Below are 72,089 nucleotides of genomic sequence, written 5' to 3'. Positions count from 1 at the left end.
CCCCCTCTCTCTCTCTGCCTGCCTCTCTGCCTACTTGTGACCTATCTCTGTCAAATAAATAAATAAAATCTTAAAAAAAAAAAAAAAAAACTCAGCCCAAGATTTAACTCCTTCAGGCCTGACTTCCTGGTCTGGTTGACATGCCCTCATAACAACCATGCTTAATTCTAGAGTGGCTCTAGGCTGTATCTTTTTATTTATTTATTTATTTATTTTAAAGATTTTATTTATTTATTTGTCAGAGAGCGAGCACAGGCAGACAGAGTGGAAGGCAGAGTCAGAGGGAGAAGCAGGCTCCCTGCAGAGCAAGAAGCCCGATGTGGGACTTGATCCCAGGACGCTGGGATCATGACCTGAACCAAAGGCAGCTGCTTAACCAACTGAGCTACCCAGGCGTCCTGGCTCTAGGCTGTATCTTGACTGGCTGTGTGCCACAGGGGCTAAAACAAAGCCCATTAGTAAATATTGACTAAGTGAATATTGCCCCAGTAAAGATTTACTGAATGAATGAATGAGTGAGTAAATGAATGAATGAGAAGATAAGGGAGTAAGTGGCTGACTAGGCGGGCAGGAATTCTAAAAATATAGATAATTAGACTGCTTTGGTTAAAAAGATTTAGAATGTTAGTAAAACACCCAAGAATTTATCCATTTAAAACACTCTTCTCTCTTCCCAACAGAAGTTCTTTGTATGGTATTGCACAAATAGAGGGGAGACTGTTTAAAAATAGTTCCATTTAATGATCACTTCTCATTGTAGAAGAAATTTTAAACACACCTAAACTTGTACTGTAGCCCTTGAAACTGCGGGCTTTGCACTTAAAAGGGGCATGTTTTTGTTCAAATCTCAGGGACAAGATCAAAGAGGTTTACCTTGAGTTTGTTTTTATATATAATTTAAGATGTAATCAGGAAACCTAGTAAGTAGTACTTAAAGTGCTTCTCATTTTGTAATGTGTATTTTATCTCAGGAATAAAACCTTATTTATTGCTATGGACTCAATGTTTGTGTTCGCCACACCCCAATCCATATGTTGAAGTCTTAATGCCGGATGTGATGGTATTAGGAGGTGGGGCCTTTGGGAGGTCCTTAGGTCATGAAGATGGACGCTTTGTGAATGGTATCTGTGTTCTTAGGAAAGAGATCCTACAGAGCTCCCAAGTCCCTTCTGCTACATGAGGACCCAAGGAAAAGTCTACAGTCTGGAAGAGAGCCCTCACCTGACCCTGATCTCAAACTTCTAGTCCCTAGAACTATAAGGAATGGATGTTTGTTATTTGTAAGCCACCCAGTTTGTGGTATTTTGTTATAGGAGCCTGAATAACCGTTCATTAAGATTTCATATTTTGAGTTAGCAACTGGGCTAAACAATATGGCAGAGGGTATGTTTAAACTGTTTCATTCCAGCAGATCGGGTATTGAAGGGAGGGTCTACACTCTTCGGAAATAACAGGTATGCCGATCTTCCTCAAGTTTTCATGGGATATATCCTATGATCCCATCCCAAGTTGAAAATAATGTAAGTGGAAATGTATTTAATATACCTAACCTACCAAACATCATAGCTTAGCCTAGCCCACCTTAAACATTAGTCTCCAGCAGGGCCACATTTTCTAATACAAAGTCTGTTTTATAATGGAGTATTGAATACTATTTTGAAAATGACAAACAGAATGGTTGCCTGGGTACAGAATGGTTCTCAGTGCATTGTCAGGTGTTGACCCTTGCATGAGCACATGGCTGACTGGGTGCTGTGGCTGCTGCCCAGCCTCATGAGAGAGGATCAGACTGCATATCACTAGCTCTGGAGGAAAGATAAAGATTCAAAGTATGGTTTCTACTAACGGCATGGCTTTCACACTATCTTAAAGTCAAACCATCCTAAGTTGGGGACCATCTACAGAAATAATTAGTGATAGAGCAAGAGCCTTTCTCTCTTTTTCAATAAAAGTCTCTAAATACCTTGCTGGTCTAGCATATTTTCAATAATTTAAAAAATATTTTCCCAGGTAAACTGTTCTGTGAATCAGGTACTAGCAAAAATCACAGTTTAGAGCTGATCTTACAGATAGAACATCAAGATTAATTGGTTCATACAGGTAAAATTTTAACTGTGGTTTTCAATCATCCAACATTTATAAAATCCATTTACTTTATTCTGCGACCTCATACTCTGTTTCATTATGCATTTGAAAGTTTCCATGTCCAGCAGCTGTCTTCCTCTCTTTTCATACTCCTAGGAGGGAAAAAGAATAATTAATGATGAACATAGCTGCATTTTGTTTAGTCTAGGAGCAAGAGCCCAAAGGATCGAATGTCTAATTAGACTTACCTAAACCCTGTCAACTTCTAACATAGTATTTCTTTCATTCATTTCTCTGATGCATTCACAACTTGTTTCTAATTCCATTAAAAAATGACAATTAAGGTGAATTTATTCTTCATTGCTATTTTATAGGAATTAAAAGGATTACACTTTTCACTGAAACCATCAAGGGGAGAATCAAATTACCCAGATGAATATTTAGACAGCTCACCTGGTCAATTCCTACCTGAAAAAGTGCACTCAAGTTCTGTAGCTCTTCTAAGGTCACTTGATGTTCGATCTTATCAAAACAAAAAGAAAATAAATTTAAAAACATATAATACAAATGATAATGCCCATAATATGCAATTTCTGGGAACCCATTGTTTCTCTCTTTATGAGAGGCCTTCAATAACTGAGCCCCCGAGTAATACTTAGGCTATTCCAACCCACATTTTTCCTAGTTTCTACTCCAATTCAATTGACTCTTCAGTCCCCAGTTCTGGAGGCAAGTTGGCTGGATGGGACTGGAAGGAAGGAAGAGGTGAGGTAGTAGGAGGAAAGGAGAAGATAGGCACAGACTTATCATGACCTGGATGGAAATGGGAAAAAGGAGACTGAAAATATTTTGCTACATCATAGTCGGAAGATTCTCTCCTGTCAGGAAACCTGTGCACTAGACTTGCTTTTTGCCATGTCCTCTGTGTTCTCCCCCACCCCACCCCATTCTGTCTCACCCCAGGCTAAACCAGGAGGAGGTCTAGAGAGAAGTTATCTGGGATCTCTTTTTCTGGGGTACATTTTCTTAAGTTATGTCTAGAGGTCCTTGGTGTTAGGGAAATGGGCCATCTTTTAGTCACCTGTCCTTTGCTCAATAAACAGACCACCAGAAGGTATCTCCTATCACCTCCAGTTTCTGAGCTACTATCTCAACAATTTGGCTTTCATTATTGAAAATCTCTAAATTTCTGGCTTAGAATGAATGAATAAACTGTGACCAGTGGGTAAAGCCAAGTTAAGTTCTGGTGTTCGTGCAACATTTCATAAGTCTTAAGGAAGATAGCAAAGGATGGAACTGGCTATTTCCCCAATAAGATCATTCTCTGAAATCACTATGACCAGCTTCCAAGCTTGCAAGGTGGTGGCCTTTACCATAAAACTCAGACTGACACCAAAGCCATTGAGAGACCCATCATTTTATAAAATTGAAGTACCTTTCAAATTCTGTCTTCTGCGATCCCATAATTACTTTTTATTTGCTTTTATCAAGGAACAAAATTGGAAACCTAGCTCTAGAATGGGAAAACACTCCACCTGAAAATTCTATTAAAATTTCCCTGTAGGGTTTTTTTGGCAAGGCCTGAAAGGTAATATTAAAAGGCTGACTAGGGGAATGATCTCAATAGTATGAAAGATGATTCCATCACACTGAGGGGACATTTCACTTACCCAACAAAAGTTATGACCACTGAATGAATTCAAAATCATCTTGGACCAAACCTTCTCTAGATCCAAAAAAGCAGATGAGAGTTTACCAGGCTTACATACAACATGTATCAGAAAAAGATATGTGAATCTGAGGCCTAACAAGATGGTATCTTTAAAAGCATGTGACTTCTCTTCCTGCACCCTAGATGTGAGGGCCAGGAGGTGAAACAATTTTTTAAAGAATTTGAAAATTATTTCTCTTAAGACTGAAAAATTATGGGGAAGACATGCTATTATTTCCATTTTTTTTACATTGCATTTTTCTGAGCCTTTATGATTTTAAATATACAATATAAATACTTTATGAGCCTATATGTTAATAAGATATTTATATGCCTAAACTAACAAAATAACTCTAGATTTGTACAAGGCAATCAAAACATTACATATATGTTATACTTCGTCTTTCCATTGCCCCAATACCTTTTCCTCTTAGCTTCAAAATTTCCTAATATTCTATACTGTGTAATTATTTGTCCACTAACTCCCTTATTATGTAAAATTGGCCTTTGACCTTTCTCTACTTCCATTACTGAAAGAGAAAAAACAATTAAAAAATTGCCCTGCCTCCCAGGAGGGGGCTCCCCAATCCAGAAAGAGACAAGCTCATCTTCTCTCAATAAATTTACTAGAAATGCTGAGAGAGTAGTGTGAGCGCCATCACTAGTAGTGGTAATGAGGGACGTGAAATCTACTGCCGGAGGGATTATGTAATTTATAAAGTGCTTTATGGTAATTTTCATTGAAATATAAAATGTACCCAAAAAGCCTCACTTTCTCCCCAGACCCATCCCCAGAAAATATTCTATCCCTCCCCACTTCCGCCTACACTCATGAGCCTCAGACAGCCTTCTGATCTTCAGATCTTTCGAGGTTTCCCATTTGTTATTGTCGTCATTCGGTTCCATCCCAGCTACAGATGGAGTTTTTCCTGCATCCCCTTCTCCCACTTTTCACAAAAATAAGGAAATGGATGAAAGGTAAGTATTGTTCAGGCTTGCAGTACAAAACTATGTTAACTGAATTTCCATTGCACTTAAGAAAAACAGTTCTTAAATCTCACAGACCTCATCAAATTTTCATATGTCGTGACGGAAATCGAAAAACCAATGATCATTAGCCAACTTCTTTTGAAAAGGCAGCAAAATAAATACGTTTTGGAGAAACACGGCTACAAAACAGAGCCATTATTGTGCCTTTCCTTGAAAATATAAATCAGGCCTTCACATAATTGCATGTTTTTTAAGGCAAATTTGGAACACAAAGCAGAGAAAACATATGTCCCTTCTGGGTACTCCTGTGCTTGGCAGAGCTTGAAAATTCGTAACTGCCATCGACAGCAAGTCACATTGTATCACTAAAAAGCTTGAATGACTTGTTTTCCTACAAATAAAAACAGGGAGAAAAGCCTGACTATTTTATTTCCAAACTATCATAGCTATAGTGACAACCATAAATAATTCAGTCTACAATTGTGGAGTCAAATTTTAAAGATATTATCTATGGCCCAGCAATGCATTTTGCTTTACTCAAATGCAATTTCATAGAAAATTACCTGGATAATTCTCTAATATCCTATATTAGAGGGGATTCATGGAGCTATGATTCTGCTTGTCCTTACATTGCAGTCTCCCCAAAGCAAGTGGTTTTTATGATTAGAGTGGTTTTCCCATAAGGATTCATTCGCCTGCTGGTTGCTCATTTGCATTGCAAATGAGCTCTCCTATTGTTACAACCCAACATCTCTGTGCTTCCCACTGTAAGAGTCTTCTCAGTCGGGATGGTTTAGGGGTAATTTCACATCTACGACAAGGGAATTGACTAATTAATCGAATAAAGTATCCTTTGAAAATCTGTTCCTTGAGAGGCTGTCTCTATAGCTTCAGAAAATAGATATGATCCTGTGGTCTTAAGATTCTGAAAGAGAAAATGACTCCAGAGGGTTTGGGGAGTTCTATGGGTTGAAATCTAGGCGATCCCGTGGCAGACCATCCAGATGAAGAGGAAAGGGGGCTGGCTACAGGGAGTTCTCCAGTGAACCTAGATGGGGACAGCATTTGTGTGCAAGAGGATCATAGCTTAACCTAGGAAGTAGAGGAGAAAAAGGTAGGGGGATGGGGACCTGGGTGACTATCCCAGGAACTCTGGAACCCACCCTCTGCCATGGGTCTAAAATAGATGACTGTGGGGCACCTGGGTGGCTCAGTGGATTAAAGCCTCTACCTTGGGCTCAGGTCATGATCGGGCTGTCTGCTCAGCAGGGAGCCTGCTTCCTCCTCTCTCTCTGCCTGCCTCTCTGCCTACTTGTGATCTCTGTCTGTCAAATAAATAAATAAAGTCTTAAAAAAATTTTTTAAAAATAGGTGATCGTTTTAGCCATATTAGAAGCAGGAAGATTAAAAGAGCAGCCTCAATTTTAAAGTAATTACTGCAGCCTCAGGCAGCTCTGCCTCTACCATCCAACCTTCATTGAGTGTATTGTGAGCTGGTCACTGGGTACCTTCTCTGCATGTTTCCATTAATCTTCACAGCTCTGTAAAGGAGATCTTATTATGATCCCTAACTTAAAGATCAGAAAACTGAGGCACAGGGAGACCAATGCAATTTCCCAGCTTTGCACAATTAGCAACAGCTGAAACCAGGATCCCAAAACAGGCTGTCTGTGCTGCTGACCGGGTCACTCACTGCTCAGCTTGATGTTTTGCTGCCCAGCCTCTGCCTGAGGTTCTGGGCCTGCTCCCAGGGGAACACAGAGAGATGAGTGTATTGTAGAGGCATGTGGATTTCAAGACCTATACTGTTCACTATCATTCATATTCTTCCTCTGGAGAGTCTAAAAATCAGAGTGGGTTATTTCAGCTCAAGTTGCTAGTACCTTAGGTGTGATCCTCAAATTCCCCTTTACTTAGAGTTATTCTTATTTATTTTGGTTATGGTTATATGTTATATGGTCAAAAGTATGGTGACATTGAAAGAGTCACTCCTCTCCCTTCCCTCAGTGAGTATTAAAGACTTCCCACAATGGGGGAGATTTTAGAGCTTATGTAAGCTTTTAAAAGGATCCAAATTTGTTGCAAGGAGAAGCCCAAGCATTTCCCAGCGTGCTTCTCTAAATTAATCTAAAATGAATATATTGCTGCTTTTCCAGCTGCTTGGGTAGATTCCATGGCCTCCTAGTCGTTTAAAGAGAGAAACAGAGACAGAGACAGAGAAACAGAGACAGAAATTCTTCCTCCAGTCTTACCAAATAAGTATGACAAAGCTGACCTTGCATGTGCATTCTGGTCAACAGTAGTGGTCAAGTACTATGTTGAGAATTTTGAGACAATATTCACTCTTGGCAGGGAAAAGCCAGGATGGATTCACTCTGTCTGTCATGATCACTGGAGGGAAGAGTGAGAACTGAAGCAACACGTCTGCACCACGAACAAGGAAACCAGGGAAAGAGACAAGAAGGAGAGCTGGAAGGGATCTTAGAACCCATATGGTCATCCCGCTTCCTTTACAGTGGGGAAACTGAGGACCAGAGAAGATAAGTAATTTAACCCAAGATCACATCAGTACCAAGAGTCTGGTTTCCTTCTACAACACACATAGGATAACCTTCCCATTGCTGGACCAAGTTGACTGGATGTTTCTCCTTAAACTGAGTGTAGAGTTAGAACACTCTATTGTTCTAACAATAGAGTGGTTCTAACAATTTGTTCTAACATATTGTTCTAACAATATGCAGGGATGCTCTCAGTTGCATCAGGGTGCCCTGGAGCTTTCCTCACACCATCTCTCCTCACTGTTCTTCACTCCAGCCCTGCCTCACCAGGAGGTGCCAGGTCCCTAACTCACAGCCCATGTCCCCTTTTAGTCTGTCTCCTGAGGGCACTTTCTTGCCTACCCCTGCAATTCTTCTACCTGTTAGTCTGCAAAAGGAAGAGAAGCTCCTGCCATGCCTTCTAGAGTTCTAGGTACTGGAGATTGAGAACCAAGATCAGAGAAGGGAAGACCAGTAGTCTAGGAGAGAATCAATCAAAGCAAATCCAACTTCATTGCTCATTGTTGCAGCAAACTGTACAAATGGCCCATGTTCTTTGCCAAATTACCATGCCTTCCCATCTTGTCTCTGGGTTTGGCTGGGTGACTTGCTTTGGTCAGTGGAAAATTAGAAAACGTGATGCAAACAGAGGCTTAAAAAGTGTTTGCACAGGTCCTTTTGCTCATGCCATCAACATGAGGACATGGTAAGTAGTCTGTTAGAAGATGAGAGACATTCATCTCAAATTGTCCCAGTCATCCCAGCCGTTCACATCTTAGATCAGCTGATAACCTGCTGGTTTCCAGACATGTGAGGCAGCCAGATGATGAACGGAGCTTTCTAGCTGACCCTGCAAACATGTGAGAAACCAGTGCTTGGTGTCGGATGCCACTGAGGTTTTGTGTTGTTTGCTATGCAGTGTCACTATGGTAACAGATAACTGATACACTGTCACTAATGTATTGGTTGGGGTTCTACCATAGGCACGAATACCTGAAATATCAGCCCTTCCAATGTTACATACTGTAAGACATGACTTTTAAACTTTCTTTGATGTTACAATCCTTGGCGAGAATCTGTTAAATATATATATATATATATATATATACACACACACACACACACACAAACATGTTATAAATTATATATATAAATATAAAATTTCGCAAAACATTGTGAGTGCATACACATATACATACATATATGATTTATAGTGGGTATATATATATATAATATGTATGTTTAACAGATTCTCATGAGGATTATAATATCAAAGAAAGTTTGAAAGTCATGCTTTGGTGAAAACTAACTTTACTTTAAGGTTTTGTTTTTTTTACATTTGAGAGACAGAGTGAGAGAGAGCACAAGCGGTGGGAGGGGCAGAGGGAGAGGGAGAAGCAGGCTCCCCGCTGAGCTGGGAGCCCGAAGCAGGGCTCAATCCCAGGACCCCAGGATCATAACATGAGCTGAAGGCAGACACTTAACTGACTGAGCCACCCAGGTACCCCTACCTTCAATATCTATTCTACTTCCCTTCCTCCCCACCCCCACTAAATTATGCTTATCATCCGCTAAACTGATTTCATGACCCCCCTGCAGTCTGAAAAACCTCAACCTTCTGAGCCACAGACTTTCTCATGTTAGCAAATGGGCCTTATTCATTTTTGTATCCTCATATCCTTCTCTCTAATGGGCACAAACAAGCACTCAACAAATATCTGCTGAATTTGGTTGAACTGAGAGCAGCTTATAGCTACACTATTCCTGGGTTTGCATTTTTGATCCCTGCCTCCTGGATTTTACCTTATCTCCCAAGATTTCAGAGACAGGACAATTACTGTTCAGCCGGCTCCTCTTCTAGGCTCCATAGAAACAAATCATGAGTCACCAGTCACACACAGCTCCATCAGATGAAAGCATTTTTTCCAACATGGCCCATCCTGGTGCCCTGCCTGTCCACTCTCAGTGACAGAGCAGCCTGCAGATGCAATGACCCTACCCCGACTCTGTGCAGACAGACACGGGATGTTGGGAAGATGAAGGGTAGGTACTGTATCCTATCCATCATTGCTTCCCTACATCAAGCATGCTGTCTGGCAAAGAGTAAGTGCTCAAAACACACCTGTTCAGTTAAACCTAACTAACCTCATCCCTCTGAATCTTGGTGTCTTTATGTTATCAAGGAAGGACACCTGATCAGGCTCTTTCCAGCCTTAAAAGCCAGGTTCTAAGTAGTCCCAACCATATCTGAGTGTGCGCGTTGGTGGAATACCTACATACTGTGCTGTAACTGTGTCAAGAAGGGCCCCCCTGCCCTGACAGATATTCCACTCACTAACATTGGAGTCCAGCTAGAGCTTCCTTTGCCACATTAAGTAACTCAGCCTCACTGAAGTACAAACACTTCTGCAAAGGTAAACTTAAGCGATTAGCAGTCTTTTCCACCCAAATAAGAAGTTTTGGGGTCTTTCCCCAAGAGCAGGCTTTGAGAGAGGGATGAGTATTACATGAAGCAGTGGATCTAGGATGATGGCACAGCAACAAGGTTGGAGTCCTCTCAGATGAAATGAGTTTGGGGATTAGTGATGATAAACTTGAACTAGGCCACCATGGGCTAGCCCTGCTGCCTACTATCTTCCCTTGGCTCTTTCCCACTGGCTGTCAGCACAGAAGTTAGTGGTAGAGCTAAAAAAGCCCAAAGCCAGTATTCTACTCTGTGAGCAAATCTGGCTTTTACAGTTTCTAACACAAACTAAAAATAGCTGCTATGTGCCTGTTTTCCCACAGCTGATTTAAATCTGTGCCACTTAGGCCAGCCCTTTCACTTTGAAGTGGCTTCAGCCCACACCTGCCTGCCTAGCCTTGATTCTGCACCATCCCACACACACTTCAAGCTAGAAGCTTCAGATCCTGTCACTATTCCAAGATGGCGACAGAAGCCTCAGGCCTCAGAAGTCCCCTGCCCAACACAGCCTAGTCACAAATAATGTGGCCAGTGATACTGATGTGTCCAGACTGGCTAACCCAGTTTACAAAGGGCCAAAACCCAGGCTGGCCACAAACAGTTAAAAACTCACCCGCAGGGCACCTGGGTGGCTCAGTCAATTGAGTGTCCAATTGTTGATTTCAGCCCAGCTCATGATCTCAGGGTCATAAAATGGAGCTCCACACCCAGCTCAGAGCCTGCTTAAGATTCTCTCTCCCTCTGCCTTTCCCTCACCTCTAAAACCAGCTCACCTTCAACCACAAAACGCCCCACACAGCTCTGCCGTCCTCTGACAATGACCAAAACTTCCTATCGTCGTGGGAGACTGAACAAGAGCCTGATGTGCAAAGTGAAGTTGGGAATAGGCCTACTTGGGAGCCACGAGTTTCAGACTTTTCGAATTACCACCCATTTTCCACCACGACTCAATGCACACTCAGAAAACAAAGGTTCCACAATACACTACTTGTGCTTGTTCTGGAAGATGCACTCTGGTATTAATTCCTGTCTCTCTCTTTCTTAGATTCCAGTCATATTCCCATAAATTAGTCTTCTGACCCATTAACTGATCTCACCCACACTATGGAGATCCTGTCCTGAGGAAAGCTCCTTTGGGTATATTAGCTGCATGTGTCACAAAGGCAAAAAGAACAAAACCCAATTCTTAATTCTTCATGATCCACTTCTAGCCTCACTTCCCCAAAATCCCATTTCTGCTCTTTGTACCCTGTGTACCTCAATCACTTGTGTGTCTTGGCTTATGCTTTTTCCTCCATATGGGGTGACCTCTCCTTTACAACTTTAGAAAAACTCCTAGTTATCTTTGAAGACCCATCTCTAATGCCACTTCCTCCCTGAAGCCTTCTTTGTCATCTTCCTGTCTCCTCATTAAGATTGAGTCTTTTGGGGATGCCTGGGTGGCTCAGTTGGTTAAGCAGCTGCCTTCGGCTCAGGTCATGATCCCAGTGTCCTGGGATCGAGTCCCACATCGGGCTCGTGGGATCGAGTCCCACATCGGGCTCCTTGCTCTGCGGGGAGCCTGCTTCTCCCTCTGACTCTGCCTGTCACTCTGTCTGCCTGTGCTCGCTGTCTCTCTCTCTGACAAATAAATAAATACAAATCTAAAAAAAAAAAAAGATTGAGTCTTTTGTCTACAAATCTTCCTCTCTTACTGAGCTTCTACTTCAAAAATTAGCCATGAGTCCATCATCACCTGCACAGATTTTTGTCATTTCTGTGTTATTTACTTAATATGTTTCCTTAAATAGACTTGTTTATTTTGCATACTATCTTCTTTAGCCTCATTCTAAACAATAGAAATTATGAAATCATGAGTTTGATGTGCTTGTGAGATTTCTAGTGTACATTTACATAAATATTTACTAATACTACAATTTTAAAAAATCTCATCCTAATACCATTTCCTTGGAGGAAAATCTGTGCTAGTTGTATAAAGTCTTGAGAGACTACATTTTGTTTAAGTTTGAATTTTCTCTGGGGCTCAGTACATGATATTGCTCCATAAATGTTTGCTGAATTGAAATAAAATAAAATGGATTAGATGGCATTTATTCTCACCCTTAACATATTGACATGAATCTGACTTATGCAAAGAGGCAACTGTGACCTTGAAAAGCAAAGAATGATACTGGAAAGGAGCCAGTCATTTAAAAAAAAAAAATGCTGAAAGACATGGAAAGGAGAGAGAGGAAGCATGGTAAAGCTGGCCATGTGGGTTACAGAAGAGGCTCTGGGAGGTGTGTGTATCAGGGCAAGCAAGGCTGGTTAAGAGCAGCAAACACAAGAATGAGACCTTACCTGGGGGGAGACCACAGCACATAGCATACCTACTATGAATGCTGGCTTTAAGTTGGGTTATAGGCCATGGATCATAGGGGATTCCAGTCCTGGAATCGTGCCCAAGAGATTGCATGGCCCACGAAGGCGTGGTCCCACTCGCTGTGTCCTCACCTTGTCCGCCCTCAGGCTCCGAACCAGGTCTGCATGGTGTGGCGGTGTCCTTCCCTGAGCCAGGTCCTCCATTCCAATGGAGTGGCTGCGCATCCTCTGCCTGGTCAGGCAGGCCCGAAGCAGCCAGGCCGGAGTGTCGGCCCTCTGCAGCCCCTGCTCCTGTGAAGGCCGAGGTCCAGCGGGGCAAGTCTGGACTCTGAGCATTACCGGCTCGCCCAGGATAGCCGCTGCGTCCAAGATGCCGTCCAGACTCCACCCCAGAACACAATCATGTTAGGAATCTCAATAAGGAGACTGGCTCCCACCCCACCAACATGGCCCATGACCTCACATGCAGTTGCCTTTTAGACTCCCTAAGCAGCCACCTTCTCAGAGGAGACACCGAAAGTAGGAAAGGACTTTGGGGGTGGGGTGTGGAGGCAGGATCTCTGCCTTAATTGACCAAGATGGAAGACATCAAGTGGAGCCCTTCCCAGTCTGCTTTAAGGAAAACAAAATTTAAAACGAAAAGAAAAAGACCTATCTAAGCCCAGAACTACAGTATCTTAAACATTTTCAGATCTGAACAGACAATATAACAAGCAGTAAACTATTAAGACAAAATCCATAGAAGTTAAGGATTGTAATTAAATAAAGCCTACAACAAAGTGAATCTGTCATGATAATTTTTATTGTAGTGCTTAGTAATTAGATATATATGACAAGTTGTTTAAGCAATAATCCTAATTACTATTAATTTTACAAAAGCATTATGGGGGGCTGCTCAAGAGAATTCCCAAAGGTGACTGATATTGTTGCTTTTTCCTTGTAAGTATTTCAAACTTAAGGAAACAGGCAAAAATAGATCCTAGACTTTTTTACATAACACTGTGCCCTTTTGCATGTGAATTCAGAGAGAGTAATGCTTGCTAGTCCCTTACTTAAACTCCCTTTGTTTAAAGTTCTTGCTCACTGGATCTTTTTGAAATACAAGGATTTGAAAGAATCTCATCTCTTAGGTTGCCAAGGCAAAACAAGTTTGTAATCTTAATTCATTTTATTAGTCCCATAATTTGGGCTCTGGGAGAAAGAAAGGAAAAAAAAAAAAAAAAGTAAATCAGTTATTCCACCCAGAGGCTCAATTGTAGGCTACAGAGCCAACTGTAGGTCTTCCTGGAGGTTCAGGATTATTGAGTGATAAAGAGCGCCCCCTTCGGATCATCCTGCATATTGCTCGGATGCCGGATGTAGAAACGGAGTCTTACAGAGCCGGTGAAAACCTTTGAAGAGTCTCTTACTCTTGGTGCCCTGAAATTTCATTCCATGTGACCAAAAGAACACAGATTCTATCCTGGAGTAAAATCTCCCCAATAATGGCACTTAAACAACAAACAGCCAAACCAGGCTTTTCTGGGTTAACTGGAGGGGAGGGGAAGAGAGCGAGTGGTGAATGGAACAGAGTAGGATTTGGATGAGTAGCGGAGGGGAGAAGAAGTAGGGATAACACGGGAGCATGGGCATTTAAGTGAATTACCTTGGACAACTAAAGTGAGGGCACTAGATCTGTGCAGGAAGGGGACAGAGAGGAGAGGGGAGGATAGGAAATGGAAGCACTGCAGATGCACAGCCCGCCCCCAGGTATATGGCTCCGTGGCTTATAAAGCTTCATTTCCCCGACTGTGAAATGATCATAACCATAGTACCTAATTCACAGGGTAAAAAGTAAATGTGAGAATGTATGTATAAGACATAGAGTATGTTCTCCGTGCCTGTCAGCTATTATTACTAACTATTGCTGCTATTCTTGTTACTAAGGCTTGCCCTGCCTCCTCCTATTCTACCGTAAGTGGACCAGGAGCCCTTGACCCTCTTACCCATGACGGATTGGGTGAGGTATCAAAGATGTCCATCAAGCTGAAGGATTATTGAAGAGATAAGCTGGGCCAGTACAAGTCTCTTTCTCTCAGCGTTTAAACTGGGTTTTTGAAAAGTGTTTAGGGAATTGTGGCAGGATGGAAAGAAGTGTAAGCTTACATATGGTGTAAGCTGATGTATGTGAACGGTGAGGCTCCATAGGAGAGATTCTGAGTCACTGCTATTTGGTTCACAGATAGCCTCTGCATCCAAAGCTACTCCCCACTCCAGCCCCATCAAGGTTCCATGCAGAGATGGTGTCCTGCTCTGAGATTTTCACGAGAATCCCTACGATTCCACATGACTTGCCACCACAACATCCCTTGGCTTGAACTACCTTGAAGAGACTTCCTTCCGTTCTAGTCCAAAAAGCCAAATCAAAAGAGCAAATTGACTCTGGTGGAAGGTCGACACATGGTTTCTACTTTCTTTATTTTTCTCTCTATTTTTAATGTTCTACAATGAGTCTAGACAATCAACTTATAATATTCTATAATCAACATTTATTTTGTAATCAGGAAAAAATATTTTTTTACAATAAAAGAATTGGCTCACTAATTTGTAGCACACCGAAAAGTTTGTATGAGAAAGACTAAGTCTAAGTCAGGTCTATCTTCAATGGCTTTCTCATCATCCAGTCATGTTCCTAAAATGAAAAAGTAGTTCCATTTTACTTCTAAACACTGTTGTTATTCTACTTATTACCCAACTTAGCTGAATCTACACTACCCCCCCCCCCCCAACACTACCAAACCTACCAACCAAACCAATCCTACCTATTCTACTAGCTCCTGAGTTCTGGAAGTGGTTATCCTTCAGAATGAGGTTAGGCATGGTGGCATAACATTGGTAGAATTCTCCATTCATGTCTTCATTCATTCTGTTACTTGGATCAGCATTTATTAAGCCCTTGACCTATAGACATTGGGTTAGACGCTGGCACTATGAAGATAAAACAGAGTACAGACAGGTGAGCCAAAAATTTTAACACTGCCTTAAGTGTCATGTCAGAGGGTACGTGTTGGAGCCCTGTAACAACAGAGAGGAAGCACTCAACTCTGCTGGACAGGCAGGGTGGCGAGGTGCTTCCCGAAGGAGAAGCTATTGGAGAGGTAAGTATTAGTTTTCCAGGAAAACTAGAGGGGCAGTGCCTTCTGGGAAGAGACAAAGCAAGTGAAGCAGTGCAGAGACAAGGATGAGCTGGATGCTGGCTGTAGTCATGGGGCTGCAAGCGGCTGAACAGAGAGATGAAAGATAGACGGGCCAATAATTAGTCGGGGTCCAGATCCTGAAGGAGCGGGTATGTCATACTAAGGAGATTTCATGCTGAAACAATGCAGAGCCACCTCAGCCAGATACTGTAGAAATGCAGTTCTTTCTTCAGCAAGGAGAGATTAGAAGGGACAGAGGTTGTCTGGAGCAGTCTAAGAGAGAGAACTGCAGAGGGCCTGAACCACAGCAGTAGAGGGACCAGAGATGTGGGTGGATGTATGAAGTAATAGGCTTCCGTGCCTTTGTTGCTGGGCAGAGGAAGAATGAATGGCTCCAGAGTTCTGGGTGATATAAATGAGGAGAGGCTATTAGAAGACCATGGGGGAAGAAAAAAGATGTGCCACTTCAGATCATATTGAACTGAAGCTCCTGTAGTGATAGCTAGAAACAGGGGTCGGCCAGGCAAGCAGAAGTAGAGGGCTAGAGTGCAGAGGACTGGAGACCTCCCCACAGAGGTCGCTGGCGCAGGAGGGGAGGCAGGAAAGGAGGGTGTGGAGAGAGTATCTTGTCAGAAATGTCAATGCCGCTGACATGCCTGTGCACCAGTAGCCAAGCACCTAATGGTGATGCTCAAGGTCAACAATTCAGAGGAATAAACGCACACAGGTTAATAAAAAAAGGATCAGGTCTTGGGACAGATATTGGGAAATAGGAGGTCAGAAGACTTGAGAACAAGGGAGAGAAGAGCAAGAGGCAAACTCTGGAACCAGAGACCGTGGTGCTCGTCTTCACGTGAGCTTTGGAAGGTGGAGGTGGGGGTACCCCTGTTTTTGAAATCCAGGGCAATCTTACACTGGCTACGGGATTTCTCCTGTTGGTTGTCCTTATGGCTCCTGGATCCCAGTATGCTGAAAGCTGCTCCTGTCTCATTTCCCTGGGAATGACCCCACTGTTGAACCAGCTGCCCAGTCCAAGAGCTTGAGACCTTTTTACTTCTTTCTTCTCCCCACTTACCTGGAAGCAGAACCACTATTTGAACAGCTGCCCAAACTCATAAGTGTGGTCATCGCGTTCTTCTTTCTCACCCTCCATCCTCTTGACCTGCCCAGTCACAAGTCATCCCATCCTTTTATCTTCTGTTCCCATGACCCCCAAACTGAATAGTTTCTGGTCTCCCTGGCTTTTGATTCTGTCATCTCTGATTCTTCTCGACACCAGATCTGCTTTCCTGAAGACCCTTTCCTCATGCCATCCCTCTACTGGAAGCCCAGGAGCTCCTCACTGCCCTATGGTCTGTGCACGCCTGCTGCTCTCTGGTTTTCTGACCTTGGGCAAATCATTTAACTTCTGTGACCTTTTTTTTTTTTTTTAATCTATTAAGTGAGGTGGTTGGATCAGCTAATCTCCCAAGGGCTTTTTTTTTTTTTTTTTAAGATTTGATTTATTTATTTGACAGAGAGAAATCACAAGCAGGCAGAGAGGCAGGCAGAGAGAGAGGGAAGCAGACTCCCTGCTGAGCAGAGAGCCCGATGCAGGACTTGATCCCAGGACCCTGAGATCATGACCTGAGCCGAAGGCAGCGGCTTAACCCACTGAGCCACCCAGGCGCCCCTCCCAAGGGCTTCTTATGATTTCTCTGCTATACTTCAAATACTCTCTTCACCTCACACCTGTTAGGTGTCTCTTATTATCAAGAGACAAGGGATAACAAGGCAAGAATGTGGAGACATGGGGACTCTTGTGCACTGTTGGTGGGAATGTAAATTGGTATAGCCATTATGGAAAACAGTAAGGAGGTTCCTCAAAAAATTAAAAATAAAAATACCATATGATCCAGGAATCCCACTTCTGGGTATTTATCCAAAAGAAAAAGGAAGGAAATCCCGTCCTTTGTAAAAACATGGATGAACCTGGAAAGCATTATGCTAAGTAAAATAGACCAGACAAAGACAAACACTGTATGGTATCAATTATTCGTGGATCTAAAAAAAGCAAACACATAGAAACAGAGAAGTAAGTAGTGGTTGTCAGGAGCTGGAGGTAGGGAAAATAGGGAAAGGTTGATAAAAGGGTACAAAGTTATAAGGTTAATAAGGTCTAAAGATCTAATGTGTAACGTGGTGACCACAAGTGATGATACTGTATTACATAATTGAAATTTGCTAAGAGAGTAGAACTTAAATGTTTCACTTAAAGAAAGATAAGGGGGAAATAAAGACTACTCTGATAGGTCTCCACCCCTAGTCCCATAAACTCTCATGCTTATAAGACTCCTCCCCAGCCTAGGAATGAACAGTGCCAGTCTCACCTAAGACCCTCTGCTCACGTTGTTGTCACCTGAGGCACGTCCTGAGTGCAGCGGGTGTGGAAACTGAGGTAGAAGCCTCACTCACAAGTCAAGGCATGTTGCCATTCAGTGGCTGGGGTAGGATATAGCCTCGATCTCTCTGTCCATCTGCTCTTCATTGTGTGTTGTGTTTTTGGTTTTGTTGTTGTTGTTGTTGTTTTTATTTATTTTTTAAGATTTCTTTTCAGTGTTCCAGAATTCATTGTTTATGCACCGCACCCAGTGCTCCATGCAATAGGTCGCCTCCATAATACCCACCACCAGACTCACCCAACCTCCCACCCACCGCCCCTCCTAAACCTTCAGTTTGTTTCTGAAGAGTCCACAGTCTCTCACGGTTTGTCTCCGCCTCCAATTTCCCCCAACTCACTTCTTTGAATCTGACCAACACAAGGGCCAGCGAGGGAAGACAGGTCATGTTCTAATATCATAAAACACCACCTACTTCTAAATGTTTTCATGATTTTTGTGAATATCAGTGGCTCTCTCACCTGGAACATCTCATAATTCAGTTTGTGTCCCCACCCAGCATATATGGCGAAGCCCTGATCGCCAAGTGGGATAGCACTTGGAGATTTGGCCTTTAGGAGGTAATAAAGTCATGAGTGTAGAACCTTCATGAATGAGAGAAGTGCCCTTGTGAAAATAAACATAAGAGGGAGGGATGGTCTGTTTTTCCATAATGTGAATATACAGGAAGTTGATTTTCTATAACCAGGAAAGGAACCCTCAGCAAGAATCCACCATGCTCACCCTGATGCTTGTGCTTCTGGCCTCCAGAACTGTGAGAAGGAAATGTCTATAGTTTACGCCACCGAGTCTGTGGTATTTTGTTATGGCTGCCTGAGCTGACTAAGACAGACTCCCTTGACATGAATTCTGGTTTGAGTTGACATAGTTAACTGGAACCATCATGGGCCATTCCTGTGTGCCCTCCCTCCCTGTAGCCCTTTTTATGGGACCTGCATGTCTCTCACCCCATTCCCAGCATTGACATTTGCCCAGGACACGTAGCCCATTTCCCTGCATGCCTTTTGGTTTCTTGCTCTTGTTTTCTCAACTAACATAAGTCAGCTCCCAACATCTGATCCTGGGGGAAGACCAACTGGGCCCACTTTTATAGTTTACTAACCAGTCTGCTCCCTCACCTCTGACCTGAGCACCACCCTTTGCTGTCCAGCAGCTATGGCAGAGTTTCTTGTCACCTGCTCCTACCCACACAGCTCCTTCCCTGGTCCCCACTCTGTCCCCTAGCCTGCTTAAACAGAGTCACAGAAGGGATATTGAAGAAGTCCTGTGCAAATAGGAGTTTAAAAAAGCTGAGCAGTTCAATCAAGAACTAATCCAAACCATCACAGGGGTGCATTTGTGCGGCAGCCAGATCAGAGCCAACACTAACATGCTTGGCTCCCTTGGATTCTGTCTGCAGAATGTGCTTACCAGGCTGGGAGACACGGGCCTGTTTCAGATCACGAGCTGGCATGCCCTGGTTGCCCATGGCAACCCAGCTGCGCCGGAGTGTTAGCATTTGTAAATGTGTGTGGGCTTAAAATTATATTATTGATTCTGTCTGGAAGACGATAGTCTGATTTGTATATAGCTCTGAATAAATTACTCATTATCCTTTACAGCCATCAGAGTATCAGTCTCTCTCTTTCTCCTTTAAAAAAAAAAGTAGAGAGGCAGCAAATTGTGTCAGCAGATGTGAAATGAAATGTTTCCCATAACAACCATACTACAGGAACCAACATCTAGGGCACCAGCATGGGAAATTGTCTGGGCATTCCTGAATAGATAGCTAATGGAATGCCTTTGAGAAGGATAGAGACTATTTCAGGTAGTTTATTCCAAAAGGACCATAAGGGGTAGTTTGAATTACAGTGACAGGCAGATGGGAACAGAGGAGATGCAGCCCCACCCTGGGTTTGATCAGTTCAAGCTGAACCCCTGCTTTCTTGTGTTTTCTTTAACATGTAATATATACTTGGGCAGATGGAAGTATTGTTCTGATTCATCACACTTCCCATATCCATGCAACTTGCCCTGTAGGTGTTCAGTAGATGTTCCCACAAATGTACTGCTCTTGGTCTTGTAGCTTGCTTTGACTAGTTGGCCAAAGAGGCAATGTGCCAGTTCTTAGCCTAGGCTTTTAGATACTTCAAGTGTTTCCATCTGCCCTCCTGTGCCTTTCTTTTTCTCATTAACCTGAGGAAAAACTTCCCTTGGGAAGCTGCTGCCCCTTTGGTTGGGACCCACAAGTGGAACAAAGTCACCCCTGTCAAACCCAGCTTCAAGAACTACCCCAGCAACGCCCACCCTAGATGAGCCACTTCAGCCAAGCCAAAGATCCACAGGAAATAAATGCTCACTGCTCTATGCCATCAAGATTTTCTAGATGCTTGTTATGCAGCAGTAGCTGACTGGTATAATTGTCCATTTTTTTCAACATCATAGCTTATCAGCATCATTGATGATGGAAAAGACAAGAATAACATCCCTCAACTTTCCATTTCATTAGTCACTGATCACAAGTCTTATTGAAGGAAAATGCAGGTCATGCATTACAACTTCAGTCCACACTGGGCTCTCATCATACACTGAACCACCAAATGTGGCATTGCTACCAGGAGCATTATGGATGGCAATGCTTCTGAGAGAAATCCAAGTAAATTGTAAAATTTCATGTCCATCCCTCCTTTAGTGCCCTTGGAAATTCTGTCAAAAGATCGGTGGGATTACGTTTGAAATGGAGAGGAAGAATGGCATAGAACTCTCAGAAAGCATTGTGAATGTTTCTTTCAATTTATCCCAGAATGAACATCTTTATCAGAATGCCATCCATTATTACCTTCATGCTCTTTCTAATCTCCACACTTCCATTCTCCAGTCAAGATATGTACACACAAGCACATCCAATCAATTTTCAACAAGTATTTATTGAGCACCTACTATGGACCCTTGGAATGGCATGCTAGATGCTGTTGAGCAAAAGAAAAGTGGTTGTGATGGGTGGTCAGGGAAGGTAAGTGTCAAGACTGACTCCCATGCATCTGTTCTAAAACACTGGGCAGATGGAGGTGCTGTTTATTAGGATGGGAAAGTCTGCAGAAGGGCTGGTTTGGGGGAAAATTAAAAGTTCCGTTTTGGATGTTTGAGATGCTTCTGAGACACAAAAGTGAGCTGTCAAGTGGGTAGTTGGATGCCAAATGTGGAGCTCAGAGGAGAGTTACGGGCTGAAGATACCAATTTGGAGGGTTGCCAGCATGTAAATGGCATTTAAAACCACAGGATTAGATGAGATTTTCTAAGCAGAGGGTACACAAGGAGAAGGGAAGAGGGCCCAGTCTGAGTCTCGAGTATTTCAAGGACTGGCAGAGGAAGGAAAGTAAAAGGATCACAACTGAGCAGCTAAAAAAATAGGAAGAAAACAAGAACCTCCCTGCCCCGCCCCCATGCATTTCTATCCAGCAGCATCTCTCCCCCACACTGCCTTTGATGACAGAAGTCTGCCTTTATGGAGGTGTAGGGGGCGTGCCCTTCATGAAAAGCAGGACTGCTCCCTCCTCTCAGGGGGTGAATCCTGAGGTCTAAGGCAACAAAAGTAACCCAGTGTCCTTGCAGGTTTCAGTTTAGTCAAGAGCACATGACCTAACTTGGCCAATCAAATGTGTCTGGAAGTCCACTAGGTAGAAACTGGGAAAGGTTTCATGCTTTTAAAAAGGGAAGAAAATGACACCTAGTTCTTCTCTTCCCTCAGATGTGGACCCGGGTTGGAGATGCCGAAACCACAAGCAGCCCAGATGAAAGTAAGACCAAAAGCCTGAACAAGGAGGATAGGAAGGCTCATTTGTGTTAAGTAACACTTTGTGTTGTTGAATTAACCACACTCTGAGCACTCCCTGCCAACAAAGTGATATTGTAAGGTAATCAGTTTTCTAGATGGGTAGGTGTTGTGAGTCTTCTAGGACCCCTAGCCCAAAACCCCAGATGGTACCTGCAGTTTCACAAGACAGAGATCAAAGTGACCCATGCCTACTGGTAGCATGATTATGCCAAGTGCTTGAAGGTGATGCTTAGCCCGTAACTTAATAGTTTCTTTTGACTTCTTTGGGGAGCTAGCAATTAACAAACTTTTAGGTGTATTCTTTGTCAATATCAATATTAATCTAATACTATGTTTACAGTTTGCTTCTTTCCACGATCAAAAAACATATTATTCTGCCAAGCAAAAAGCACATTTTATCTTAGCCACCTCCAAAGAAACAAATCACATTTAATTATGATACTTCATCAACATTTGGCCAGTAAGAAGGATGGGTTGAAAGACTGAGTTGGAAATATGCTAAGGCTTTTTCTCCTGCCAACATGACTGGGCAATGTAAGAAAAAAAAAGAAAAATAGATACTTAATGGTTAGGGCAACAAAAAAATGAGATGGAAACAAATATAAAGTACCCTGAAGTCGAAGTGTTTGATGACACTTAGTACTTTAATTAACCAGATTTTAATATAATGACTGTAGAGTCTATATCTTCAAATGGTTTGGGATGTCCTTAAAGCTCTTTGAATAGTGTTCTTTTTATTCAATTATTGCTTCTGAAAGAGCTTTAATTTTGCATTAATCAAAAGCCCTCTCGTGATGTTCTCAGGATTTACTCAAATTCATGTGTTTTTTTTTTTTTTAAGTGCAATTAAATGATCAAGGCAGAGGCTCTGATTACAGAGACAAAAATTCCATAGCAACAGCCAGTTAAGCACACAGAGCCCAATCATCCACTGCTGCACACTGATGTTTGTGCCAGGCCAGGGGGTGTGGTCAGGCTCCACAATGAATGAGACAAACTTCCCTTTACTTTCCTCCTGAGGAGCAAAATCTGCTTCCTTGACAACATAAACAATTAGCTTATAATATCCACTGTTGTGGCAAACAGCTCTCTATACTCAAGCAGAATTCTAGAAAATTCTATGAGATATTAAAAAAAAAAAAAAGCAAGGAATGAAGGTAACTTTTCTTACCTGTTAACATGAGATGTTTCTAACCTTCCCAAAGCAGAGCCTGCTCTTCTTCTTCTCCAGTTCATGCTATCAGACAACAAAACCTGCCAGATACTCATTTATTGATTAGAGTGGTATCCACTCAGTCCCCTAGAGCAATTACTAAAGATCAGAGAGATGCCTGCTAAAGAAAATCTTGCTGCTTATTTGCTGGGAGCAGCCAATGCTGATGAGCTCTGCCCACAGTGGTAGCGTGCCCCTCACTGCCAGGATTTGTGACTAGAGTATCAGGCTAGGTTCTTCCTCTCTCTGCTCCTCCCCAGATATGTTAATCCCATCACCAGAGAAGGTAATTGATACTAATATGAAGTTGGGGGTGGGGTAGGGAGGAAATTTCACCAGGGAGCGAAACAAAGAGGAAAGTAACTCTAGTATTAAACTTACTCTCTCATCAGTTTGCCCGGCTTGGGTGCAATAATACCAACTATATTAGACTGCTATGCTGTCCAAAACTGATCCTTGATTACCCAACCCCAGTCCTCCACCTTCCCTAACTCAGATAGCAGCTCCATTTTTCCAATTACTTATGGAAAAACTCTTGGAGTATCTCCTTCTCTTTCCCCCTCCGTCCACCAACAAATTCTATAGATTCTACTTTCGAAATATCTCCAGAATCCAACCATTCCTCAATTTCCCCATCAACACCTTCTAGACTGAATTAACTCGTGACTCTTGGCTGGACATTGGCATTAGCCTCATGTCGGTCTCCCTGTCTTAATTTCTGCCTCTCTACTATACATTCTATGTGGAGAGCCATCTTTTAAAAGCAGAAGTTGGGTAATGTCAATCTTCTACTCAAAACCCTGCCATGACTCTCATCTCATACACACAAAATCCATAGCAGCAGTGGGTCCTGTCCACCCTTCTACTTTCCTGACCTTATCTCCTCCTCTGGCTTCTCTAGTATCAGAGTGATCTTTTCTTAGAACACACGGGCTTCTGCCATTGTTCCCTCTATGTGGAAGGCCCTTCCTTCAGCTATCTACAAGATTTTCTCCTTCTCTCTGATTTCTGTCAGAAATGAGCTCAATGCCCCCTTATAAATGTCTTTCTGACCAACCCACCTAAAACAGTAACCTCTCATGCCTTTCTGTCAATAGTCTGCTGTATTTTCCTTCATATTCCCGAATTCCACAGTGTATCATACACTAACATGATATATTATATGTGAAATACATATTTGTATAATAGGTTTATGTTTTTCTTCATACTGCTATAACTGTCATTACATTGTGCATTTGTTTATTAGTTATTGATTTTTAAAAGATTTTATTTATTTATTTGAGAGAGAGAGCATGAGCAGGGTCAGAGGGAAAGGTTCGAGAAGCAGGCTCCCTAACAAGCTGGGAATCCATCATGAGGCTCGAACCCAAGACCATGGGATCATGACCTGAGCCAAAGGCAGATATTTAACCAACTGAGCCCCCCCAGATATCCCTGTTATCAATTTTCTATTTTCAGAATATAAGCTCCACAGACACAAATTTATCTTTTTTCCAGCTGAATCTCCAACGCCTAGAAATATGCCTAGTGCAGGAGAAGCATGAATGAATAGCACTTCTCACTTTGTTCTTTGGGGATAAACTCCTAAACTGTTGTGATCTTTGTTTCCACATAGGGTGTGGCTCATCTGCAGACACAGTGTCAGTAAATGGTAGAGCCATTTCTGCTATGAGATACGCTAGCTTGGCTCTTCTTCCTCTGAACTTCACTACATACAGCTCCACACCTTTGGTCTCTCTTGGCGTTTTATAAAAAGTGTGGAGAAGTTCTGGCTTTTTAAAAGGATTTTAATTAATTAATTTATTTATTTGAGAGAGAGCACAGGTAGGGGGACGGGCAGAGGGAGGAGCAGACGCCTCACTGAGCAGGGAACCCCCAACATGGGGCTTAATCCCAGAACACTGGTATCATGACCTGAGCTGAAGGCAGAGGCTGAACTGACTGAGCCCCCAGCCTCTGGAGACACACTGACTTGAAGCACTGCATGTGAGATATCTGATAATCCATTCCTCCAGATAAAGGGCAGCGTGCACTTTACATACAATACAATGGTGTATTTTCATTTTATGTTACGCTAATGTGAAGTTGTACCATTTCATAGAATTGGCATCACATCATTTTGTAATCTACTTTTTTTTTCACTTAGCAAGACTTCTATAGAGACTGTGTTTCTTTATCAATAAATAGAGACCTAAATGTGTGCATGGTGTTCCATTCTGGATTTACTTATCACTCCCCTATCAATGGAAATAAAAGTCATTGACATTTTTCTCCAGTTTTAGGGAGTGCTTTGATTTAAAAATCAAACCGGGCATGTAACTGTTCCCATTTGTGCAAAGATCCCATTACGGTCAATTCATGAAGGGGAACTCTGAAACATATTGCCAAACATATTTTATAGGGTGGGGCCTTGTCCAATTTGAGGAATGCCCTTATGAGAAGAGGGAAATTTGGACAGACACACAGAGATAAGATGGTCTTGCAAAGACATGGAAAGAATGTGCCTCCAGTGCCATGGAGTGCCGAGGTTGAATGCCTCTACAAGCCATGAAACATCTAGGGCTAGCAGAAGCTGGAGGAAGCCTGGACGGATTTTCTTCTGGGGGCTTTGGAGGGAGCAGGGCACTGCCAACACCTGAGTTTTTGACTTCTAGCCTACCGAACTATGAGACAATAATTTCTATTGTCTCAGGCCATCCAGTTTGTGTACCTTGTTACAATAGCAATAACAAATGGATGTGCTCCCCGACCACACATGGCAGCATCCTTTCCCAGCTTGCCGACACTGTCTGGTTCATCTTTGCCCATCTTTCCATTAAGGTGTTTGTGAATTTCTGATTCATGTATAAAACCTATTTGAATCTACTATTGCTACTTTGTTATACGTGATACTAAAACTTTTTCCATTGTCTCTCACTTTTATGGCAGAGGTTCTTTGGGGCGGGGGGGAGGTGCGAGTAGGCACTGTTTTGGCCATACTAAAGGTTTTTAATTTTGGGGTGGACAAATTTAGTAGTCTCTTTATTTAAGAATCTGTTTTGTTTTGTTTTGTTATTTTAACACCCCAGCTAGGGAAAAAAAAAAATTCTTCTAGTGTCTGGATGGTTTCATTTTTTAGACATTTTACATTTACGTATTTTATCCATCTGCAGTTTATTAAGGGAATGATCTAATATGCCCCCCCCCCCAGTGGCTGGTTTTCAGTGACATTTATTTAATAAGCCATTTCCTTCCCATGGTTTTATACTGACACCTTTATTATATACCAAATTCTCATATATACTTTAGTCTTCTCTTGGCCTATTTTTGTTCCATTAATCATTTTCCCCTGCACCTGTGACAGGGTGTAGTATGGTAACTTTATGACACATTTTAATATTTGTAAGGGACATTTTCCCCTAATTATTTTCTCCAATTGTCTTCTGGATTAAAATTTTCTTGGTTATTCTTGACATTTATTCTTTCCAAATGGGCTTTAGAATTTTTTTGTCAAGTTACATACACAACTATCCATACTCATGAAAATTCTATTGGTATTAAATTTATAAGTCAATTTAGGAAAAAGTGGCATTTTTACAGTATTGAATTCTCTATATGAAACTATCCTGCCTCTTTATTTACTCAAGACTTACTTCATGTTCCTTAGAGAATTTTATGAATTTTCTTCATGTTGGTCCTGTACATTTCTAATTACATGTTACCCAAATTACTTTATGGAAGTTTATATAGTTACTATAAAAATGAGAAAAATTAAACTAATAAAATAAAATAAAATAATAAAATTAGTTAATAACTGACTACTGATTAGTTATATCCACCAATTAATTATAAAAAGCTAGTCAGGAAGATTTTTTAAAACACTGTATGATTTTTTATTGATATAATTAACATGCCAAAACATTCATCCTTTTATTTTTTTTTTTAGTTTTATTGAGATATAATTGATACATAACATTGTATAAGTTTAAGGTATACAATGTAATGATTTGATACGCGTTGATAACATAAAAGATCACCACAATAAGTTTGGTTAACTCCCATCACCTCATATAGTTACATATTTCTTCCTTCCCATGAGAACATTTAAGATCTCTTGTCTTAGCAACTTTCAAATATATGATACAGAATTGCAAATTATTTCATTCTGTATATTGCATCCCCAGGACTTATTTATCTTATAACTGGAAGTTGAAAACTGTTAAAAGACAAATAAAAACTATATTTCTGACTTTCCATTTCTATTCAGAGATCTGGGAACCTAGAAAGGGTAGAATTTCCACACTTAGAACAACAGAAAACTAGATAAGCTGCAAGTTTGCAACTTGTTTTGTGCTTATCACAGAGAGCAACAAACTAGTCCCAAATTTAAGGAAATACAGGCACCTGCAGGATGAAATGGGAACTATTATTTGTTGACCGGGGACAGAAAAGCTGGACACCAGAAAGAATTCAGCAAGAAGAGTTAGTAATTTAATGGAGACTGCATATGGGTTAGCAAGAGTGTGTGGAGCCCAGTGAGGCAGCACGTATAAGGGAAGTTCCCACCTGCTTGCAGACTTCTCTGTGGACCCCAACAGAAGTTCGTAGAAGGGACTGGTGATTCTCCAGAGAAAACACGGTGCAAGCCTTAGGGAGAACAACTACAACAGGAGGAATATGAAACCCTACCCAGACTCTTTTCTACCTTATGGAATAAAATCTTTAACTTGTAGGGGGAAAGAAAATAACACTGCCTTTAGGGTACAGGTAAAAACCCATTGCAGCTGAGGCAAAGGAAATGAAAACATCCTCTACTCATCGGGGAGGGAGAGAAACAAGGACTGGGCTCGGAACTATGGCTGGAAGGGAGGCAGGAGCCCCAAAAAGGCCACATCTCAAGACCCAGGAACATAGTATCTGACTAAGAATAAGGCTTAACCGGAACAACAAAGAACACCCTCCCACCATGAAACTAACAAGCTGTGAGTAATGAGTAACAGTAGAATACTGCTGGGAGAATTGCAAATGGATTCTCAAGAGGTGCATTATATACAAAGGACCCAAAGTTGAGGAGGGAGCATGAATTAAAAATATCCTCTAAAAAGCCAGCTGCTGCCCTACAAAGTGGTGTTATACTACAGGGTATTGTTAGAGGAAACTGAAGCCTGTGGTGCACCAAAGGTAACCATAGTAGCAACAAACCTCAAACTTAGTCCCATTCTGTCTGTATTAACCCTAACTCCCAAACAAAAGGTCTACTGGAAGAAAAAAGAACACCAATTTCCTGTCATGAAAACTGTTTACTCCAGTTTCTACCATCACAAACAAGATGTTCAGCTTTCATCAAAAAGTTATGAAGCACATAGAAGCAAAATTTAAAAAAAATTGGTACACTGCCAAGAGACAAAGCAGTCTACAGAAGAAGACTCAGTGATGTCAAAAATGTTGGGACTATACGATGGGAAATTTTAAACTATGATTATTATGGTAAAGTCTAATGGAAATGCAGACAATATGTAATGTCAGCAAAGAGATGGGAACCACAAGAAAGAGTCAAATGGAAATGCTAGAAATGAAAAATGTAGAAATAGAGATGAAGAGCTCCCTTTGATGGACTTACCAGTAGACTTGACACGATCAAGAAAAGAACCAGTGAATTTGATGACAGGCCAATAGAAATTAGCCAAACTGAAACACTAAGAGAAAATAGGGCAGAAATAAATGAACAATACAGAATATTCAAGAGCTATCTGACAATGTCCAATAAGAAATGGCCAGGGCAGAAGAAATATTGAAGAAATAAAGGCTAAGAATTTCCCAAAACAAATGACAGACACCAAGCCAAAGCAGAGAACATTGGGCAGGATAAATACAAAAATTAAACAAAATAACAAACAAAAACCTCAATATTATACTCAAATTCCTGGAAGGGAGGGAGGGAGGGAGGGAGGAAGGAAAGAAAGAAAGAAAGAAGAAAGTTTTGAAGGCAACCACAGGAAAAAAGATATTGCAGAGGACTAAGAATAAGAATTACAACACTCGTTAGAAATTGTGCAAACAATAAGGCAATGGAGTAACACCTTTAAATGTTAAAAGCAAAAAAAAAAAAAAAAAAAAATCTGTCAAACAAAAATTCTGTACCTAGCAAAAATATCTTCAATAAATGAAAGAGAAGTAAACACTCTCAAACAAAAACTGAGAAGAATTCAAAGGTTTTGTAGTACCGAGGATAACCCTACCAACAACAAATCTCAAAGCCAGCCCAGCTGATGACAAGATTAACATTAGCTCTCACACTAAAGTCTACCAGAAGGAAAAGCTTTCAAAATGCTAAGGGAATATAGCATCAGACAGAAACTCAGATCGGCACAAAGACATGAAGAGAGCCAGAAATACAATAAATAAATATAAAATTTAATTTTTCTAAAAGAAAGCTGCCTGAAAAATAATGGCAATGTAGTATGTATTTATAGCATAGGTTAAAATAAAATGCATAATAACAATAGCACAAAAGAAAGAATGGGGGAGTTAGGCATATACAATTATAAGGTCTTTAAACTACATAGGAAGTAGTAAAATATTTGATGCTGGATATATATTAATTAAAGATGCATATTGGAGAAACAAAAGGAAACACTAAAAATTATTTGGAAAAGCAGAATAAATAATAATAGTGGAGACAAAGATGGAATAATAAAAATATGCTGAATTACTCCAAGAGAAGAGAGGAAAAAGAGAGGGGAAAGAGCATATGAAATAAAATGGAAAACAGATACCAAAATGGTAAGTCTTAAACTGATCATGACGATAATCACATTAATGTGCATGCCAGGAGCACACCAATTGAAAGAGAGAGATTATCAGATTGGATAAAAAAAAACAAATCCAACCATTGCTATGTACAAGAAAACCACTTTAGTTTTTAAATTTTTTTTAAAACATTTTATTTATTTGTCAGAGAGAGAGCAAGAGCAAGCACAGGCAGACAGAGTGGCAGGCAGAGTCAGAGGGAGAAGCAGGCTCCCTGCGGAGCATGGAGCCCGATGTGGGACTTGATCCCAGGACGCTGGGATCATGACCTGAGCCAAAGGCAACTGCTTAACCAACTGAGCCACCCAGGCGTCCTTAGTTTTTTAATTTTTTAAATTCCAATTAGTTAACATTTGGCATACAATACATGGATTGGGCACTTCCTACAACATTTGGTGCTCAACACAAGTGCTCTCCCTCATCCCTATCACCTATTTCCCTCTTCCCCCACACACAAAATACTAGTTCAAAGGGACACATACACCCTGATGTAGACAGCAGCATCATCTACAATGGCCAAGTTATGGAAACAGCCCAAGTGCCCATCAACTGATGAATGGCTAAAGAGGATGTGGTATATACACACAAAGTGACCCACTTTAAACAAAAAGACAAAAGTAAAAGGATGGAAAAAAATCATACCACACAGAAACTAACCAAAAGAAATCTGAAATAGCTACATCACTATGAGACAAAGTAGACTTCAGAATATGGAATATTATCAGGATTAAAGAGGACCCATATAAGATGACAAAGGGTCAGTTCTTCAGGAAGACATAGAACTGTGTTTGCCCCTAACAATGCAGCTTCAAATACAGGAAAGGAATGGACAGGCTGAAGGAACTGAAATGATACATAGATAAATCCCAATTATAGTCAGAGACTTGAACATTCTTTTCTCCAAAAGCAAATCAGTAAAGATACAGAAGATTTGAACTATAGGAGTGATATAATTGACATTTACAGAATACTCTACCCAGAAGTATGTACACATGGTTCCCAATGTCTTTGATTCTGTATCTAGCATGGCACAGTGTCTGGCACAAAATATTAAAAATATTCTGAAATAAATGTTGAATGAATAATAAAGTTTAAACTGTTCATAATCATATACCTTAGATCTTCTGGAACAATCCCAATTTTCATGAAATGTGATTATTTTTTAAGATGATTCTCTAAATGAATAATTATACTTTATTTTGTAAGGCATTTTATAAAATTACATTTAGAGATCATAATTCAGTACTTGGCTGCACACTCTGCTTTTGCTTTGGTTCAGAAAGTTTGGCTGGTTGTGTTACTTAAATTTGATTAGGCCCTCAAAGCCCCTTTAATGTCCTTCTTTAGCTACTCTGTACCACTGGAAGCTGACCCTTTGCACTGTATCTCCCTCAACACCTTTCTGGAAGGAGTCCATTGGGCTTGGTCAATGGGAGCCATTGACAAGGGGTCAGGCTCTGTTAAAGGGGAGGAGAAAATGAGAGCAGAGTATTTCTTCCCCCATCTCTCCTTGTTCCATGTCTCTGGCAGAGTGTCTCTATCCTTCCCTAACTACAGCTCCCCTGGGACAGAGGCTTCTTCACACATCAGGGTCTCACTGGGCTCCGGTCACATTTTCCATCAAGTCTAGAGATGGTAATAGCTTCCTTCTATTGCTAGTCCATTTAAATATTACTCCATTTAAGCTTTCTCATATGAAACAAATGGGTTGGATTCTCTTTCCTGCTCAGACCTTGACTGAACTAACAACTTGACAGGTGCCAGCTAGGTCACTTCTTTAGGTCAGTGGCTTTTCATCTTTGATAAACATTAGAATCACCTGGAGAAATTTAGAACCAAGTGCTGCTGAGTTCCATGCCCAGAATTTCTGATGTGACTGGTCCAGTAAGTGGCCAGGGCATCAGGATTTTAAAAATCTATCCAGGCCATTCTGTCATGCAGCCAAGGTTGAGAAGCATTACTCTGGCTCATACACTTCCTATGCAGAGAGATTATTAGGACATAATGAAAATTCAACTTCAAATGCCCCATTGTGATTTTTCTTTTTCTTTCATTTTTTTAATAAATTAGTGTAGTCTTTAATTTCAAGTGATGTTATTTTTCTACTCTTCCATTTGTGAAAGCACTTTTTAAACAAAATAGAACAAATTTAAACATTTATATCACAGTTTCCTCAGGAGGTTAAATACAAAGAACAGATGTTTCTGGAAAGCATAGAAATCTGTTATATGTACTTTTTTTTTTTTTTTAATTGGGTGTGTGTGTGCGGGGGTGAGTTTTGCAAGAGAATAGAAAGGGAATCAAAAAAGGCATCAGGGGATTCCACAAGAGAAACAATTTCAGAATCATTATCTGTGTTGAAACACTACTCTCTTTGAAATATAATAATAGAGGTACTAGTACTACAGAATTAACTCATGTTAGATGCATTGACTGATCTGGTCTCGACAATCTGCTCTGAGAAGGAACAGTATTAAACCAACCATTCATATCCTTTGGCATGTTAAAATAAGCAGTGGCTACTGGTCTCATGAGAACATTTGAAGTTTTCAGTATTTAAAATGCCTTCACCATTTGGCAGGCTTTAAAATATAAAAGAACCACAACCACACTCTCCACTTTTTAAACACTACCCATTTTTAGTGGGGATTAGCCTTAATATTTTTAAGAGAGTGAACCGATTCTACCAAGCCTTTCATTTCATCTTGAGGTTTCCCGAGATGTCTCATCTAGATACTGTGCCTGCATCACTTAGCTATGCTGCATTAATCTCAGTGGCATGCAACAAAACCCATTTATTTCCCACTCACAGTTTGTTTGTGGGTCACTAGGGTAGGTCAGCTGGGGTAGCTGTATGAGTCCATTTGGGCTATTATAACAAAATATCATAAACTCAGTAGTACATAAACAAGAACCATTTATTTCTCACTGTTCTGGAAGCTAGAATTCCAACATCATGGGGCCAGCAGATTAGATGTCTGGTGATAGCTTCCTGGTTCAGATGGCTGTCTTGGGGCCCTCAAAGGCAGAAGGGGCCAGGAACTCTGTGGGTCCACTAATCCCAATCATGAGGGCTTTGCCTTCCAAAGACCCCACTGGCTCATAATCACTTCAAGGATTAGGATCTCAACGTATGAATCTGGGGACACACAAACATTCAGACCATAGCAGTAGATGCCTTCCACAAGTCTCTCAACCTCCTCCTGGAACCAAGGCAGGATTATGTCCGCTACCATCCCATTGGCTGAAGCAAGTCACATGGCAAAGCTCCCCTGCAAAGGCTGAGAACTAAGTTCTAAACTGGGTAGGAGAGACTACAAAGTTGCATAGCTAAGGGTGTGGATACATACAGAAGGAGATGAAGAATTGGAGACAATCAATACCACAGTTCCCACAGTGTCTCAAGAAATCAGTTAAATTACCCATCTCACTACTGTATTTAGAGGCAGAATGTGTGGCTCTAAAATGGCAGCCACTTACCTGTTCTACAACTCTGTGTAGCATACCTTTTCATGTGCAGCCAGGTATATGGTAATACTCATCTGTGGGCTGTCTGCCACGAGGCAATAGATTCGGTGTGGCTTTTCTTGGCCCTCCTGCCCTTAGAATACCAAAACCATTTCCAAAAGAAGCAATGAGAGATTTGGGAAGAGTGAGGGAGGTGATATTTTAGGGTGGTGAAACTATTCTGTACAATGACTCTGTGCTTTTGTCAAAACCCATAGAACTTCACAAAGAGTAAACTTTATAACATTAAAGAAAGTCTTTTAGGAGGGAGGTGAGCTATCCCTTTTGGGAGTCCCAGAGTGTGGAGCTTTCTCCTAGAGATAGGTGGAAAGCCTAAGATGCATCTACATGGTGTGCAGTGGCTAAGAAATCCACTCCTAGACAAAGTTTTACCAGCCAAGTTTGAAGAGGAGCATTAGCATCCAACCAAGCCATCCATGTTCATGAGTGATCTACAACTTGAGTCAACAGAAATGTATTAAGTAATCTGTAGCACAGAAACAAGAAGAACAGAGACCATACTGCCAACAATCAGCGGCGCTCGGGCCCTGCGTGATCTGAGCCTTGCCTCCTTGGCCTCCTCTTCTATGACTGTCCCTCTGCACCCTGTGCCCAGCCAATTCCACATACTTCAGTCACTCGGCATTCTGCCAGTTTCTAGGACACTTCAAGATTTTTCCTACCAGAATGGCCTTGCCTTGCTGTTTCCCAAGCCTGAAAAGCTGTTGCCTCATCTCTTCACCTGGTTTGCTCTTTCTCTCTCTCTCTCTCTTTTTTAAAGATTTATTATTTTAGAGAAAGAGCGATCAGGGGGAGGAGCAGAGAGAGAGGGTGAGAAAATCCCAAGCACACTTCTCGCTGAGCACAGAGCCTGACATGGGGCTTGATCTCACAATCCTGAGATCATGACCTGAGTGGAAATCAAGTGTTGGACACTTAACCAGCTGAGGCACCCAGGCGCCCCGATCTTTCTCCTCTTAAAGGCTCGGCTTATATGATCCTTCCCCTTAGAAGCCTCTCATTATTCTTTATCACAGCACGATTCATATTTTGTGTAGCACTTATATTCTGTAATTATGTCCGTTTTTACTTATGATCTGTCCCTCACTCTAGAATGTATGCTCCATATCTTTCTTTTCACTACTAATGAATTCCCACTACCTAAAAACACTGCTTGATATAGAGTAGATGTTCAATAAACATTGACTGAAGTGTGAGTCACATATCAAACAAGACTACTCATGTTTGATATGTGACTCAAGAGCCCAAGGGAGCGTGGACCATGCTGTGGAGTGAGTGTCACAAAGGTAGTCAGGAAGTCCCACATCGCACACACTAAACCAAGAAAGAATCCATGTGAAGTTATGGGCCGGTCACAGCTAAATCCCTAGTACCCCAAGAAAGACATCAACTTGATGCTCAGGTGTTGGCCCACAGCTGCTAAAGTGTGGCAAACCCAGCTCATAGGTAGAAAATCACCCATCTGAAAGAAATGAGACACCATGGGGATGTTACTGCTTCAATACAAAATGAAAGTGGAAAGTGGAACAGGTCCAAATAAGAGACCCATAAAAACCCTAGCGGTCAAGCTGCCCCCTCCATGTAAATCTTGCTGGCAGTTGTCATTCAGGGAAGGGAGCAGAGGAGAGATGCCCCACAGGACATCCAGGAAAGCAGACAAGGCTACACTCCAATGCCTCACAACCACCAAACTGTACACTATTGAGAGAGGCTGGGCTGTGTGTGAAGCTGCATGTTGTTCAGAGATTTGAAGTAGACACAAATCTTGTTTTCCATGAACCCTGTGCCATGAGAGAGCAGCAGGCACAGAGCCATGGGAGAAGGCAGTCTGCTGGAGCCCACGACAAGGATCTCAGACTTCAGGCTTCTCTGATAGGTCCAGATGGGCAGATGTGGGACTATGCCTTCCAGAATGGCCATACATGTCCCCTCATGGCCTGTGGTTCTTAGACAAGCTACCCATAAATAAACATATACTAACCATATACAAGCTACTCTTAGATAAAACCTGGAGGAGTTTGCAATTAGAATAAACTTTACCCAGTCTATGCAGTCAATCCTGTTCTTAGAGCAGCCTGGAGGGAGCATGGGACTTTTGTGAGCACTTCAGCAGCAAGTGAACCCCTTCTGTGTTAGCCCAGAACCGCCCCCCCCCCCCCCCACTCATCCAGTAAACACACAAAGACCATCCTTCCTCTAAGGCTCATTTTTATTGGCTCAGAGTCCCCAAAGGACTGACCTAACCTTTACAAAATTAATGGTAAAATAAAATTTGATGCCTGGATTTTAGAATTTTTTTTAAAGTTTTATTTATTTATTTTTTTTATTTGACAGAGAGAGAGATCACAAGTAGGCAGAGAGGCAGGCAGAGAGAGAGGGGGAAGCAGGCTCCCCGCTGAGCAGAGAGATCCATGTGGGGCTTGATCCCAGGACCCTGAGATCATGACCCGAGCCAAAGGCAGTGGCTTAACCCACTGAGCCACCCAGGCACCCCAATGCCTGGATTTTAAAAGAGGATAAACACAACATTCATTGCTAAGAACCAAACTGATGTTCTGAGTGGGCAAAAGGAGGTGATACACAACACATGTCAAAAACATTTTTCAAAATGGAAACTATGCAGTGAGCACTAGGTGCAAATAATGAATCGTTGAATACTACAACAAAAACTTACGATGTACAATATAATAACTGAACAGAATAAAAATAAATGAATAAATAAATAAAATACCAAAAAAAGGAAACTATAAACAAAAAATCAAAAAGACTTAAAAGACAGATCCAGGAAGCCTCTCCTCCAAAATATTATTATATTCAGAAAGAAAGAAGTATCATAGAGAAGAAAGGCCATAATAAAAAACAATATGAAATGAAATTACCTGAAGTTACAGAAAAATTCCAAATAAAGCTGAACTTAGCCTCAAAAAGGTACTGAAATATTCCAAAGGTAAAGAGAAAGTCTTTTAAACTTCCAGAAAAACAAAACCAAAAGCCCAGATCACTTATGGCAGTAACTGAACCAGAACCAGTATCTGACTTACAAATTATACTCTTAACCAAAAGACAATGGAATGACTGTGGCCTATTGAGAAAATTGAAGTTCCAAGAATTCTATACCCAGGCAAGATATCATTTAATCAAAAGAGTGACATTTTGGGACAAGTAAGGATTCAACGTGTCGCCACCCATGTGACCCATGTGAGGAAATACATAGAAACTATTCTAACTGAATAAAAGTAAGTCAAAGCATGGATCTAGTCATTTGGGAAAACAAGATAATGCATGAATAAGTGATAGTCAAACATAAATGGATGATACTGATGATATGACTGAAAATTTGTATGCTTTAAGTCTTCTTTAAATAAGACAGGAAATTGTAAGGAAATCCCTAAGAAAAGCTTGATGCAATAATTCCAAACTATCTGTGTGAGTGCTCAGGTGGGAGTAGGAAGTACGATATGGGATAGGAAATTAAAGATGATCTCTCAAGCTGGAGAAGGGCGGAATTATAAGGAAAAGTTACTGGAAGCATAGGGAAGTGTAATTCTTATATATTAATAGAGAAATCCAAATTTAGCAATGTTCATGTGTGATTTTAAAAAACTGCTAGTATAGTGAAAAACAGTATGATTTAAAAATTAACAGTGTAAGGGGCACTTGGGTGGCTCAGTCTGTTAAGCATCCAGCTCTTGATTTTGGCTCAAGTCATGATCTCAGGGTTGTGGGATTGAGCCTCAAGTGGGGCTCTGCAGTAGCCCCACTGTCCCTCCCCCAACTCACGCTCTCTTTCTCTCTAAAAATAAACAGTGTAATAAAAAAATGAAGAATTTTAGGAAAAGTAAGACTAAAAAGAACAACAAAGAATAAGAAAAAACAATTGGAAATCATAAACCAAGTATGTCAAGCATCATAATTATTGTATTCTATCGACTAAATTCTTATATTAGTTATAATATAAAACCCCTCCATAAGGTATTTCTAACAGCAAACTGAAAGAAATTTACAAAGAAAGATTGGAAATCAAGGGAAGGCAAATGTATACCAAGAAAAGGTAAAGAAAAACAAAGTGTGAATGGCAACCTTAATATCAATTAAAATGTAACTCATGGCCAAAATTATTAATGAAGTCAAAGAGGAATAGTATGTAATGAGGGGAAAAAAGTTAATCACTGAAAAAGCTCTATATGGGTCAAAAAATTGATAAACAACATAGCAGCTATATATATTATATATTTATATATACAAACATAAATGTATACGTAATATATAGTATATAAATATACATGAAACCCCAGAAATACAAGAAAATTAATGGAACCATTTTTACTGTGGGATGTTTTTAATATTATTCTTTCGGAATTTAACAGTTCAAATATACAATTAAAGTAAAGATATAAGGGATTTGAGAAATACAATAAACCATACATTTTTTTTCTTCTTATATTCATGTAATACACAAATCACACACTTAGCATAAAAGGAAACTTTGCTAAATTTCCCAAAGCAAAGATTTTTTCAAAAACTTTTGTATAGAAAGTCAACAATAAAATTTTTTTTTAAATCCTCTAATTTTTGGAAAACTAAAAAACCTCTTCTACATTATTTCTAGGTCAGAGATGTAATCAAAATTGAAACCATAAAGTAAATACTCAGAAGAGGAAAGGAAAAAAAATTATAGCAAAACCTATTGGATACATTGGTGGGGGGAGGATTTATGGCCTTAAATGATTTTACTGTTTAAGAACAAAGTAAAACAAAATAAAATTACATAAATCCATGAATATATTATTTGAAACAAATTAGATCTTATTCTTTTCCATTATTGAGAAAATGATCCAGTGTTTTTATTGATTTTCAATTTTTTTCATCTGAACTGTTTCCTTTATTTTTCTGTCCCATGCCAAAGTCACAGTGAGAGCGGAGAAAGTGATCGAGAATTTGTCTGTCTGAAAATTACAGAAAAATAAGATAAAGTTTTCCATTTAACTATTAAGTGCTAAATAGAGAATTCTAGAAAGGAGGCAAGTATCATATAAAAGTAATCTATAGACAAATTGGATAAGACCAAAATAATCAAAGGGTATATGTCTAACACCTAAAAAGTCACAAGTGTATAATTATTGATTAAAAAAGAGTAAACTTAATATTTAAAGGCTCAGCAAGGCTTCCTGGAAAAAGAATGGTGTTTTGAGTGAAGCGGACTTGGGATTCTTTTCTGTCCTGGGGAGCATTAGCAAATCATGTGACCTCTCCATTCCTTCATTTCCTCATCTTTGAATACATAAATAGGACTTGCCTTGTACAGTTGTTGGGCTAGATTAGGAATGCTGTGTATGAAACACCTAGACAGGGCCTGGTCTGCCTTACCTTTTATGACCAAGAACACAGTAGTAAATAGTCATGCCAAAAAAGCAATACAGGCTATGGTTCCCAGAGTTTCCTCGAAGCTGGGGTTGTTTTTCTACCCACCAACTGCTAGTGTGCCTTGCTATCTTTGACTGACAACTGACCATGAGAGGGCCCTTCAATTCCCTGGCCTCCACATCCTCATCTGGAAAGTTAAAGGAATCTTGTCCTGTTCTGAACAGCTATAGTTCCCTAATTCTCATTCCATATTTCCATACACACATATATATATGTGTTGTGTGTATGTGTGTATATTTATATACACACACCTTTTTAATATTACAGAGTGGAGCTGTAAAATTTTTCTTACTCCTAGCAATTGTCATCTGTGCAGCAGCAACCAAAAGCAAGGAAGAGTGGGAGTGGTCCCATGTTATCATGTGCAGTGTCCCTGTGACCTTGCTCAGTGTCAGCTGGGGTCTAAAGATCAGGAGAGTGTGTGTGTGTGGTCCTGGCTTACTCTCCAATTCTTCCTGGTTCTTTGTTTTTGTGACCTGACATCCCCACGTTGCTCCATATCTTTTTTGACCTCAGCATTGTCTTAAATTGAGGTATACTTTTCACAAAGTGAAACACACTGGTCTTTCATGAGCGGTTTGATGGGTTGATACCCGCGTGCATGTAACTTGTACCCATATAATAAGAGCACTGCCACTGCTCCAAAAAGAGCTGTCATGCTCCTTCCCAATCAACACCTCTCCCCCGCCAAAACAGACTGTTCGGATTTCGTTTATCACAGAGAAGTGCTGCCTGTTGTTGGAGCCCTTTGAATAAAAGCAGTCACACAAAACGTAAGATCTATGTCTGGCTTCTTTCACTCAGCATCATGTTTTTGAAGTTCATGTTGTTGACTACAATGATAACTGATTCTTTTTTTTTTTTTTTTTAATTACCTAGCAGTTTTTCATTTTGTGCATATACCAGTTTTTCACAGCCTGCTATGGTGGAAATGTGTGTCGTATCCAGTTTGGAACTATTAAGAAAACAGTGGCTGCGGACATTTTTGTAGAAGTCCTTCAGTGGACACATGGTTTCTTTTCTCTTGGGTAAATACCCAAAAATAGAATTTCTGGGTCTTGGGGTAGATATAGGTTTAACTCTATGGGAAACTGCCAGATCTGTTACGAATATTACACTGACGCTACTAGTTGACATGCCTACCAGCAACAGATCTCTCTGTATTCTCAACATTCGCTGATTTCGGTCCTTGTCATTTTAAGCCTAAAAGGTCTCTATATTAAATCTTACACCAAAGAGTTAATTTTAAATAAACAAGCAAATAAATAAAGACAAGTCCTTCTTATGTCAAAGGTAAGCATATAAGATGAATCAAGTTCAGCATAAATGAATAAAAACAATGAGATGGTATCAAATTTAAAATCAACTTAAACAACTGTTCAAAAAGGCTATCAGTTGCAATTCAAATGTTACCCGTATTTATTATGTACAGATGCAGATTCATGTCTCCATGTTTTTGCTTATGCTGTTTCCTCTGCTCCCTCTGAATGGCCCTGCTTCTCCATGTCGTGCTGATCCGCCCTTGACCCTTAAAAGAGGCCTCCTCAGAGCAGCCTTCCCTAATGCTCTTTCAACCCACAGGGGCAGGGGTGTACCCCTCGCAGACTTCTAATACACCCAGAGACTACTTCGATTACAGAGCTTATCACATTACACCTGTGTGTCTGTCTCCCACTCCTGATGATGAGTTCTTTGAAAGGGAGGATTTGTTTTTTATTTATCTTTGTATCAAGCGATTTATTCAGTCAATGAAATTCCTCCAGTCAGTGGATATATTCCCTACAATACTGAATCACACCCTAGGAAGAAATTACCACTTGGATAGCCATGTGCATGGGAGCTTTGACTGGAAGAGACGGGGAGTGAGTGACAGCTGAAAGACTCTGAAAACCGGATTTCAGAGAAGTTTGTCTTTTAAAGGAAGAGGGGGGATAAGTAGGGAGATGACAGTCTTTACTAATAAATAACAGAGGCGCAAAGGGTAAGCAGTTGGGTGGCCTGAATCACTTGGAGATTAAGATGATTCTGAAAACAGAATGGCCACTAAAGACAGTTCAAATCTCTCCAGCTGTAATAGAGAGCGCGACACCGGAGAGCGATACACAGGGTTACTGGAAACACCAGGTTTGCCTTCAGCTGCCCTTGCTTTCCTACTACCCAGCTTCATCTTGTCTTCCTGGGATCTTCTCTATCCCGCCATCTCCCTTGCCCCCTGTCTTGGGCCATGATGGGCATCCTTTCCCTTCCCCTCTCCTTCAAAATGCACCTGTTCTGGGCCCCAATATTCTCTAAGAGGGAGAATCCAGCAAAATACTTTAAGCAAGGTGGTAATAATTCATTCAGCCTAGTGTAGCTGCCAAGTTTTTTATTCTCTTGCATACGGGCTCAGCCCGACCATGCAGGAGCTCTGCTGAGACACTCACCGTCCGAAAAGCATTAGCGTCATCCCAGACACTAATGACAATTAAATGACTAGAAAATGACAAGAGTTTGGGGGCATAATAACTCAAAGGGAACCTCCTACTTGCTTGTCAGCTTCCAGCATAGCTGGCTGAGGAGTAGGTCATTCAAAAGCAAAACTAGGAAAGAGAAACTAAAACCCATAGATCCTATAAAGGCCCTAGTCTGTGCAAAATGGCAAGGCTCCGAGGCCTGAGCATCCAGGTACCTGCCCCCAGTGCCATCCTGAGGGCCCCAGGACAGCAGGATACCTGAAAAGCAACCAAGGCTTAGATTGGCCCTAAAGCTACCTTGTTAGGTAATAGATCATGTCTCACTTGTTTGGGGAGAAAACCCAACTGGAAGAGCCCAACTGAATCAGCTTATGCTAGGAATCTTGGAGAAGGTAGATCCAAGTAGAGCAGAGGCTGTCAAAGTACCTGAGGCATCCTTGGTTCACCCTCGGGGGCACCACCAAGGCTGGATTACAAATCACACACACACAACCAAGGACAGAGGTGCCAGCAGCCACCTGGTTTTTCCACGCAGAGGAACCTCAATGCCACCTGCATTTCAAGTTCCTGGGCAGTTGGAAACCTCCATCTGCTTTGGATGGACTCATCTGTTTGGGGTCAAACAGATGTGACTCCAGAGGTGAAAGGGGTCCATTAAAGAATGCGGACGACGGTTTTATACATATGAACCCAAGCTGGGGAAAACAATGGAAAGCAGGCTGGGGGTTGATGGGGAGATTCTGTTCTGCTTCCCTGCAAGATCTGAGCAGCTGACCTCAAAGAGCCTCTTGTTTCCTTCTGAGGGGTCAAATTGGCCCAGAAGCATCTGCTGAGAGGAACCAAGCTCCTGATGGCAAACACAGGCTTCTGCTTGTGCCTTAGAGTGAGGCAAAACACCTGCTTCTGGTACTTCTTGAAACCCAACATTTGAGCTCTATTAATGGCCTTTGGGCCATCAACCTTCAGTCTGCAATCGTGCAAGGTATCCTCTTCCCTCCTTCCACACACACACCCACCCATGCGCACCCCCTCACCAGACTTGCCTACAGTAAGGTTTCAGTTTTGTGTGGGGCACAAGATCCTAGCATTAAGGGTTTCAGAGAGGATTTCAGAAGACCAAACTCTTCTTATTGTAGCTGGAGACAGGCAAAGGACAGAGATTGGGGACCCAAGACAGCTAGGAGGCAGGGAGCAGTTGGAGATAATGAGGACCTGGTGGACATTCCAAGTCAAGCCTGGCCACAAGGCACAAAACAAGGCAGTGGCTGCCACATAGTCTGAAGTACCAAGTGGCAGGTTGAAGGTGGTCCATGGCATGTGGGAAGAAATATTAGAACCTGTACTTATATTCTACATATTTATGTTCTATAACATTATGTTATATTGCTTTTTACTTCCTTCTTCAGCATTTAATATGTTTTATAACTTACATAATACACTAGTTTAGTGGGGCATGAATATTCTTTATAGAAATAAATATGCCTGCATGGGGGCATATGCTCAAAAATGGGGAGTAACAGCAAGTGTGACCACCAGCAGTGGATCCCGAGGGCAGCTGGTAGAAGAGCTTCGTCTCCTCGCCTCCATCTCCTATTCTCTGAGTTGACATTTTACACATGCACAGGCTGACCAGCCATCCTTGAGATGCTCCCAAGCAGATTCCAGTCCCCAGGCCCAGAGCTGGGATAAGTCTTCGTAATACAACTAACACTGCCCTGAGCATGGCCTTTGCCCTTTTGGAGGATGTTCTACACAGAGATTCTCATGTACCCTAAAAAGCCTATCACCAAAAGTACCATCAAACAGGCAATAAAGATTATGTAAGATAAAACAAAACTATGAGACAGCACAAACACCCACAGAAGAAATCACTTCACTGTAATAAAACCAGAGATTATCCTGGAGAAATGCAACCATGAAGCTGAAGGAGCGAAATGAGTGAGATCAGAGAGGAGCGAAAGGCTAGATGTTTCTTTTTTAATAAGGGGGGGCTACAGTCCCTGGGGCCTCTTTTAAGACGAACTTATTTTCAATGGGTTGAGGTTTACACAGAACTATGGGATTTCTTTGAGGCAGTGTTTATCTTCTTGTGGACATTTAGCTCCAGTGGCTAAACATTGGAACGATTTCTATTTGGCATGAAAAGCAACGTATTACTATCTGTACATTTATTCAATAGCAACTCGAGACCTCCTCCCACCTTTTAAAGACCTCCTACCTTTGTAAGAAACACCCTGAAGGTACTCTGTGACTTGAGAGGGAGTAAATGAGTCTAAAATCGTTAAGAAATCCAGATGGGATTTTCCATAATCGCTTTGGTATATAGTCTGCTTCTTTGTGCGTTCTTGATTCCTCATGTGGCTGTGCAGCACAGCAGGGACTAGGGGGGCACAGGGGAAGGAAAGACACAGAAGCTGTCACTGAGCAAAGAATTCACGCCCTTATTTGTCAAACACACCCCCAACAGCCCCGAGCCCCACTTGGAGTTTAGTCAGCATCCTTGAGGTATGGAAAGCGAGCCACAGTAGAAGACACTGCTCCCATGATTCAGGCTATGCAGAGCTGCTGGGACTCAGGACGGTGGATACTAGCAGCGGGGGTGACTGGGGCTGATGGCCCAGAAAAGTTCTCCCTGAGATCAACTCTTCTTCAGGTCAGCATGGTGGGATGGTAACATTCACCAGCTCCTTAGTAAACAAATGCCTTCATAGAAGCTACTTTCCCTTTTGTGCCATCTCCTAAGCAGACAGGGTGACACCTTAAGAGGAGTCATTCAGTGACCCAGGTGTGTGTGGATGAGCAGTGAAAATATGTCCATCCAGCACTCATTGCACATTTAGACTAATAAATAATTCAGATACTGATGTATCATGTTCAAGCAAAATCAAAATCATTTGTTTGAATCTGAGTATTGTTCATTTAATGTGGGTTCTGATAGTCATGGAATTATTGGGGCAAAAAATTGGTGGGTGGCTCAGTGGGTTAAGCCTCTGCCTTCGGCTCAGGTTATGATCTCAGGGGCCTGGGATCATGCCCCACATCCAGCTCTCTGCTCAGCGGGGAGCCTGCTTTCCCCTCTGCCTGTCTGCCTACTTGTGATCTGTCTGTCAAATAAATAAATAAAATCTTAAAAAAAAAAAAAAAGGCAATGAAAACGTGATGGAAGACCCTAATTTCTACAACATGCCCAACCTTTGTAAATCTTAAGGACACCTTAAATACTGCTTTTGTTCCTATATGTCTCTTTTACAGGGACCACCAGCTGGTGGGAGGAAATAGAACCAAAGCCAAAGCCAAAGCCTAAGCAAGAAAGGTTCCAGCTGTTGAGAACTTTCCAACAGTATCCAAAAATGGAAGCGTTGTCTTGGGGGTGGGGCACTCCCCCCAAAAGTGACGACATCACCCCTTGGCAAGGATGGAATAAAAGGGATTCCCTTATGGTGTGAGGATCTAGATGAGGTGATTTCTAGGCTGTCTTCTAACCTCGAGATGCTAAGCTTCTATCCTTGTGATTTTTGTCTACAGCACTACTTGGTTCCAACTCCATGCCAGGAATAGATCACTATCTCAGACTGACACAAAATTATACATTTAACCAGTAGCTTTGAAATGGCTTGGCCATGGGACTTTTAAGAACCTCTGTTGAAAACAGTAGGAATCAGGATCATTAGAACCGTTGTCAAACCTGAAGATATTTGATAGATGTACCATGTGGTTAAACCTCTAGTGGATAACTGACAAGTCTAATTTGAATCCTACCCAGTCTCTTCTTTGGTAATTTTATAACAACTGAAGCCTGCCTTTGTTTTCCAATTCCAACAACTGCTTCCCCACTGCCCGCCGCCTCCCCACCACAAGGCAGAGCATATATTCATTCCATAGCATATGCAATCAGTTCTTTTCCAAGACTTACTCATTCCTTGGGTTTGAAGCTAGACAGAGTTTTGATTCCTTGCAGGGATGCAGAGATAACTGGCATTCTTCCTAACTATTACCAAGATTACCTGCCGGGGCCCTGCATGCTGAAGAATCTTGGAACAAGAACAGAATCTCTGAAGTTGCTTTCAAAGCTACAGGTGTACTTACTTACCTAGACCCTGAGAAGCAGCTGGTAGGCTTGAGTAGCATCCATATTTGAAACTAAAATCCTGCAACTCAGGAATTTTAGCTGGAACTTGGTAATTCCGTCGAAATTCAGTGTCTGCGGGTCGGGGAAGTAAATTTTTCCATTCCAGAGACATCGGAGAACTTTCTTTAATCTTCTGAGCTGGGGTGGGGTTACAAGTGTAAAAGTCCTTGTAAGCTATTTAAAATAAGAGTCCTATTTTCCCATTTTGCTTCTGGCAGTACCTTCCAACTGGTCACACTAAACCTGCTCTTCTTGTATTTAGAGGTACAATCAATGTAGTTTTTATAGATCTTTCAACCAAGAAATAATTTTCTGCTTTATCAGGCACAGGAAGTGTATGCTCCAATGTTCAGAAGCAGCTTCTAATGAAGATATTGTATGTCAGTTAGGAGTGCTCTTTTGTTCTGCTAGGGGGACACAGAAGGCATTCCTCATTCCAGTAGGCCTGCCTAGTCCTGGGGCAGGGGTGGGGAGCAGAGTAAGAGAGTTTAGGTAAGGCTAGGGTTGACATAAAAAACATAGGATGCCAGTTAAATTGAATTTCAGATAAATAATGAAAAATTTCTTGGTGTAAGTGTACATGGGCTCATTGTTTACTATATATAATCATTCTAATTTAACAGGTCATCCTTTATTTTTATTTGTTAGATCTCACAGAACTCTAGATGGGGCAATGCATATCATTCACATTATCTGGAAAACCACCGCTTGAAGCTTACCCCTTACTGCTGGAGGATTAGGTAACATTGCTGTCATCGATGGACAACTGCACTATTAGTTCTTTGAAACAACTCCACTAACAACTATTCATTAAATATCTAAGAAGCACTGACTAAATGCCAGGTTCCATAAGCACTACCAGATTATTAGAGGAGTTGCAAGACATGTCCCTTAGAGTGAGTTCATCCCTAATTCTTGCTATAGTGTTGGTTCAGAATCACATCTTATAACACCAACTTTATTCAGGACAAAAGTGTTAAAAATATGGGTATCAAACACAATATCCAAATAGTGCCAATTACTATTGAAACTAAACTCGAATCTTGTTTTGAACTCATTTTTCGATAGGTCTTTTCAAAATAAATTCAAAAGTACATCAAACAATATATGATGTTATCTACTGGCATCCAAAAGTGTTTTACTATTGATTTTTAAAAAATTATCTCTGTCTAGACCAGAACAGTGAGAGAAAGTTTCACTGCATGCTGCCTCTTCATTTAGATGAGTCAGGAAAAGAGGATGTGATACTCAATGGGCCTCATAATGACCTCATACACGCCCCAAGGAGAAGACAAGGTTATATAGAAGAGGCAACTCTAGGACTTAATATTGGGACATCTCATGATATTTTGAAAAATCATCTGGTATTGTTCTTGGCAAGCACCATCTGTAACTTGGTTTTTGTAAATTACTAAGAGTTTTATAAGAGAAAAACAAATTCCCATTGAAGTACTTGATACAAACGCTTATCCCTCTTCCCTAGAGCTACCATTTAATAGCAAAATGTTTTCAGTTCCTATATGTATTCTGTGCCAAAATTAAAAATAATGTAGTCACTGTTCTACCTTGAGACAACCTCAAACTAGTGTGATTAGAAAGATATATACAGGAAAAAAAGATATGGAATGTGATGTCTTAAACCTAACACTTGGAACCATGGTTCTCACACAGAGATAATATATCCGACTTACCCAGGAAGGTTTTTCCAAAGCACACTTCCTGAATCTCATCCCAGACATTGAGAAGCTCTAGACGTGGGACCCAGCCACTTACATTGTGAACAAGCTCCCCATATGCTTAAGAATCACTCCCTCGGAGCCTTCAGTAGGTGCTACAGAAGGCCAGAGAGAATACAAAGAGCTCTGCTAGGGGAGGGAAGGAAGACATGAGTTAAAAGGCAAACACAGAAAAGATGTGCTTTGATTAATGTCAACACTGAAGCAGAAGGAGAAGCAGAAGGTACGCAGTGTGTTTGTGAAGTATGGTCTGGCTGGTAAGGGGATAAGGTATGCAGGGCAGGGAGAAGTAGCTGAGGTGAAGAGGAGAAGCGAGGGTCAGTTTGCAAAGGGTCTTGAGGGGCTGGTCTACATTGTTGGGTCGATGGTCAAAGGAGTGAGACTGATACAAAGCGAAGGTCAAGCAAAGCTTTATTTTGCACCAAGCATTGAGAATCAAACTGACTGGCCAGGGCTGTCTCCTTCAAAGAGGCAACCTCTCTCTGCCTTACAGACTAGCTTTTAAGGGCAAAAGCCATGTGGTTGGACCTGGCCACGCACAGGTGGCCAATGATATTGTAACACAGAGAAAGCAGTACAGTCCTACTAGGTCACACATAAGTGACCAACTGAATTACAATTTACCCTATAGTAGATATTTGAACTAGCCTATCACCTTGGTCAGAATTGGCGCCCAAAAGGCACCCAAAGGGCGGGGCCCATACTCCTTGGTAGCTAGAGAAACAGTATGCACCCCCACTGATTGGATACCTCCACCTGGCCTGACCCACCCTTGTATCTGGGCTTTGTTACCTGGGACTGGTTTCCGGGACTTGTTTTTAAGGTCCCCGGAGGGGGGTGGGTCAGGGTCCGGGTGGAGCTGCTCTGGCTAAATAGGCCCTTACAACATACACCACGGTGAACCAGCATAGTGGAGCCCCTGGAGATGAGGACCCAGAAAAGACACAACTCAGACCTAGATTCCCTGAGTTCCTTTGAAGATAAAGTTAAGTCTTACTCTTCATTGATACCTTAGCACTTAATAAAGTAATAGACCTCACTAAATGTTTATTAATGAGGGAATGAAAGAAAAAAGAACAGAAACAACCTAAACCACACTCTAGTGACTATGTAATATATGCTTACAGTAATCTTTAGTTCTTCTCAATTGATGCTTTTATTGCCTTTTTAAAATTTCATGTTAATGATTTCCTTCAGCATTATTAAGAAAAGAAGTTCTTGATACAAAGGATCCCACGAACCCCTGAAGTCCCTGTAGTGGTATTGAAGTTTAGATGGACAGGATAACCATGACTCACAGCTAACCAGACCCAATGCTAACTGCACCTCCAAGGCCCAGACCCCTCCCAGGGAGCCATCCCTGTTCCTCAGGAGCTCAGTATCCTCTGTTTCTTTTTCTCCTGATAATAGTGATATTACACTAATGTAGCTATAGCCCAAAGAGAGAAACTGGCCCATTGAAGATTATTATGGCATTTGCAGAAAGGCCCAATTCTAAAAGTACATCTACAGCAAAGACTATTCAAAACCAGTGGGACCACTGGCACATAATCTATATAGCCAAGTGAGAACTAGTTCTACTATCTCTGCCTGCTGTTCCAATTCATCAAAGCCAAGTTCTCCAAGCCTGAATCTGAAAACAAGCACCCTTTAGTGCTTCCCATTCATTTGCTTTAATTCCATAATGAGGATACAGAGATAAGATATGGTCCCTATGTTCCAGATGCTTAAAGCATTAGAGAAACAGAAACAGATACCAAAAGAGAGAGAGAGAGAATTACAATATTAGGTGATAAACCCTACAAAAGAGATAAGAATAAGATCTATAAAAACATATATGAGGGCCACCAATCCAAACTTGGAGGATCAGAGAAGATTCCCAGGAGAGAAACAAAGCCTATATTTAGACTTAACTTACGGATAGACATAGGCTAAAAGAAGAGAGGGACAGGTGTTCCACAGAAAGGAAGCAGTGTGTGCAAAAGGCATAAGGCTGCTGGGGTCATGGTGAGTCTGGAGAAAGGAGAGCAGTCAGTCTCGCAGGGAGAGTGGGGGTTGTCAAGGTTGAGAATGCTGGCATGGCAGGCAGGGACCAGGTTGTACAGACTCACATTAAAGCATTTAGCTTTTATCCTGAGGACAATGGGGAGTCAATGAAGGGTTCTCAACTGGAAGGTGATATCAATTTGCACATCTGGAAACTCACTATGGCTATAGGATGGGCTATGAATTGGAGGCAACAAAACCGGAAAGGGAGCTGGATTAGAGGTCATACAAGGAGGAGACATGGATAGCAGTGGCTTTGGGGAGGAAGAGAAGCAGATGGAGCTGAGAGATTTAGTAGAGACTCTTGGCAGGTCTTGGGTATTTATCTACACATGGGGAAATGATAATTTGCACACACTGAAAGGACTTTGATTAGAAGCTCGAAGACATCTTTTAAGAATGCTGACATTTCAAATGTCTTCCCATCACCCTTAATGTTTATCTGAAGTATGGAGGTCTTTTGATTCTATACTCCTCTAACTTCAAAAAGTGCACTTCCAATATATTTTTTTTTCGTCATTCAGCAAATATTTGCAGAGCATCTCCTATACACCAGGACTGAACTATATATATTGCACTAGATTCTGAGTGAATAAAGGCCTTTGGGGCACCTGCTGAATAGTGGAAGAAAGAGCAAAACAAACACAACAAAAAAATAAGAATCAGTAAACAAATGACTGCAAAGTACAAGGAGCTAGAAGGTAACCAATGAGGGCGTAGCACACCTCTTCAGATAAAATAGTAAGGAAATCTCTCACAGGCAAGGTGACATTTAAGCTGGCATCTACATAATGACACAGTAAAATCCCAGAAGGAGCTGGAAGAAGAACAATGCAGGCAAAGAGGGGCAGTCTGCACACTGGCTGAGGTGGGGGGGAAATGGCATCTTATAGGAGTTTAAGATGAGACTGGATGAGACTCCATGAGACTGGAGCCTGGTGAATGAGGAAGATGGATGAGAAAGAACAGTGAGGAGGGAAGCAAGGTCCAGGCCAGCCTTCTATGACAGAATGAACAGAAAAAAGGGAAGGTTGGATTTTATTCAAAGTGCAATGCAAAGCCAGTGAAATAAAGCAACAGGATAATATGATCCTATTTAGATTCATAAAAGATCATCTATATTATATTTTACTCCTCCTTCCCCAAAGTTCACCAGAATGACAGAGGTCAACACATGTTTAGAAGATGTAAGTCAAATACAGATGTTTTGAATTAATTAGCAAATTAGAGGAAGCTAAAACTAAGTGACTGCTGAAGACTATAACGAAACAGTGAGCTCAGTCACACTACAGAACCCCAACAGGTTTCTGTAACAGGTGCAGGGAAAGGCAGATACTGCAGCTCAAGCTGAAAACAAGAGGCCTGGTGAAGGTTTATATACAGAGTGAATAGAGTTCCTGCATCATGTTCTTAACTTCATGAGTCATTTGACTGTCCTTTCCTAACCAGAAGTTAATTAGGTGCAAATCTGAACCAAAGAAGCTTGGGATGCCACAACATCAGGCACAGTGGGAGGTGGGAATAGTGGGATGCTGAAAAGGAAAAAGAAGGGTTTGGTGAGAATCTGCACAGCAAGCAAAAAGATCCCAGTTATCTCCCCAGTCCTACTCTCAGAATGCCAACAGCCAAGTGTTTGTCTTCCTGGAGAAACTGACCTAAAATTCAGGAATTTGCAGGTTTCCCAACAAAAAGCTATCACCTAGCCACCTAAAACAAGCACCAGCTAACAAGCAACATTTCTGTATATAGCTTCCAATCAGATTTGAGTATCTCCCTTGATTATCTAAGGTGAACCTTAGAGATTAATATTTTCCATATACTCACTTCAAGAAACAGAATTGTCCACAGAATTGAGACAAGTTTCATAAACATCATAGTAAATCTGTCTCTGCTCTCTTGTAAATTTGAAAAGATCAGATTTTCATTAGACCATTAAAACATTCAGAGAAATAGAGACAAAGCAAGGAATAGATGAAAATGTTGAAAATTAAGTATATCATAAATATCCTAAAATTTGTAAGAATTACTACATATATAAAACAAAAACAGAATGCTAATTAAAAAAATAATCATGTTGAGGGCAGGGGGTCTATTTATTGCAGTAAATATCCTTATTAATTTTATTCATTGAACAAAAAAATTAGCAAGATGGAGAACAAGAGATTGGACACTAAAAACTCAACAGTAGAATTACATTAAAAGGTAAAAAATTTTTCAAGTTCGCAGAAGAAAAATACAAAGAGAAAGGTACCAGGAGAGAAAAGGTAAGAAAATTGTAGGATCAATCTAACAAATAAGAGTCCCAGAAGAGAACAGAAAAAAGAGATGGGAAAAAAGTAGGAAGGAACTATGCAGGAAACAATGCCCAGAATTGAAGGACATGACTATAGCTTCTAGAGCCCCTGAATGTCCAACATAATCATTGGCAAAAGATTATTACTAATGCATACAGTTGTGAAATTTAGAATGTCAGGCATAAAGAAAGGATCTTATGTGCTTTCAGAAAAAAAAATACAACAGGGTCAGGAATCAAAATGACATAAGTCTTCTACAAAAGAAATCCTGGATGCTAGAAGACATTTGGAGGAATGGATTCTTAGGGAAAGTGATTATCATCCTAGAATTTTATATCCAGCCAAACTATCAGACAAATATAAGGAAGAGGAGAGGATATTTCCAAATTGGGAAGCACACACTCAAAAAAGTTCCTCCCATGCACTCTTTCTTAGGAAACTACTGGAAGATGTGGTTCAGCAAAACCAGGGAAGAGGGATAAGAATGAAGAAGAGGAAATAAGATCCAATGCAGGCAGAGGCCAAAGAAATTTCCAGAATGATGAAAAAGGAAGTCCCAGGGCACAGCTGGTCAGCAAACCCATAAAACAACCACTCTAGGTTAGAGGAAAATGATGAAGGGTGTCCGAAAGATGACCTGTAGGAAAACTACTGGAAGTGGTAGAGTGTTTGAAACTGTGTTTGGAAAAAATCCTGGTAAGTATGTGACAAAGTATTTGGAAAAAAGTAGTGATAGGGACATAGAAGACTAAGCATATTAAAAAAAAAAAAAAGGCAATTATTAACTCTGGTTAAAAAACAAAATTTAAAAAAAAAGAAAATGTAAAGGAAAGGAAACAATCATAAAGTACCACCTGGCTCCATACAATGAATGGAAGTTTCCATTCATATAATTCCATTCATACCATTCATATGAATGAACCCTGCTTCAGGTTTTCCATTCATACAATGAATGGAAGGTTCCATTCATACAATTCCATTCATACCATTCATACAATGGTATGTATCATATCAACATACAATGATATGTATCATATCAACATACAATGATATGTATGATATTACATAATCATATCTTCATATCATCATAATATAAATATTAGCAATGAATTAAGCAAGAATTTGTAATATAATTTTTGAGAGAATGGATGGAAGGGGTGTGAGAAAGAGTTACAGGAGAGCCAAATCCTTAACCACCATAACAGGAAGTCAGTAATAATAATGTCTAAAATTGATGAATCAAAAATAGCAGTATAGGGGTGCTTGGGTGGCTCAGATGTTAGCATCTGCCTTTGGCTTGGATCATGATCCCAGGGTCCTGGGATCAAGCTCTGCTTCAGGTTCCCCGCTCAGCTAGAAGCCTGCCTCTCCCTCTTCCACTCCCCCCTGCTTGTGTTTCCTCTCTTGCTATGTCTTTGTTAAATAAATAAATAAAATCTTAAAAAGAAAATAGCAGTATATGCATATAATTTTAAAATATAGAGGATTACATAAGAAATAGTCAAAAGGATTGAACTGATTATCAATGGGGTCAAAGAATGGCTGTTATTTTGTAATAAGCCCTTATGCTATTATTTGATTTCACTGTATACATGCATTAGTTTAATAGAAGTACGTTTCAATTTTTAAAAATAACAATAACTGGAAACAGCATGTTTAACTTGACCACTTCATCTTCTCCAGGTTCTTCCATCCTCGTTTTTCAGGCCCAGGAAGGCTGTCCCTTCAGGCTACATGTCCTATTGCGTGTACCCACAGCATTTTCCACGTGGTGCACCTTTTCATACTTGACTGTCTTTGTTTACCAAATTACCTTTTTCTGTGTCTGTATTGTGAGTTCCTTGAAAGAAGACACCACATCTGGGGTGTTCACCACAGCAACTCCAGTGCACAACACGTAAGCAGGAAAAGGAGAAAAATGAACACGTTTACCTTTTGCTTTGTCCACAAAATCTCTTCTAGTATTGGAAACAAACTGATTTGATATTGCCTTCCTAACCTCTTCCTCTGTAGCAGGGATTTTCCAAGGGAGATAGCTCTTTATTGATGCCGCAGGTTGACCTTGAGGTAGTGTCCAGGAAAAGAATTCCTATGAATACAAACACAGTTTTTAAGAAAATCCATATGGGTTCCCCAATTGAATGAAGACTCTGAATATCTGTGTGTACATATTCCTCTGGGTCCTTTACACCCCGCTGCCACACTGCATTGTTTGCAGGAGTCTTGTCAACAGGAACCAACAATTTATGCAGCTGTAACACAGGTACTTTGTAATTTCTTTGACTTTTTCATATTGAGACAAGAAAAAGTGACTGCAAAGTCCAAAGAGTTGTACTTGCAAACAGAAATCTCCAGCCAAGACCAGAGGAGAAGACTCATGCTAGCTTTGGCTCTAAGAGCCCAAGCAGATAGCTGCTGCCTCCCCTCAGAGCCCTAAGTTTCGAGACACACCCAGCCACCCATGGAGAGGCCTCAGAATGAGCATGTAGGAGGGCAGAGGGCAGGCTCTCTCTTTGTCTGCAAAGAAATTTTATGATCATGAAACTTGAAACCTCCAGCACCTCTTTCCATACCCCACTCTTTCATAACCTTGCTTCCTACTTCCCTGAGAAAACTGAAGCCTCTGATGAGAACCTCCACACACAGGCCACCACACCACCCAGCCACCACATCTGCTCTCACTTATGCTGTGATGGGAATGGAGCAGCAGGTGCTCTTAGCAGGGCCCACTGTGTCTGGTACACCACAGTCCACTGCGTTTAGCCCACACTGGCCCATGACCCCCAAAATTCTCACTCCTCTCTTGCAACTTCCATTTCTCCCTCTGTTGGGGTCATAGTTGCCAATATCCAAGCTTGCCTTCATTTCTCTTAGAAAGGAAAACTCTCTCTTCACCCTATCTTCCATTCTAGTTATTAAGGTGTTACTCAGTCTGCCTTTTACTGAAATTCCCCCAAAATAGTTACATATATTCCCTGTCCCCAAAATGTGTCTTTAAAGTGTCTTTTAATCTTCAGGGTCCCTCTCCGTTCCCTTCTTTCCCGTATAATCTATTGAAGGAAAAAATGCCATTTGATGTGAAGAGGTTCCCTCTCTCTGGATTGTGTGGAATGCATACACATTATGCAGGTTAACAAGTTCCTCTGTTCCCTGTATTTCCTGTAATTGGCAGCTAGATCCAGACTGACTTACACATGGGACAAATCCCTTTGGCAAGACTGTATGTGGCAAGAAGGACCATAACATATAGCTGTTTCTCTTTGTGTGATGTTATCAGCTATTGATGCTTAATGCCTAGATTAGTGGATACAAAGAGGTGATATTCCATCATTTCTTTTTCATTTATTAGCTAGAATATGCTTATAAAGAGACATTTTCCCTCATCTACCATTTAGCTTACCTGTGGCATAGCTCATATAGATAAGGCAGAAAGAAAAGCTTGATCTTTCCCCCTTTGTCAGTTTTTAAGGTAATGAATTGGGTTTTTATCATCCTCTGAAAGTGTCACCAGTTTGTGTGTGTGTGTGTGTGTGTGTGTGTGTTTACAGAACTCACAGATCTAAGCATATTCGATGTGTTTCAATCTATTGCATATATTATCCTTATAGAAGCTCAAATTGTTTTTGGCCTGTAGGTACTTCTTTAATTTTAATATAACTCTAGTAGTTTTTTATGGTTTTTTTTTGTTGTTGTTATGTGGCATGGCAAGATGTTCCAGACTCATCTTACACATTTCCCACACCAAATCTAGACTCAGCCAGTTCCTCAAGAAGCTTTCCATCTCACACTAACCAAGCATTCTTCCACCACAACTGCTCTTGTCAAGGCAACCAAGGAACTCCATTCTGCTAAAATCAATGGCCAACTCTATCCTCATCTTCTTTGACCTACCAGCAGCATTTCACACAATGGTCAGTCCTTTTTCTTCATCTTGTTCACTTGGCTTCTAGTACAACACACTCTGTTGGGTTTTCTCCTTCACAACTGGCTGCCCCTTCTTCAGTCCCTTTCGCTGCTTCTTTCACTGGCCTCTTAAAAGTGAAGCGCTCCAAGTTTTGGTCCTTGAACCTCTTCTCTTTTCTAGCTTAATGATCTCATCCAATCTCATTTTATTTCACATACAAAGACTCTTACTTATCTATAGCTTAGACCTCTCCTTCAACTCAGATCCCTATATCAACGTCCTCCTGTATGTGTGCTCTTACAAGCTTAGATACCTCTAACTCCACATTCCCATGCCTGAACCCCTGAGCATACCCCTCAGTCTTGAATATTCTACATTTCAGTTAATGATCCCTCCAACTTTGCCACTCTTTAGACCTAAATCCCTGAAGTCATTCTTGGTCCATCTCTTTGCTTCCCATTCCACATTCTTTACATCAGAAAACCTTATTTGCCTATGAAATATATTTAGAATTTAACCATTTCTCCCAACCACTCCTAACACCCTAGTCTGACTGAGCCATCAGCATTTATCTCCTGGATTATTGCGTTTGCCTCCTAACCAATATCTCAACTTCCACATCTACTCTCTGATAGTCTACTCTTGGCCAGGGCACTCCTGTTAAAGTATAATCACGTGACCCCTCTTCTCAGAATCCTGCAGGGGCTCCTCATATGTTTCAGAGTCATTGTCACCGTCCATGTGCAATGGCCTATAGGACTCTTACATGATTTACTTCCCCCAACTCAGCACACCTCTATCCCTCATTCCCTCCCAAACCCCTCCTCCTCTTTGTTTTCTGTCCTCACCTCCTCCTCCTTCTCCCTTATCCATCACACTCCATCCACAAGGACTTCCTCCCAATTCCTTAAAACACCAGACATGCTCCTGTCTTAAGGCTTTGCCTTTGAAAGAGAGAGAGGTTCTCTCCCAGATATCAGCATGGCTATTCTCTCTCACCTCCTCCAAGTCTTAGTGTGAATGTCACCATCTAAACAACACATCCCCAAATTATCCCACCCCAAATTGCAAACCCTTCCCCCACCCACTCCACTCTAGATCCCCTTTACTCTCTTCATTTTTTTCCATAAAACCATCCCTTTCTAATCTTTTATGGCACATTACAGTCTGCCTGGTTGTTATATTTATAATCAGATGTCGTCTCCCCAACTAAAGTGTAAGCTCCACAAAGATAGGGGTGTTTTCCTGTTTTGTTCACTGCTCCATCCCCAGGCTCAGAAGAGAGTCTGGCCCATACTAGGCACTCAGTAAATATTGGTTGCTTACATAAGTAAATAAATAGGTAGTACACATAACTATCCACTGCCTGAAGACTTTGCCCTCCCAGTCACTGGCAAGCCCGGCTAAGTTGTTTTTTTCCAATATCCTGAATGGGACTTGCAGTCACCAGTGACTTCCGGTGGGACACTCCGCAGATAGCAGAGACAAGTTACATGATGATGGAACACTCGTGTGTCCCTTTCCCAGGCATTTCAGATACCCATCTTTCAGGCTTTCCTCTGGGGCTGCTCCTTTGTCTCAATTTACAGCTTCTTTCTTCACCCTGTACCTCAAACCTAGGGATGATGAACCCAGGGCTTCATCAGGCACACACATCTGTATCCCCATCCTGGTAGTGCTAGTCCTCTGAGGCAACACTCACCCACCCCTAGCCTGTTTTCCACCTGACTGCCCACACTTGGATGCATCCCTATTTTCACCAATATATCAGCCGGCCCTTGTTTCTCACCACCCCCCCCCCTTTTTTTAAAATTTATTCGATAGACAGAGATCACAAGTAGGCAGAGAGGCAGGCAGAGAGGGAAGGGGAAGCAGGCTCCCTGCTGAGCAGAGAGCCCGGGGCTCAATCCCAGCACCCTGGGATCATGACCTGAGCTGAAGGCAGAGGCTTTAGCCCACTGAGCCACCCAGGCGCCCCTCTCACCACCCTTTCCTGGAAGGAGCTCCCAACACCAGTCTACATTTTAACTCCCAGGACAATTGTTCTTTAGAAGCAAATCCTGTCTGTTAGCAGAGCGGGAGCATCTGCTAGTCTCATCCTAGTTCAGGCCCTGAGCCACAGTCAAAACCATTCAACAAAAACAATAAATGGCAGAGCAAGAGGGCTCAGCAGAGTAAACAATGCAGCACGCCCTCAATCCAGGTCGAGGGGAAGAGCATTCACGTGCTGGAGCAGCTGCAGCCTGGTGTGGAACCCTCATTGTTTGAAAGTGTACAGGGCCATCTGCCTCACTATGCCCATTGGCTGAGAATGCACAGGACACCCAATCAGTCTATCTCTCCTTGGCTGGGAGCCTTCAACACACCTAAAGGGAAAATAAATGCTTGTGTGTGTATGTGTGTGTGTGTATGTATACATACACAGTATAATATTGTAACTAATTGCTTTTCTTTAATTTTAAGATCTCAAAGCAAATATTTAAGGGGTAAATTCATTAAAATAAATGGGTGCCATGAAGAACCAAGTTAAATGGGGTATGTATGTTCTAATGACTCCCAAGTCTACATCTACAGCTCTCCTCTCCCACACAGACTCCAGACCTGTACATGCAATTGCTCGTTGGACAAATTTTCAATCAACATGTCTTCAGCTGAACTCACATTTCTCCCATGCCCTTTCACATCAAACTTGGTCCTTCCCACGTTCCAGCTCAGCAAAAAACAACAGCTTACACCCAGCCATCCAAGCCAAAACCAGAAACGTTATCCTTCATTCTTTTCTCTTCCTTGTCTTTTAGATCTTTTCAGTCACCAAATCCTTCCCATTCTACCACCTAATGTCTATTGATTGCATCCAGGTGCCTTTCCAAGGGAAAGCCAAGTAAATGAAATCCTTTACTATAGTTGAGCATTGCTTTCTATGGTAGAAGAAGGGTATATTGTGCTCAGAAGAGAGTCTATTTCCATCTAGAGAAGAAGGGAATTAGAGACAGCTCTCTTTAAGCTGCATCTTAAAGAATGTATACGTTTCTTTGGTGGACAGGAGAAGGGATTCTAGATAAACAAGATGACAAAAGATCTTGGAGTTTGAGAACGCATAATGCCAAACACAAATACTTGTGAGTGCCAGCATTATTGACAATAACCAAAAGGTGGAAACAACCCAGATGTCCATCAATGGAAAAATGAATGAACAAACTTGGTATACACATACAATAGAGAATTATTCAACCATAAAAGGGAACCATAAAAAAGAATGAAGCACTGATAGATGATACAGGGTAGATGGACATCGAAAACATTATACTAAGTGCAGAAACCAAACATGAAGGGTCAAAATTGTATGATTCTCCATAAAAAATATCCAGAATAGGTCATCCACAGAGACAGAAAGTAGGTTCGTAATTGCCAGAGGCTAGGGAAGAAGGAAGCAGGAAGTAATTTCTTAATGGGTGTGGGGTTTCCTTTTGGATGATAGAAATGTTTTGGAATGAGATAAATGTGGTAGTTACAGAACATTACGAATGTACTAATTGTCAATGAATTCTTCATGTTAAAATGGCTAAAGTTATGCCCTGTGAATTTCAATTTTTAAAAAATCTTTCTAAAAATTTGGATGATAAGAAAGAAGTAGTTAGAAATAAATATGAGAAGGTAGGCAAAAAATAGTATAAGAAGGACCATAACTACAGATGAAGAATCTGGGATATATTTAGACTCTCATTCTTATGGATTACTGATACAGTATTAAATTAAATAGATATGTAGATATTAGCTTACTTGACTGGGGTGACATTTGTGTTTTCTGATTCCTCTTGAAGTCCCAATTTTGACCAAATCTTCTTTAGAATGTGATTTCCAAACATACTCATCATTGTACTGTGTCTGATTGGGAATAGGGTCACTAAGAGAATATGTATATCCTAGTCTTCTGATACTTTTTTGGCTATGGGAAAAGATAGTGGAAATCAGAATAAGGGATTAAATACCAAATCTCACAGCAGTACACATATCAAATACTTTTGCTTATAACTTTTTTTTTTTTTAAAGATTATCTGGTTCAACACTTGGTGCCAGAAATAATTTAATTTCCAGATTCCCTTGAAAATAATTTAATTCCCAGATTGGCCATTTGATACTAAGGAATTGTTTCTTTTTGAGCTGTGCCTTAGGACAGTTCTTCACAAACGTATGGGAAGACTAAAATGGAATTTAAAAGAACAGCCATCTGAAATTCAGTAATTTTTTCAATTAATTTTTTTAAAGAGCAGATACTCTCCCCTATAAATAGTACTTCAGTGTAATCAAATGCTTGGTGAAGAAATGTTTCTCTCTATGAAAGTATTCAAGTAATAAAAGGAAGATACAGAAGAACTGGGATATCACTAGTTTGCAAGGCCGTAATGAAATTATGCATTCAAGCAATGGTCACCAGTTCTTACCCACAGTTCAAGAAGAGGGTCCATCAGCTATCTTGTGCCCTGGATGGACATACATAACACCTATCTGGTGTTTTCATCAAAACACTCAGCTTGAATCAGATGAAGTCTTTGAAATAGTAGATTATAGGAAATGCATGAAAAGAGGAATATTTTAAACAACAGAGTGGGAGTGAAATCAGAAAAATCCAAAACAATGTCTGTTTCTTCAACAAAGAAATTCTCAGAAAAGAAAAAGAGGAGGAACCTATGCATTAAAGGAGGTTGAAAAACCATCACCAAGTGCAATGTGTAGAACTTATTTGGATTTAATTTCTAACTGACTCATTTTTGTTTTTTTTAATTATGAGACATTGGGGAAAATTTGCTGATTGGCCATTTGATACTAAGGAATTGTTTCTTTTTGAGCTGAGACAAAGGTATTGTTGCATATTTTTAAGGCACCCTTATCTTTTAGAGATACATAAAAGTAATATTTTGGATTAAAATGATATAATGCCTGGAATTTGCTTCAACATTATCCAGAGGGAAGGCGGGTGGAAGGTATACATAAAAAGTGTCAATGTGTTGATTATTATAGGTGGATAATGGCTAGGAATTTATTGTATATTCTTTTGTGTATATCTAAAATATTTCATATTGGCTTTTTCTTTAAAAAAGCCTGTGTTGGGCTTAAAGAAGCCTGGGTTTCTTTAAAGACAGCCGAGGTACTGTCTTTAAGAAACCAAACATCTGGAAAGTGGGATACATCTGGATGATGGACTATTTTACTTATCGTTCAGATGTGTAGGCTCAGGTAGGACTGTGGTCCTGAATGAAAGTGAAGTCATAATTCTAACCATGATACAAGGGAGAGAGAAAGATGGGGGACAGAAAGCCCCTGGGTAGGTACGGAGGTTTATTTTCAGGCAGAGGCATGTTAAGAAAGAGTGCACTGAGAGATGGAGATCTGAAAATCAACTCCCTTAAAGCTATCTGTGCTGTGTTGCCTTTGGAAAATCTTCATGTGCTTTTGATGACTTCAGTTTCATTAAAATCCCATACCCTTACTTTGGGTTTGCCTTTGGAGGTCTGAGAGGGTGAGGAGGGCATGGGGAAAGGGGAGACAGAGGGAGTGCATTTCTCTAACCAGGACATGTGGTCAATGTGGGGATGTCCTGAATTTAGGTACACTGTAGAGTTCTGTGGCTAAGAGTAATGTCCAGTTTTTCATTTCCTAACCATTACAGAATGCTCAGTCCTCTTTAAGGAGAACCCTCTGAGAAGAGAGCAGAGAATACAGAGTGCTTCAAATGACTCTTTGCCCCACACATTTAAAGTTAAAGATTTTTTTCAGTTTAAAAAAACAATCCCTAGGACATGTCATTAGCTAGAAAGAAGAGTATCTCTGAACAGGTGAAGTAGTACAGGATGGCAATCCTGATACTTTGGAACACAACTCGGATCTTTTCTCAGATTAGCAAATTTGAAAGATTCACTAGGTAAAACCGATACACAAAAATTTTGTTATTTTTTTCCTTCAGATTTTTGTATCCGTCATTCAATTGGGTACTTAAGTCTTTTTTTTTAACCCAAACATATTATGAAATATTTAATCCAGTACAGCCATTCCTCATTTTATCTATATTGTAAAATATGTAATGACATATGGCAGTACATGCTGGCTTGCCAGATCAATTAATTTTCAACAGGTAGAACTTTCTCTCTCATTAAATGCATAGTAAATGTTTCATTTGTATCTATAAGAGAAGATGGGTATTAGCTCAATCTATTGTGGCAATCATTTCACAATGTATGTAAATCAAACCATCACACCGTATGTCTTAACTTATACAGTGATGTATGTCAATTGTTCCTCAACAAAATTGGAAAATATATATTAAACAAGTTTCTCCCAAGTGAAAGAACAACTGATGTAATTTAATAGTCACGTATTAAGATGTAGCTTTTCAGAATACTTCTCCAAAAATGAGTTAGGGAATAGCTCAATAACTGGATGGCATATCATCTAATTATTTCCTTTCAATAAAACCAAAAGACTAACCCAACCAAGTTGTCAGCTGCTCAGTCATAAAAACCGCCTTATAATTTCTGGCATATAACTTAGAAAGAGTTCAAAGTCTTGAATGACAACACCACACTTAACTCCTTTCATTCACATCTACTTATTTACATGAACCAGTTTGCTCAACACTAGAATTTATAAATTGAAAAATAAGCATGAGAAGTAGAAAAAAAATGGATGCTGAATGCAGTTCCATTCCAAAAATAACACTTTAAACTGGATACATAAATTAATTGCAAACAGAACAGTCACATTTATCTCGTTAAGTTACAATTCCAAAGAGCTTACTTTTTGTGTTTAGTAATTATTAACATTTGTAATATATTTATTGCTTTGAGCAACTGTGTACTAAAAATAATTACGGTAACTCAATACATAGGGTCACATAACATGTTTAAAAATTAATTTTAATTAATATACTAAAATAGTTTCAGCAAAGTATAATGCAGTGATCAATAAATTGCTTTCAAACACAAAATATATTACAGCAGGGTAAGAGTCTATGCAGGAAGTGGAGTGGAATAAGAGCTCAAGAAGCAAAAGGAATGAAATAAATGGTCTATTGAAGAAGAGTTTGTGTATTTTTTAAAAAGATCATAGTAAGTATCGGTAAGTTAAGGTGTTTAGGTTACCCATTGGCTATATATTTTTTTAATGACTTCATAGTTTTAGTTTAAATTGTCAATGTATAGGATGGGCTATGCAATTCGTCTTTCAGAATCATTTGAATTTATAATGAAAAGTTTTCCGTGAACTTAAAAAATATGCGAATTTGAAGACCACTGACCTAGACTCCATTAGTACCCATTTGTTTTTGGCTTTTATCCCAAATGTTTCTTCTTGAGACAACTGTTACTGACTGGGAAGCTGGCATGATCATTACCATGAGATGATAAATCTCCCGGTTAGAGGACATAATGTAACTCAGTGGGATAGCCAGGAAGTCAGACATCAAGAGTCTTGTGGGCCTGTAGTGTTTGAAAGTCTATCAGATATTATGCTGGGAGAAAAATTAATGAAAATTTTTGAGTAACTTCTTGATGCTAGGCACTGTTCTAGTGCCTTCATTTCATCCTCAGAACCACCACCTGAGGCAGGGATCATCACGCCAAATTCACCAACCACAAAACTGAGCCATAGATGGCTTGTTACCTGCCAAAGGTAGAAGAGATAGTAAGGGGAGGAGCATGGAGCAGAGGCTAAAACCCATTTCTGCCTGACTCTTCAGCCACGTCTTGCCCATACCCCATATGACTTCTCAACAACTCAAACTCTTAGAGTGAAAAGATCCTCTTTATTGGAAACAGTTCACACAGGCAGGTGAAGTGTCTCCATGCTGATTTCCCACCCACTGTGGATGCAAGGAATGATGACAGGGCTGTCCTGCCCCCACTCTCACTCACCCACTAACGAGCTTAAAGAGGCAGCTGATGGACAGAAATTCTCACCACTCACAATTCAGGTGGAAATGGAGAAGCTGCAAGCCATCTGAGGAAGCAGTAAGTGGAGAAGTGAAGATCAGGGTGAGCGGGTTATGGCCATCCAGCTTCCCAGAGCAGCATTGGTGATAGAAGTGCTAACTGTTCTTCATCTGGCCATTCATTCAATAGTCACCACCTGCCCACTAGGTACTAGGTAATAGATTCAATTCATACTCCACGTTTAGGTAGCACAATTCCGTTAACCTATATACTGGCTCTGTTGTAAAGCATGACCTACAGTGACTTTATGAAGGATCCATATGTTCCTTTTCTTAGTTCTCCTGTAAGAGGTCTGGATACTGTCTTAAGGGGGGAGGCTATCTGGTGCTTGGAGAAGCACCGTGTATGCAATAGGCTCTTCGTGCAGACATTTTTATAAGCCTTCTCTGATTACTCTTTCTCTTGGCTTTGGACTTGGAATAATAGAATTCTGGTGAACAGTTTAAGGTGTGTACATCAACCCGACACAAATTGGGATCTACCGAATTAAAGCAGGCACGGCTCCGGTCTTCGGTGTGTATGCGGTCCTCATGGTGGTGGCATAGGAATCCCAGGTGGTGTCACCTGCCAAAAAGACGACAAACCAGTTTGAAATGTGGCAAACCAGAATATTTCCATTATATGTTGTTTTAATAATTAAAATAATTTTGCAAAAGAAAACAATTTTTGGATAGTGATTGAAAGTCTAAAGGAACAGTGGCCAACTTATGGCCTCTTATAGGAAAGGGGAAAGCTCAATCAAATGATCTGAGTTCCTCCCTAAAGAGAAACAGGTCCATTGTTTTTTCTGATAACTCATACATGCTATTTTAAAGTGTTCAGGAAACCCCTAAAAATATAAAACAGAAAGTTTTTTGACCTGTTATCACTTTAAGGTGCCCACTATGACTTTAGTGACCAGCTTCCCACACATTGTAGAAGATCCAACTATACACACATGACGTGATTTTACACAAGGTTCACATGTCCCGTTTTATCCTGGGCACATGCTCCTCTCTCCTTCCTCCCTCTGTTCCTTGTCACTCTCCTCCTCAGCCCTCCTCCCACCCCATGTGAACAACAGTGCTGGTTTCTTCCCATGCTTTAACATCTGCTGATACAATGACCTAGAGATTTATAAATACTTTGACATTGGGTTTTAGTTTTCACCATCTTGTTTTACAAAAGTGGCCTCCTAATTCATCATCATCTCTCTTTGTCACAGAATGGTGTCCTACGGGAAAGCGCTCCAACTCATCAGGAGAAGCTCTAATGGATTCTTGCTCATGACGGCACCAGATTCCACAGCGCAGGTGAGCGTGGGTGGGATCAAGAGAGGAGCAGGGCCGGAGGAGACCAGTCCAAAGGCCTTTGACATACGAGCGTCAAGAGGTTGGGGAGAAGGAGAATCAGAGGAGGAGGCCGGCAGAGGAGAGCAGTCAGCAAGAGTACGTGGTGTCCTGAAGGCCACAGGAAGGAGGGATTTCCAGGAGGCAGGGGGTAAGGATGGCCTATGGCAAATGTGGGGGACTGGGTCCACAAACACAGAGAATTAACCCTGGGGCACATGCTCACAACAACAGAATATAACTGCCCTAACCTCCCATTGTCCACAAAGTGCCACCCCACTTCTTGGGAGTAAAGATTTTAAATTTAACTCAGTTGTTCTCTCATTCTTCCTACCTGGGAAATTCACCTGTTACGCTTTTACATAAATAAAAGTGTATTCAGACATGAAACTTCATGTCTGTGGTCTGGGGTCTAGCTTCTCTCCGCTAGACCCCCACGGCCACCTCATTGCCTGTGGTGTTCCCACTTGCGCATCCTAAATACAATTGCTATAAAGTATTCTTCTCGAATCCATCTTCAGTTCCCAAAGAATCCTAAAATCTCTATGCACTGCCTAGCATATGGGGCCCTGACCAAACATTTAGATTTTGCTGTCTGTGTGTTTCTTTCTGTCTCATCTCCTCATCTCCCAACCAGCTCTTGTTCCCAATTTAACAGGCCCTTGCAGGCAGCCAGGCAGCTGGACCTGCTGCTCCGTGACAGTTTCCCCACCGCCTTCTCTCTGGCTGGGATTCACCTCCACCAGCTTCCCCCGTCTAACAAAAGTCTAGCCCCCGCACGCTCCACTCTGTGCTGCTGCTCACACACACTCCCGATGTCCCCGCCCAGAACCCACTCGACAAGAAACGACGTTCTTCTCTGACGCCGCTGCTTTAGTGAGAGTCGTTTCGTGCTTTCGAGCATTTTGTTCCAATTGTAGAATCGAACGTTCTTCGTTCAGAGAATTCCAAGTACGGACAAGTAAGTGGGAAGAAATTGGGAGGCAGAGCTGCTCTTAAAAGAAACCTTCCCCTAACCTGATTTGAACCTCGGAGGGAGACTCTTGGAAGGCTCAGGAAAGATCCTCTGCCCAGAGACCACAAATCATTTCACTCTCTCCTTCCTAAAGCAAACAGCACTAACCCAGGCCAGACCAATTTCCTGCTAGACCCACAACAGACCTCAAAAACCCTGGCAATACAACATCCAGGTAACATCTCCCCATCAATCACACAGGCAAGCCAGATCCACCTCCAGGTGTCCCTATCTGGGGCCTTTCCACTTCCTGAGGACAGCCTCCTATTGCTAAGATCTTATTCCAGAAGGCATCAGGTGCAGGAGAGGCCATGTCCATCTGCCTATAGGACCAGAGACCATGTGATCTTCCATCTCCCTAATTCTAACCTGCTTGGATGGCTAGAATGACAAGATGCACAATTGCTGGTACATCTTTCTGCAATTTTTTGTTTAATGACTTTTCTTACTGAAAGTCTTTATGTCAGCTCTGTGTCTGTGCTTCCTACTTCCATTGACACAGCTTCTGAAAATACAATGTTATTAGAATTAATCCTCTTCATTAACAGAAATAATAACTTTAAAATCTATAATCATAATATTCTAAAACACCGATTTCCAGAATGTGCCACTGCCTGCTTTTGCCTTTATTCTCATTAAGTACCTCGGTGTTTTCCCCTGTAACTCCGTGTCCACCTCTCTCAGGATTCTGTCTTCCTGTTTCTACCTTCTTTCATTTTCTGTTCCTTCTACAGTCAAGTCCGGAACCCCTCCCATGGACTAAGCTCCCTGGTAGGCCCTAGGACAGAGAGATCCTGTCCTGGTCTTGGGGAACCCCCAGGTAAGTAAGGAGACAGTGAATCTCCAGTGAGTACAAGCTAAGAGACTCGCTGTTATGCCATGTGCCATGGGAGTTCCCACAGAAGGTGCCATTCTTTCTGGCTGGATGAGAGAATGGGCATCGAGGGTGGGTCCTGGAGGTACTTCATAGAATAGGTAGCTTCTGAGCCAGGGCTTAAAGTAGGAGTTGGACAGGGACCACAGAAGGATGTGAAGTGAAGCATTTTTCAGAGGAAGGGGCATGAGATGTGAAAGTCTGAGACCTGGCGAGTGGCCTGATGTGAGCGAGGCAGGAGAAGACAGGTCTGCGAGGTCTGGTTTGCCCCACTTTACCCTGGCACTTTACCACCGCTGGAGGTAGTCACAATTATGAAAATGTATTATGAGGTTTTGAAAATATTATAAAATAGTAACTAGCCTGTGCATATTATATGACAGTTTACAGAGCATTTCCGCATATAGAAACTCGTATCCTCCACAATAGCCCTATAGGTGGGCAGGTATGAACAGTCCTTGATAATTCTAAGTTCGCCTTGCAAACCTGGGAGGATTAAAGGGAATGGTGGATTCAAGCATTTTGAGTAAGCTGAACAGGGACCCAAAAGATGCATCCACGTCCAAAACCCAGAACCTGGGAATGATACCAAATAAGGAAAAGGGGCCTTTGCAGACACAGCTGGATGAGGAGATCATGCTGGATTAGTGGTGGGCCTGGCCCTAAAGGCCATTTCACTGCCCTCATAAGAGGCAGAGGGAGATTCCACACAGAAGAGTAGGCGATGTGACCGTTGAGGTCCAGACACAGTGAGAAGCCCACAAGAAGGCTGACAGCCCCCAGAAGCTGCAAGAAGCAAGAAAGCCTTCTGCCCCCAAGCTACTGTTGGAAATGCAGCCATGCCAGCACCTTGATTTGGGACTTCTGGCCTCCAGAATGTGAAACAATACATTTCCTTTGTTCCAAGCCATCCGTTCATGGTTATTAATGGTGGTCCTTCAGACTAGTAACAGCAATGACAAGCCCATATCTAAGAATATAGTTCAATAGCAAGTACCCCATGGTAATCATTGCCAACCTCACCTTATTTTTGGACCAAAGCTAGGCAGTGACACCTCCGTCCCACCTTTTGGAGCATGACACTTTTAGTAGTGGAAGATGGAGTGGCACAGAGTGCCTGGTAGGGCCCCAAGATGGGGCAGAAAGAGTTAAACTTGCCCATGGGAAGGGGATCGTTGGGGCAGAATCAATGAGCCTTGCTGATCAAAGTAAGGTGTCAATGAAGCTGCCCTCCCTTCTCCCTTGAGCAGCAGGCACCCTTCTAATGGGCCTGCAAAGTCTAGGAGGACAAGGAGTATCATTTTGTACATATTAGTTCAAGGCCCTTCTGTGACATCCAAATGGAATTGTTTGATAGGCAGCTGGATACTTTGGTTCAAAAATTAGGAGTGAGTGAGATAGATTAGAAATCCAATGGCACATTTCGGTAGACTTGAAGCCTTTGGTAGGACATGACCACTATACGGAGGTCATAAATCAAGTAGAACTAATCTTGAATGACTCTCACATTCCCCAGACAAGAAGGAGGAGAGGAAGCAGTGAAAGAAACCCAGACAGGTGGCTGGAAAGAGAGGAAGAGATTCAAAAGGAATGTAGTGGGGAAAGCCTGGGAAGGAGGTCCTGCTCCCTGCCACTCTTTTTCGCCTGGTCATCATATAGAAATATATAAATCATATAGAAATATAGAAAGTGTTTTCAATATATTTTGTATGAATTAAGTATTTTCATTTTCTATCCTTAATTTTCAAAGGGATGAATGGACTGAAAATAAGCATTTCCTTCTTTCTGGCTGGTCTACAATTCTAGGGATTTTGCTGCTGAACCGTTCCCAACTGCTCTGTAGCCACCACGGAACCACAATTACCCAGCTAGAGGGCTGCAGTGGGTGATTATTGCCATGAGAAAGACCAGGAATGGAGCTGACTACACAGTAATCAGGCCACTCGCGTCACAGCTAGAATGGCTCTCCCTCCACTGTCACAAAAAGCTGACTGTGTAAACCGTCTGCCTTTGAATGCGAAATTAGCACGAAAAGCTCTACCTCTGTTAAATGCAAAATTCCATTGAAAGAGAAATCAACAAAGGTTAGGTGGAAGTGGCAGCTGAATGCCAAGTTCCCAGCCTCAGCTGTAGCCACGTGGGGGGGATGCTGCCTCTGCAGATCCACTAAGGGGGTCCTGCCTTCTGTGCTATTCCTAGATACTGCGTGGGGGTCAGGTCTACCCTGGGTCTGTTGTTTTCAGAGCGTCTGACCTCTGTACCTTCTTTGTCTTTGACCTCGTTCTCCTGGAAAGGCACTATTCCCTCCTTTCTGACATCTCCTCCTAGGCACTTCTTGGAGGGGAGTGGTGGGTTAAAAACACCTGAATGGTTTCGGGAGGGAATCTGCAGAAATTTTGGCAAAGGCTGTAGAAGGACAAGGTCATGAACATTTCATTCTCTCTTGACTCCAAGACTAATCATGAATTGAGTCCCACCCATAAGAGAGAGGCAAACACCCTTGCAGACAAAAGCAGCCTTTGCTCTAGCGTACTCCGTTCCCAGGAAAAAAGCCCGCCTCCCCTGCCCCGCCAGCCGGAGGGTCTGCAGCCTTACTTGGCTGAATCTTGTGGCCCCCAGAGGGGCACGCGGCCTCGGGCCCAGGCTGTGCCATTCTTGCTCAAAAGAGGCCGTGACGGTGCCCTCTGTTGCAGCTGGTCTGGGTGCTGCGCACTGCGCAGGGCTCGCGGCTGCTTTGTGACGCGTCGCCATGGAGACGCGGGTCACTTCCGGCAGCTCGGAGGGGGGCGGGGGCGGACAGGTGCTGGAGGTGTAGGGCGAGCGCTTCATCAGGCAGGCTGGGGGGCCGGGTGCGGAAAGCAGAGACGTGTTCCCAGTAATATGGATTCTTACTTTCGTGCATTCCTCTAGTCCTTGCTCACAGTGAGCTTTCTTGAGCATTGTCTTATCTATCTGGAGAGAGAAGCAAAAAGACGAGTAGGTTGAAGAGAAAGTCGTATTGTCAGATTTGCAATCGCGAATTTTCATCTCTTCCTAACTTTCTTTTTTTTTTTTTTTTAAGATTTTATTTATTTGACAGACGGAGATCACAAGTAGGCAGAGAGGCAGGCAGAGGGGGAGCCAGAGGGGGAGGGGGAAGCAGGCTCCCCACAGAGCAGAGAGACCAAAGCAGGGGCTCGATCCCAGCACCCTGGGACCATGATCTGAGCCGAAGGCAGAGGCTTCAACCCACTGAGCCACCCAGCGCCCCTCTTCCTAACTTTCAACGTAAGTGACTGTGGCCAAAGTTGTCACAGATCTTTGCGCTAAGAAGGAAACAATGGTCAGGGATGGGTGTATGATACCTTTCTCCTCACCAGGAGAGGTTTCTGGCAGGAACGTTGCGTTTTGTGATGGCCAATGTAATTGTTCTATCTCCACAGACTCAATTGCGTCTCTCCTGGCCCCCGCGTGTGTGTGACAGTTTTTCCCAGAATGTTGAGGACCTTTTATCTTCATATTCTTGGCAACTACCTTACACATAGTAGGCACAATTGAATGCTTCTAGGCTAGGACACAGCTATTAGCCACCTGGATGCAAAGAAAAGAGAGGAAGTACTCATCAGAGACTGCTGGCAACATATTTAGAAAGCAATTTACAACTACTCCCTCTCTGCAAAAGGGTTATTTGAGAAAGTAGGACCTTAGGTGAAGGTGACGTTTAAAAATAGGAGTTTGTCAAAGGACACAGAACAGGCATCAAAGTAAACATCCTGAGTGCGTATGCAAGGTATTGCTTAAAAATTAAGAACTAAAGTAGAATTTTCTGAGAGGAGTCCTATCCGTATAATGGAACACATATAACACATTCTAGACTCTCAAATTTGATAGCTATGAATGGTGGTGAAGCACATAGAAGGTATAGAGTTCTGTGGGTGTTATTAAAAAAAAATGAGTCTAAATTGGGATTTAGTAGTTGCATCTAAATGAGGAAAATAACACCCAATAACAGATTACTATCTGAAAATGGCTGAGCTAATTGGCATAGCATAATTTAAGAAAAATATTTTTTTAAAAAACAGAGCATGGAGTCTATAGAATTTCAAAAGTGAATTCTTATTAATATCTTCCATTTGTCCCCTCTTAGGCAAGCTGTAAAATTGTGGCCCACACCCCGAATCAGGAGCTGGGAGAGCTCTTTGTACTTTCTATCTGGGGCCTTTGGCATCCAGCAGATACTTATCCCTGAGCCCCAATTTATCTGTAAAATGAGTATACCAGTGCCTGCCTTGCCAGGCAGTAAAGATGAATAATTCTAACAATAATTTATAAATTATAAAGCCACATAAACCTAAGGTATTGCTCTTTTGTCTTATTCCTATTCTGAGCCTCATTCTTTTTATAGTCTTTCATTCCTGCTTCAAAATGGATTTTTGGTACAAGTCCATTTTATCACGACCGTTATAGTGCTCTTCCTGCCTCTGAATTTGGGTTGCTTGAGGCAATCCCTTTCAATGATTAAGATGATTTTTTTTTTCCCCTTCCTTCTTTCCCTCAACAAACACTGCCTGTGCATGGAAAACGAGCTGTAGGATGCTATTAAGGGAAATGCCTGGATATTATGGGAGCTTGGGGAGTTCATCCTAGAACAGGAAATGCCTGATCTGAGTTCTCAAGGATGCCTAGGAGGCAACCAAGCGAGGGAGAGCTGCCACTAGGCAGAGCAAAGGACTGGGGGGACAGGGGACATCATGGGCTCAACACTGAGCCAAAGGTCTTGCTGGCCATGCTGGGAAGTTGGGCTTCCCCTGTGCAGGAGGACTATGCACTGTAGTGGGTTACAGCAACAGAGCAAAGGAACCAGGTCAGAAGCTTACATAAATCCCGGCCTCTTTTTCCAGGGGAAAGAGAAGCAAGGTAACCCCTACCAGAAAAAGTTAACCATTGAGAAATTAAGACATGCAGGTTACTAATATGCCTTTTACAGAGTTTTGAATTGATCAACAAATAATTTGAGAATTAATTTGTATAATTTCTATAATTGTATTATTACAATACAGATATGTATATTTGTATTATATGTATTATGAGTATATTTGTATATTATAATACAAATATGTATTGTATAATAATTTGTGTTATGAGTTGTATTGAACCGGCTAAATGTTAAATGGTTGTTTCCAATTCCCGGATATATACACACATACATCTACACACAGAGGGAACGCAACATGAAGGAGTAGCGACAGGTGGGTGGCAGAGAGAAGGGGCAGCACAGATAGAAACACCCAGCTTTTGCTGTGAAGAAGGAAGTCTCCAGCTGGAGGAGAGGGAGAGGTCAGGTAGGGAGCTAGTACTCAAACGAGAGAGGAGAAGCCAAGTGTGCAGTTCGTAGGTAAGAAACCGAGAGAGATGGGAGCTTGCCTGCCGCTGTAGAAAGAGCAGACGGGGCCCAGATCTGGACAAGACAGATGTGCTCCTCCTCAAAACAGGCCTGCCCACACCACCTGGGCATCTTGGGAACACGGATTCTGACTCAGTAAGTCAGGAGGGGCCTGAGATTCTGTTTTTCTGACAAGATCCCCACATGGTTCATAAAGTTGGAGCTGGACCTAGCCGGGTGCTAGAACAAACCTCTGCATCACCCAAGAACTTGTTAGAACGCAGACCTACTGAATTAGAGTGTACAGCTTAGTAAGACTTCCAAGGGTTTCCTAGGCACATTCAAGTTGGGGAGGCTCTGCTCCAGGAACTACAACAGGCAAGGATGTCTCCCAAATGAGAAGGAGAATGGGAAATTAGTTGATAGGAGAATT

At 41.5% G+C, this 72,089-nt stretch overlaps 1 protein-coding gene across 1 annotated transcript; it reads right to left on the bottom strand.

Annotated features, from left to right (window-relative positions):
• Positions 1–37,447: 37,447 nt before the first annotated feature.
• TEX26 (testis expressed 26) lies at positions 37,448–69,019 on the bottom strand. Its single transcript, XM_059377816.1, has 7 exons — positions 68,890–69,019; positions 63,560–63,641; positions 58,873–59,038; positions 53,121–53,277; positions 45,074–45,250; positions 43,202–43,363; positions 37,448–38,052 (listed from the first exon to the last, which is right to left on the bottom strand). Exons 1-7 carry the CDS (start codon positions 68,945–68,947, stop codon positions 37,961–37,963), a joined length of 894 nt encoding a protein of 297 aa, XP_059233799.1. The 5' UTR covers positions 68,948–69,019; the 3' UTR covers positions 37,448–37,960.
• Positions 69,020–72,089: the final 3,070 nt, after the last annotated feature.

Source organism: Mustela nigripes, chromosome 15, assembly GCF_022355385.1.
Source record: "Mustela nigripes isolate SB6536 chromosome 15, MUSNIG.SB6536, whole genome shotgun sequence".
Lineage (NCBI taxonomy): Eukaryota > Metazoa > Chordata > Mammalia > Carnivora > Mustelidae > Mustela > Mustela nigripes.
Note: the sequence above shows the minus strand (reverse complement) of the source record. Positions and strands in the feature narration are given on the sequence as shown.

Coding starts and splice junctions, on each gene's coding strand:
- TEX26 (XM_059377816.1), bottom strand. CDS start 68,947: ATGGCACAGCCTGGGCCCGAGGCCGCGTGCCCCTCTGGGGGCCACAAG. Junction 59,039..63,559: donor GCCGTGCCTGCTTTAATTCG/GTAGATCCCAAT, acceptor CTTTTCCCATAG/CCAAAAAAGTATCAGAAGAC. Junction 53,278..58,872: donor ACAAATGTCACCCCAGTCAA/GTAAGCTAATAT, acceptor TTGTATTCATAG/GAATTCTTTTCCTGGACACT.